This window comes from Camellia sinensis, chromosome 2, assembly GCF_055761805.1.
Source record: "Camellia sinensis isolate YWXY chromosome 2, ASM5576180v1, whole genome shotgun sequence".
Taxonomy (NCBI): domain Eukaryota; kingdom Viridiplantae; phylum Streptophyta; class Magnoliopsida; order Ericales; family Theaceae; genus Camellia; species Camellia sinensis.
Window position 1 is genome coordinate 19,722,032 of NC_138962.1, and position 62,747 is coordinate 19,784,778.

At 36.4% G+C, this 62,747-nt stretch overlaps 5 protein-coding genes and 1 long non-coding RNA gene across 6 annotated transcripts; all 6 read right to left on the bottom strand.

Moving 5' to 3' along the window:
• Positions 1–11,199: 11,199 nt before the first annotated feature.
• Positions 11,200–12,430, bottom strand: ROC3 (rotamase CYP 3). The gene has a single exon (XM_028199780.2). The coding sequence runs from the start codon at positions 11,936–11,938 to the stop codon at positions 11,420–11,422; it is 519 nt and encodes a 172-aa protein (XP_028055581.1). The 5' UTR covers positions 11,939–12,430; the 3' UTR covers positions 11,200–11,419.
• Positions 12,431–19,994: 7,564 nt separating this feature from the next.
• LOC114259735 (uncharacterized) lies at positions 19,995–21,627 on the bottom strand. The gene is made up of 2 exons (XM_082907558.1): positions 21,043–21,627; positions 19,995–20,984 (listed from the first exon to the last, which is right to left on the bottom strand). Exons 1-2 carry the CDS (start codon positions 21,625–21,627, stop codon positions 19,995–19,997), a joined length of 1,575 nt encoding a protein of 524 aa, XP_082763684.1.
• A 4,914-nt stretch (positions 21,628–26,541) lies between these two features.
• On the bottom strand, positions 26,542–29,709 carry LOC114259755 (uncharacterized). The gene is made up of 2 exons (XM_028199779.2): positions 29,489–29,709; positions 26,542–28,229 (listed from the first exon to the last, which is right to left on the bottom strand). Exons 1-2 carry the CDS (start codon positions 29,655–29,657, stop codon positions 26,878–26,880), a joined length of 1,521 nt encoding a protein of 506 aa, XP_028055580.2. The 5' UTR covers positions 29,658–29,709; the 3' UTR covers positions 26,542–26,877.
• Positions 29,710–33,078: 3,369 nt separating this feature from the next.
• Positions 33,079–38,787, bottom strand: LOC114259754 (translocon-associated protein subunit alpha). The gene is made up of 8 exons (XM_028199778.2): positions 38,481–38,787; positions 37,866–38,039; positions 37,708–37,758; positions 37,383–37,471; positions 35,422–35,499; positions 35,078–35,281; positions 34,011–34,082; positions 33,079–33,776 (listed from the first exon to the last, which is right to left on the bottom strand). The coding sequence occupies exons 1-8, from the start codon at positions 38,539–38,541 to the stop codon at positions 33,726–33,728; spliced, it is 780 nt and encodes a 259-aa protein (XP_028055579.2). The 5' UTR covers positions 38,542–38,787; the 3' UTR covers positions 33,079–33,725.
• Positions 38,788–41,720: 2,933 nt separating this feature from the next.
• LOC114259777 (uncharacterized) lies at positions 41,721–49,057 on the bottom strand. The gene is made up of 4 exons (XR_014360252.1): positions 48,749–49,057; positions 46,883–46,944; positions 44,681–44,746; positions 41,721–41,922 (listed from the first exon to the last, which is right to left on the bottom strand). It is a non-coding gene; the product is annotated as an uncharacterized LOC114259777 (long non-coding RNA).
• Positions 49,058–58,959: 9,902 nt separating this feature from the next.
• On the bottom strand, positions 58,960–59,472 carry LOC145811252 (uncharacterized). The gene has a single exon (XM_082907559.1). The coding sequence runs from the start codon at positions 59,470–59,472 to the stop codon at positions 58,960–58,962; it is 513 nt and encodes a 170-aa protein (XP_082763685.1).
• Positions 59,473–62,747: the final 3,275 nt, after the last annotated feature.

Here is a 62,747-nt window from a genome sequence, read left to right on the forward strand (position 1 = left end):
TCGATGATCTTTTTCAAGAAGTCATCCAGTTGCTGTTTCTCTTTAATCTCCTCAATCAGCGCCGGTTGAGCAGAAATAGCAGCTAAGATTCCACCTTGTTCTCGTAAAACAATTTCGGTTTCAGATTTTTCAAGGTCACAAAGCAACTCTTTTTGCCCTGTAAGCAAACAGGCTAAGTTTCCAATCGATTTCCGGCTCAATGCATCGGCAACGGTATTGGCTTTTCCCGGATGGTACAATATCTGTAGGTCATAGTCTTTAATCAGTTCCAGCCATCTCCGCTGTCTCATGTTTAGTTCTTTCTGTGTGAAGAAATACTTTAAACTCTTGTGGTCGGTGTACATTTCACATGTCACCCCGTACAGATAGTGACGCCAGATTTTCAGTGCAAATACTACTGCAGCAAGTTCCAGATCATGGGTCGGGTAGTTCTTTTCATGTGGTTTCAGTTGTCGGGAAGCATAAGCAATAACCTTCCCATTCTACATTAAAACACATCCCAAACCCTTATGAGAAGCATCACTAAATACAGTATAACCATCCGTACCTGAAGGTAGGGTAAGAACTGGTGCAGTCACTAATCGAGTTTTCAACTCCTGGAAGGCAGATTCCCTTTGGTCAGTCCAGTCAAATGATGTCCCCTTCTGAGTTAACTAAGTCAATGGTAGAGCAATTTTGGAGAAATCTTTGACAAATCTTCTGTAATATCCAGCCAATCCCAAAAAGCTTCGGACTTCAGTCACATTTGTTGGTCTAGGCCAGTTCACTACAGCTTCAATTTTCTGCGGATCAACAGAAATTCCATTTTTGCTAACAACATGCCCCAAAAACATAACATGGTCAAGCCAAAATTCACATTTAGACAGTTTAGCATACAGTTTCTGTTCTCTTAAAGTTTGTAGGGCAAGTCTCAGATGATGTTCATGTTCTTCTATACTCTAGGAGTAAATCAATATGTCATCAATAAATACAACAATAAAGTTGTCAAGGTATGGTTTAAAGGTTCTGTTCATGAGGTCCATAAATGCAGCTGGTGCATTCGTGACTCCAAAAGGCATAACTAGAAATTCATAATGTCCATACCTTGTTCTAAAAGCAGTTTTATCAATGTCATCTGGTTTAACCTTCAGTTGATGATACCCCGATCTAAGATCAATCTTGGAGAACACTTGTGCCCCCTGTAACTGATCAAATAAATCATCAATACGCGGTAGTGGGTATTTGTTCTTTACAGTTACCTTATTCAGTTCACGGTAGTCAATGCACAGTCTCAGTGAGCCGTCTTTCTTCTTTACAAACAAAACCGGTGCACCCCATGGGGAGGTACTGGGTCTAATAAACTTCTTGTCTAACAGTTCTTGCAATTGCGCCTTCAATTCTTTCAGTTCAGTTGGTGCCATTCGGTAGGGAGCTTTAGAAACTGGCTGTGTTCCGGAAATCACGTCCACGGTGAATTCAATCTCCCTGTCAATCAAATCCCCTGGCAAATTGTCTGGAAAAACATCTGGAAATTCTCTGACTATAGGAATGTAATTCACATCAGTTTTAACATTATCAGTAGACACAGTCAGTACAGAACACAGATATCCTTTACACCCCTTTCTAATTAATTTAACAGCTTTCACTGACGAAATCAAATACGGGGGAGGTACTACTCCACTCCCATTAAACACAAATTCAGGCAAACCCGGTGGACGAAAAACAACTTGCTTGGTCACACAGTCAATAGTGGCATGATATTTTTGTAGCCAATCCATCCCCAATATTACATCAAAATGATCAATGTTCAATGGCAGTAAATCAATAAACAGATGCATATCCCCAACAATAATTTCACATGCGGGGTACATATAAGCACATGTCATGGATCCCCCTACGGGTGATGATACAGCTAACAGATAGTTCATGGGTTCCAAGGGTCTATTCAATTTTCGTGAAAAGGCATGCGACACATATGAATGCGTAGACCCCGAATCAATCAGTACATATGCATTCTGAGTACAGATAGAGAGAATACCTGACACAACGGTCTCGGTATTCTGCACGTCTCCCGGTACTAGGGCGAACACTCGGCCCTGCCTCATGGGCTCCTTCCCGGTAGTTCTGGTATTAGGCTTTGGTGGAGCGTTTGATGTTGCGCCGCTGGCTGCAGCTTTGTTATTGCCCTGCGGAGTAGAAGGACAATCTTTAACCATGTGGCCCACCTTGCCACACCTGTAACAGGCTCCTGATAATTTGTGACAAATCCCTTTATGCTTGTTACCACATACAGAGCAGGGTGGAATGAACCCACTCCCCTGGCTGGGGCTAGTCATTGATCCCGTGTTCTGTTTCTTATTGGCTGGGTTGTGCTTGCCTTTCTTGAATTTGAAACCCTGCCTTTTTCCATGCCATTCAGTTGTTGGTGTTTCAGATTGTTTCACTGCTGCAATGTTCGACTCGGCCATCAATGCCCGGTCGAGAACACCCACAAAAGTCGGTAGTTTCAAAACATTTATTCGGTCAAGAATTGCAACATTAAGGCCGCCTTCAAATTTTCTGGCCTTCTTATATTCAGTATCCACCATGTGCGGTGCATAACGGGCAAGTTCAGTAAATTTGGTTTCATACTCGGCAACGGACATTGCGCCCTGCTTCAGCTGTTCAAATTCAGTCACCTTTCTATCCCTGACACACTGAGGGAAATACTTTTCAAAGAAGGACTCCTTGAACTGAGCCCAAGTCATAACAGTATTTGTATCACGGATCAACATCCACCACCTTCTAGCCTCTTCTTGTAGGGTGAAGGTAGCTAACAATACTTTGTTTGCTTCTGAGCACGGAAATACTTCAAATAATTTTTCTGTTTCCAGAACCCAAGCTTCAGCTTTTAACGGTTCAAGGCCTCCCTGAAAGGATGGCGGTTTCATTTTGCTGAACTTCTGGGTAAGAGCAATTATATCCCCATCATTCACATTCACATTAGGTTCCGGCTGTACCGGAGGAGGAGGTGGAGGAGGTGGGGGCTGTTGGTTCTGTTGTTGTTCTAGTCTAGCAGTTATCAGTTCTATCATTCTTTCCATTCTTTCCATTCTTGCCTCGGTAGACGAGGATTCAGGTTCATTTGCATTGTCCATTTCACTATAAGTAGTTATAACAGTTATAACAATTGTAACATAAACAGTTGCATATTTAAACAGTTATCACATTAACATGTATTCAGTCATAACATAGCCACACACTTTTCAAGTTCATGAAATGCCCTAATCACTTTCTAGGACGTCCTATAGCTCATTTGGACACGTGTGTGCGGTATAACTCGTGGTTAAGTATCGCTCTGATACCACTCTGTCACAGCCCAAACCCGGCCCTATGGGTTTAGCACCGTAACCGGCCAGTAATCCGAGATTACCGAAGGCCTGCTTAACAGTAAATACAGTAAAACAGAGTACAGGGCCTGGCGGAAGCCAATACAGTAATTAAACAATGTCTAATGAGCTATGACAGTCTGTATGCCAAAAAGATTTTTCATGCATTCATACATATACAAACAGTACAGTCTATACAAAATTTACAGTTACACAGTACAGGGACCTAATCCCTTGATAACAGTACAGTTAGCAACTGTCAGTCTATACAGTAATCCAAACAGTATGGAGACAGACGGGGGAAACAAACAAAACACCCCCAAAGCCATAGCATGGCAACTCGGAACCTCGCGGTGAGGCACAAAGGCTGGCTTGACAAAACTGGAGTTACCCTGACGCTCCTAGCTCCGATCTGGTGCCTGTACACCTACATATATATATGAGCAGTGAGCTAAAGCCCAGTGAATAACATAAAGCGTAAAGGGGTTTAGAATGAATGTCCTTACAGTAATGAAAAACAGTTCAATTCAATCAGTATTTCAGTTGTTCAGTACAGTAAACAGTCATATGTGGTACATCCATTAGCATAACAGTGACAGTAGGTCTTAAAAGACCGAACAGTAACGATGGCCATCAGTCAGTAAACAGTAGTGGTTCCACGAGGGAACCGACAGAGAATTCTGTCGCAGTAACAGTAACAGTAAACAGTAGGTACTAAGGATGCCACAGTACAGTTCAGAAATAAAGGACATACATTCATTCAGTAAATAATACCAGTTCAGTTCAGTATTCAAAAGATAATCAGTTGAACATATCTTTACACAATTGTTACTCACAGAATTTGGGCTACAGTAAGCTAGAGCGTGTCTCCCCAGTCGCCAACCCTACACAGTGAACAGATTGAACACACACTAAGCTACACAGTTGGGAAATATCATAACTTAATCCCTAAATTGCCTTGGTGTGTTCTACAACGATATCCTCATCTAGATGTCTTAAACTAGGCCTAAGAATGCCTAGAATGGGATGAGGATGCAAAGATGCACATTTAAAAGCATTTTCAGGATTTTCAGAAAAACAGAGTCCCGCTCGAGCGCAGGTTTCCCCGCTCGAGCGTACAGGCAAACAAAGGTACACGCTCGAGCGTAAACTTTCCCGCTCGAGCGTATTGTAAAAGTACTGGATGGGTGAAATCCCCGCTCGACGCCCGCTCGAGCTTGAGACATGACTCCGCTCGAGCGCCCAATCTTCCGCTCGAGCGGACTGTAAAACAGTGCAAGATGCTGGATGCTCGGATTCCACGCTCGAGCGGCATTTCCCCCGCTCGAGCGGAAATGCGAAATCTGGAAAACCCAGATTGCACCTCCAAGCTCAAAACCAAGTTCAAAAGCATCAAAACTCGACCTCTTGGGCTAAATTTCCAGAAAACACATGTGAACTCATAGTTAAACATGGTTCAAAACTCAATTTGAGAGATCAAAGCCCAAGGGTGTTTTATTCAAACCCAATTTCAAATCCATTTCAAGAACAATATGAACATGCAACATGCATGAATTCAAACCATTTTGAAGCTTCGATTTGATGTTCTAAAGAGCCAATTCTTTTCAAAACATGATGAAATCATGGACCATTACAAAATTATGAACATGCATGTGAGGAAACATGAACTTACAACCTCAAAACTCAAGAATGGCAACATGCATGCAACAATCAAGCTTCAATTCAACATCTAACCCATGATTGGCTCTAAACTCCATCAATATGACATGAACCATGCAAGAATCCACTCAAAACATGAACAAGAAGACAATGGAGCTACCTTAAGTCTTGTATTTAGGATAGGGAAGCTCAATGTGAAATCTACACTTCAATCCAAGTAATTCTTCAAGATGAATTCCAAGTTCTCTCACTCTCTCCCTCTCTTGGTCGGCTAGAGCAAGAAAATGGCTGAGCAAAATGTTGCCTAAGTGTATATTGAGGCTCAAATATGTTATATTGAGTGGGCCACTAAGGGTGGCAAAATGGTAATTAAGTCCAACTCTTTAATTAGCTTAATTTAATCTAATTTAATCATACCTAATCAGTTTTCAGGTAAATACACCATAAAATCACATTAATTACGAAGATCATAAAACATTAATCAATTCCCAGTTCGGCCGCCGATAAGGCCTTCAATTAGCAGTTTAAACATATAAGCATGAACAAATAATCATACAATCAAACAGATAGAATGCAATTCAGCTAACATATACTCCATCAATTCGGTTTCCAATTTTAGTCAGTCAGTTCAGTACTTTTACCCGTCCCATTATCAGTCACGATCAGTTCAGTTTTAACGATAATCGATGGTTATCGGTAATCAATCAGTCATAAGTCGGTAAACAGTATGAGGGTTGTTACACGACCAGAGACTCGCCCCGCCTGGGGGCACCCGATGCCCAGTATTATTTTTAATGAAAAATAATAAAATTTTAGTGGAAAAAATTTATAAAAAAAATTAAAAATTGTTAGGCCCACCCAAGCCCGCCCAAAGCCAAGGCCCGCCCCATTGGCCCACCCAAAAGCCCAAATACCTCTAGACCTTGGCCTAGTTTTCTGGCGCGTGAACTAGCTGATTTTTTTGGCAGGAGCCTGCAAAACCCGACATGGGCGGGGGCGGGGCCAAAATTACACCCCTAAATAATATTGTCCTTATAATAATAAGAAATATATGATCATTTTATTTTTATTCTTGTTTTTGAGAGAAAATGATTACATGTTCTTTTATTATTAGGTAAATGTAGAACTGCACTAGAAGTTAAACCTATCAAATAACCATTTATTTGATTACAAAATGCTAACCATGAGCTCGATTGAAAATTAATTATTTTAACTTTTAACAATAAAATATGTAAAGAATAGGGGAAATAACTTGACAGAATAATTACAGAAAAATAAGAAATATTATAAATAATTTTTTTTATTTATTAATATATAATTATATATCACTGACACCCCCTAATTGTTCCAAAAAAATAAAATAAAAGTGATGTTAGACTACGCTTGTCTCTAGTTTATTTTGTGAATTTAACGGTTTTGTTAAGCTCGTGAAATTTATTATGGATCTTATTTCGATAATTTGAATTATGCAATGTGTAGAACTCATCGAGTACTTTATCCCTATAAAAAATCACGTTGATAGGATATCAATAGCTACTTGATCAGATCAAAATTTTATCAATAATTTATTTTGATAATTATATTTACTGTTGACAGAAATCTGATCTGATTAATGTAATTTTTTACAAGAATAAAATATTTAACAAATTCTACATATTGAATATTTTAAATTATAAAAATAAAACCTATAATAAACCTACACAGACATAACAACATGCTCTAATCCAATCTCGGATGTAAAAGAAGCCTTGCACTTAGCCAATCCCAAAACAAGGCTTGCCCTATTTTGCCCTCTATTTTGTCTATTTCATCAATGTTGTGAAAATTGGATCGGTAAGCGAATTAAAAAGAAATTGGATGGATGAGTCACTGATTCAATCATCGGATTGAAGCGGTCGTACCATGACATTATAATTAATATTATATAATTATAAATTATAAATAAATAAAAAAATATATAATTATTGAAATAATAAAAAAACTATTATATAAGATTTACTAATAATATTTAATAAAGTCATAATTGATAATAATAATAATAATAATAAAAGTTACTAATTTTAAAGAAATTAAAAAAATTTAACATTCCTTCCAAACAAATTGATTAAATGCTAGGTCTAATTTTGGAGAAAAATAAAATTTGCAACCCTCCCTCCAATCAAATATAATTCAAACAATTTGATTGAATTCCACATTGAATTTTTAGGTTTTCTTTGAACAATTATTTCTTATAAATAAGAATAACTTTCATAATTTCTTTAAACTTCCAATAAGACTCCTCCGTATGAGAAAAGACTCTTAAAATAAAAAACTTTAGTCAAAATTTTAATATATAAGAGAAAAAAAATAAAAAAACCACTGGGTTGGTCTAAAACCAGTACCTATTCATCGATTTTATTGGTTGTACCACTAGTTTTTTTGATTTTTGCAAATAAGACCGATTTTTAGTCTAATTCGATTTTTGTAAATCGTCGGACCGCAACTAAGTTCGATCACAAGTTTTACCGATTAAACTGGCCGATCTGGTTCTTAAAACATTATAAGAGCATCTCCAGCGGTGAATTTTTTTTTTCATCAAATTTGAGTAAAAAATGACTCATTTTTCTGAATTTGATATCAGTTGCTCCAACAGAGCATCAAAATCCGTGGGTCAACCGGTTGGTCGACCGGTAAAGCCAAATTTTTTTTTAAACATATTTGAACTGTTTGAACCTCTATATTTGAACTGTTTGAACCAGTTCACAGGCCAATGTTTGCCTGCACTGGTCGACCGGTTGGTCAACCGGGTGGTCGACCAAGGGGTCAGCCAGGTGGTCATCTAGGTGGTCGACCACCATGTGTAAACTTCTCAAGCTTTTCTGCTTTAACGGTCAGGAACAGTAATTTGGTAAAATCTGTACCTTGTTCTCACTTTGATGAATTTTTTGGTGAAGTCTCAATTTGATACCGATTTGGTGCAACTGTTGGGGCACCAAACAGTGACTTTTTCACTAAAATTTAAATTTGATGTCAAATTTGGTGAACGATTAAAGATGGTCTAACTCATTTAATGAGCTGCTCATTAAATATTTACTAAATCCAAAGATTTTAAATATTTTTTTCCAAAAGGTGACTTTAATTTTTTAAATTTAATTTTTTTAAAATTAAAAATTTATATTTTCATATTTTAATAATTTTTTTAATATTTTAAACCTATCTAAATTAAATGTATTTAAAAAATAAAATATTTAATAAATTAATAAATACATCAAAATATAAAAATATATTAAATTTTTATATTTTTTGTATTTACTAATTTTTTTTTAAAAAAATTATAATTTAAGAAATTATAACCAAACAAAGTATGATTAAATTACAATCAAATAAATTTTTTTAATAATTTGCTAAATTATAACAACAATACTAGGTAGCTTAAAATTTTGTGGCTCAAATCACTCAAAACGACGTCGTTTTGAGTGTAAATGAGTGTAAAACGACGTCGTTTTGACAAATTTGAGCCATTTAAACCACAAAATTTTGAGTTACCAAACATTTTTCAAATTATAATTTGAGATGCTATATTTTTAAACCACTGTCTGGTAGCGTCCGCTGGGCTCGAGATTTTTGGCCCAAAACGTCGTCACAGAACTTGATAGTATGCAAGCCTATCCATTCGGTGTGTGGGCGTCACATCTCTAGATAATTTAAAAAAATTTATTTGGTTTGAATTTTTTGAATTAAATTTTTTAAAAATTAATTTTTCAAATTTTTAAAATTTTTTATTTTTAGTAAATATTTTTTAAATTTTAAGTATATTTTTTTATTTTTTAAATGTACTTTATTTAGATGTATCTAAAAAATAAAAAATTTATTTTATAAATTTTTTACTTTTTAAGTATATTTATATTATGTGTGTTTAAAAAATAAAAAAATTAATTAAAATTTTAAAAAATTTTAATAAAAAAAAGGAAAAATAAATAAATAGAATTTTAAAAAAAATATTTTTTAAAAAGTAAAAACAAGCAAAGTGATTATAATTTAAGAAATTATGATTAAAATTACAATCAAATAAATTTTTTTTATAATTTGAAATGCTGTATTTTTAAACCACTGTCCAGTAGTTAGGGGTGGACGCGGATCGGTTGCGGCCACGAAACCTCCAATCCGTGGCCACGAAACCTCCAATCCGTCATCCATCTGCCAGATTGACAGATTAGAGAAAATCAATCTGTATCCGTCTGCCAATTCGGCAGATGTGGATTGAGCGGTTTGGCGGATGGATGCGAATCGGTTTGGCGGTTTAAGATTTTATAAATTTTCAACAAAATTCAACTTGTGCACTTCCTTAAAAAAAAAAAGAAAAAAGAAAGTATTACAGTCAATGACTTAAAAAACTATTACAATCATTGTATATCTCATCAAAAAAAAAAAAATTTTGAAACTTTAGAATATCACAATCACTTCATGGTTCATCCACATATTAAAATCACAGCATAATATGGCAGTAATAGAGATTGTATGTCTCTATATTTTTGAAAACAAAAACCAACCAGCATATATCATATTTTCTATTTATTATTTTTATAGTTAAATTTAAAAACCAAAAAATATAGATAAATAATACGTTTATTTTTTTCAATTCAAAAAATATACTCCCTCCGTCCCAAAATATTAGTCCCTTATTCCATTTTTCATTGTCCCAAAATATTAGTCCCTCTTTATAAATAAAGTACAAAAATAATGTAAATTTTCTATTTTGCCCTTCTTTTAAATTAATAAACAATTTAAAAAGTACAATTATGACATTGATATTCTCAAAAAATGTACTATCAAAAGGGTAATTTTGAAAAATCAACTTTTTTCAAATGCAATAAATGTACTACCAAAAAAAGTTGGATTCCCAAAAAGGGACCAATATTTTGGGACGGAGGGAGTATTAAAGTTGAAAATTTTTTTCTAACAGAATATTTAAACTCTTTTTCAATTGAAAACACAAACAAAATATTTAAATAAATTAAAAACATAAAGTCTTATAAATTATTAAGCATGTTCACAGGCCAATGTTTGCCTGCACTGGTCGACCGGTTGGTCAACCGGGTGGTCGACCAAGGGGTCAGCCAGGTGGTCATCTAGGTGGTCGACCACCATGTGTAAACTTCTCAAGCTTTTCTGCTTTAACGGTCAGGAACAGTAATTTGGTAAAATCTGTACCTTGTTCTCACTTTGATGAATTTTTTGGTGAAGTCTCAATTTGATACCGATTTGGTGCAACTGTTGGGGCACCAAACAGTGACTTTTTCACTAAAATTTAAATTTGATGTCAAATTTGGTGAACGATTAAAGATGGTCTAACTCATTTAATGAGCTGCTCATTAAATATTTACTAAATCCAAAGATTTTAAATATTTTTTTCCAAAAGGTGACTTTAATTTTTTAAATTTAATTTTTTTAAAATTAAAAATTTATATTTTCATATTTTAATAATTTTTTTAATATTTTAAACCTATCTAAATTAAATGTATTTAAAAAATAAAATATTTAATAAATTAATAAATACATCAAAATATAAAAATATATTAATAAATACATAAATTTTTATATTTTTTGTATTTACTAATTTTTTTTTAAAAAAATTATAATTTAAGAAATTATAACCAAACAAAGTATGATTAAATTACAATCAAATAAATTTTTTTAATAATTTGCTAAATTATAACAACAATACTAGCTAGCTCAAAATTTTGTGGCTCAAATCACTCAAAACGACGTCGTTTTAAGTGTAAATTCGTTTTGACAGATTTGAGTCATTTAAACCACAAAATTTTGAGTTACCAAACATTTTTCAAATTATAATTTGATATGCTATATTTTTAAACCACTGTCTGGTAGCGTCCGCTGGGCTCGAGATTTTTGGCCCAAAACGTCGTCACAGAACTTGATAGTATGCAAGCCTATCCATTCGGTGCGGGGGCGCCACATCTCTAGATAATTTCATCCATCACAAAAATATCTGATCAGGCGGTAGGGATTAAAATTGCGGTAATTTTCACAGCAACCAAACGCCACAATTTTCTTTCGCTAGAAAATGACTTGCAACCAATTCAGCCTTTAAATCCCAATAAAAATTCAACCAAGTGACCAAAAAGTACTGATCAAGTGAATCACAGGCTATATGTGAAGCCGTAAGAGAAGAGATCTATTATAATCCAATGTAGAAGACGAAGTAAATCTATCTTATTTCAATATGGAAGCTCGTTTAAGCACATGAAAGTCTACAATGAACAACCATACTCGAAAAGTAGAAAGTACCAAACCAGAAACCCTAGATTAGATCACAACGACAAGACTTAAATTAAAACCAAGCCTAAACAGATATAGATCAACACTGCTCAAACATATCAGATCAGATCAAAGATCGATCAATGGTAGCCAGTTTAAGCGAGCTGACCGCAATCGGCGATCGTCACGGTCTTCGAGGTCCTTCCAGTGCTCGATCCAACCTTCTCGATCGCCTTCACAACCTCCATACCTTCCACAACTTGACCAAACACGACGTGCTTTCCATCAAGCCACTCGGTCTTCGCAGTGCAGACGAAGAACTGCGATCCGTTGGTTCCAGGTCCAGCATTCGCCATGGAGAGAATTCCAGGTCCGGTATGCTTCTTGACGAAGTTCTCGTCGGCGAACTTTGATCCGTAGATGGATTCGCCTCCTGTGCCATTTCCGGCGGTGAAATCGCCTCCTTGGCACATGAATCCAGGAATCACGCGATGAAACGACGAGCCCTTGTAGTGCAAAGGCTTGCCGCTCTTTCCAACTCCTTTCTCGCCGGTGCAAAGTGCACGGAAGTTCTCCGCCGTGCGGGGAGTGGTGTCGGCGTAGAGCTCCATTACGATCCTCCCGGCCGGTTGACCTCCGACGGCCATATCGAAGAACACCTTAGGGTTTGCCATTCTCTCAGATCTCTGTTTTCTCTCTCTAGAACTGAAAGTCGCGTAGGGTTTAATCGTTGAAGATGAGGTTATATAGGGGCTTCAGAGCAACGATTATCTATGGAGGATTGATCCTCGCCGTTGAAGTAGGACACGTGTCGGACTAGATATAGAAAGACTTGGGGATAGAAGTCGCTGGGGTTAGGTGATTTTTTTTAACTCTGGTTAGTTCTTGGGTTAGTTGCGATTGGATCACGTGGTATATGCTTCTATTTGTTCGGATAAATTTGAAGAAGGGTAGGGAAGGATTTGCTGGTTGATGGACCATCATGGTCCATATCTATAAAAAAATGTGTGGCCTCTTGATATGATGTAATTTTGGCTCCAAATATTTTTATTAAATATATTATATGAGTGTGGGATTCATATCATATGAGTTTCATATGAATCACATATTTATGTAAGATATTTGAAAAAATATTTAAAATTCTTAATATTACTCAATTTTGGATGATGAAAATTGGACCACATGATCTTAATACTATTTTGTACTAATTTTGTTGGTAGCGGAGAGTCTCTAGAGATTACCATCGCACTTGAATTTTCTGCAGAAATAACGTTTCGAAATTTATGATACCGACATCACCACGTCTTGTCATTTAGCATCAGATAAAGTTGATTTTATTTTTTTGGATTTTGTTAAGAAAAATAGAAAAGGCATAAATATATTTTGTGAAAGACTAAAGTATCCTTGTCGTTCAAAAAAACAAAAAATGTATCCTTGTTTGGGTTCTTTCTGTTTTAATCTTAGTTTTTTTTTTTTAAAAATAAAAAAATAAAAAAATTCATAACAGTAAATGTCTTTAAAAAAATTTAAAATTTATATGGCCAAAGGGAAATAAAAGACATAATTTTTCAGATTTTTTAAAAAATTTATGTGTTCTTTATTTTTATAACAAATATAAAAAAATATTTGCCTTTTATTTTTTTTAATTTTTATATTTATTTTTCTTATACTATATAATTTAATTATTATTAAAAACAGAAGGCATTTCAAATTTAAAAAAAAAATCATGAAATATTATTTTAAAATAAAGACATTTACTTTTATGAAAAAAATAAAATAAAAACAAATTACATTATGTAAAGTATATAATGTTAAAATATAAAGAATTAGAAAAAGGGTAGTTTTGTCTTTTGCATATTTTCTATGTTAGTGGTGGTAATTAAATATATTTAAGAGCATCTCTAATGTTGTGTCTTTTTTTTTTATTATTAAATTTGAGTAAAAATTTGAATAAAAATTTTATCTGATATCGCACGCTTCAACAGAGAATTTTGATCTTTCATCAAATCACCGGTCGACCGGGTGGACGATCAGGTGGATGTTCGTCCGGTCGATCGGCCAGTGTAAATTATAACCTATCGGTCATTCAGCGCTCCTACACTAATGACTATTTACAGTAATTTGATGAAAGATTTCAAATATTCTCAGCCTCCGTTTGGGAAGTGGGTTGACTTTTTGGCTTTTTGACTTTTTTTGGCTATTTTAGCCTGGGCTAAAAAGTTTGGCTTGGGAAGGGCTTTTTGACTTTTTTGACTTTTTTTGTAAGAGAAGAATGTAATGATTACGGGTTGGATGTGATATTTTGTTTTTGTGGCTAAAATAGCATACTTTGTCTTTTGTGGCTAAAATAGCCAAAAATGCCCCGTTTAGCTCTTGCCAAACGGAGCCTCAATTTGATGAAAAGTTTTACACATCCTCAATTTGATAGCAAACTGATGACAAACGTTGGAGTAGGATTTTGATCAATTTTTCATCAAATTGATGAAAGAAAAGGTAAAACGTTGAAGATGGTCTAATGCATTTTTAACAAGTGCCAAATTTCTCAATTTTTTTTACAAGTTTTCTCAATTTTTTTTTTTTTTAAATTTTAGACTGTTGATTAGATGAAAAAATTTAAAAAATTGTTTTTATGAGAAAGTTTTAGCCTGTTGATTATATTTGCACTAAAAAAATCATTAAGTACATTTAATTTCTTATTATATTCTATTAAATTATTTAGGGTTATCATTTATTCTTAATATACCTTATATTTTTTCTTAAATGATCTTTTAAGGTACAGCTAAATAATAAACAAATCAAAAATCTTAAATCAGATCACTTAAAAAAAATCTTTTATGCTGTGTTTGGTTAACGGATTTCGAAAGAGATTTAGAAAATGTGTATGAAATTAGGTGAAATGTAAGTATATCTTTTACATTTTAGCTACTTTTTCTCTTTCCTTTTCTAAATCATTTCTCAAATCTCCCAATTAAACACAGAGTAAATGGATTAGTGACTAAGTCTTCGTTTGGGATGTGGGTTGACATTTTTATTATTTTAGTCTGGGGTTAAAAAATCTCATTTGAGATGGATATTTTGTTTTTTTTGACTTTTGTGAGAAAAAAAAATAAAATGATTATTATTTAGATATAATATTTTGTCTTATTAATTTTTTAACTTATTTTATTAATTTTTTTTAGACTAAAAAAAAAAAACTCATGCCAAATAGCCTAAAATGTGAGGTGGAAATCAACTCTTGAAACTACGGTTATCTCCAACTATTTTGGTGCCTAAAATGGGCTACGCATCCGTTAGCTCGTTTGACGAGTGATGGCCTGGCATTTTCTACTTGGGCAGAAGATGTCCCAAAGCCTATTCCCCCCTTTTGTATTGCCGGAAGCTTTTGAAGCTCCTCCTTGGCCCTTTTTTTTTTTAACATCTACAAAAAAAAAAAAAATAAATAAATAAATTTGATCCTATGAATACTGAATAGATTTCAATTTTGTAGTATTTTTCTTAATTAATTGGTTTGATCATTCTATCAAAATATTCATTCTTATATTTAGTTGTGTTGACTTTTTTTACTTTCAAATGTTCGAAATGTAATTCAAGCGTGCCTGTCACGACCCAAACTCAGTATCCAAAGGTTCGGTGTCGTAACAAGATAAAAATAAAATAATTCGGATAATTCTGTAGTTGCAACACAAGCGGATAATTTAAATAAAATAATTGGGTACCAACTGTTATTTAAAATGAAACAAAACATAGTCATTTAAACTTCATTGTATTACAAGAGTTTGATAATAAAAAGTAGGGGTGAGCAGCGGATATATCGATCCGCCAAAACCGACCGAACCGAACCGATCCGCCGCATTTTGGATGGATGCGTGATGATGAGCGGACGGTTGCGGATTGATTTTCTCCAATCCGCCAATTTGGCGGACGGATGGCGGATTTAAGATTTTTTGGCCGCAACCGAACCGCCAAACCGCCAAATCGCGAGCACCTGTAGTAATTTATAAGACTTTGTATTTTCAATTTGTTTAAATATTATGTTTGTGTTTTCAATTGCAAAAAAAGTTTAAATATTCTGTTGAAAAAAAGTTTTCAACTTGAATATATTTTTGAATTGAAAAAAATAAACATATTATTCATCTATATTTTTTAGTTTTTAAATCTAACTCTAAAAATAATAAATAAAAAATATGATATATGCTGGTTGGTTTTTGTTTTCAAAAACATATGTAGATGTAACAATATAGAGACATTCAATCTCTACTACTGCTCTGTTTATGGTTTTGGTGGTTTGAATTGTTATTATATTTTAAGAATTACAGATTGTAATACTTTATAGGGATGAATCATACTGTAATTGTAATATGTGGATGAAGCATACAGTGATCGTGATATTCTAAAGTTTCAAACTTTCTTTCTTTGGATAAGGCATACAGTGATTGTAATACTTTTTTTTTTCTTTTTTTTTTTAAGGAAGTGCACAAGTTGAATTATGTTGAAAATTTATAAAATTTTAAACCGTCAAACCGATTCGCATCCATCCGCCAAACCGCCAATCCGCTCAATCCACATCCGCCGGATTGGCGGACGGATGCGGATTGATTTTCTTCAATCCGCCAATCTGGCGGACGGATGGCGGATTGGAGGTTTCATGGCCGCAACCGACCCGCGCCCACCCCTAATAAAAAGATAGAAATCTTAAAAAAACAAAACAACACAGCGATTCATTTTCCATCTTGATCCTGCTAAACCTCGTCACCTAAAAGGGGTAACAGCTATAAGCACATAGCAGAGTGAGAAATATTATACTGTAAGTGTAGAGGCACAAAATAGCCATGGATATTTATTTAAGCTAAAACATTAAAACATTAACATAATTTGAGTTGAATACACAAATTAATTAAGTGCCAGAAACTGAAATAATTAACTATAACCACGGTACATAATGGAACAGAACAGGGGTCACTAAGTGACAATCACTACAGGGGTCAATGGATCCATGACAAACAGGGGACCACAAAGTGGTCAAACAGGGGCCAATGGTTATTTAAGTCCCCTAAGGCGTGGGACTCCCGTGGTGGTACTTACACAACATAATTGTTTATAAGGTCATAATCAAATATTCTTTAAAATGTAAACAAATATATCCATGTGTTTCCTTTTAGGCAAATAGGGTTCAGAAAATAATTCACGTAACTGAAACCTTTATAAAACATAACTTTTATTAATATACTAATAAAACATAACTTGTATAAAATAGATTTTGGTAAGTCAAAACATAAGTAAAATACATTTTGGAGACTCAAGGTATAAGATAACTCACCTTAAATTAATTCCTTTATTCTTCCTTTTCACCACTCAAGATTCTCACCCATGCCGTCCTCTTTTCTACTTTCTATTTCTTTTTTTTCTTTTTCTTTTTTCCGCTGCCTTAAACATGCCAAACTCCTCTATTTATAGGAAAGAAATTCGTGGGTAACAAGTTACAGAGAGTTCCGTATATTTGACGTGTGTAAGTCTTGTTGATCATCCTGATTCACTCCGGTCAACCCTTATCTCTTTATTTATTAACTTGTTTGATTTTATCTTTTTACTTTGACCATTGACTTATTTTGACCATTTTACTAATTTAAAAGTTATTACCTTCTTTGGTAATTCATGATGACTCCTAAAATTACATATGACTATAAGTCAGGTTCATGTCTAAAAACCTCACTTCCCAACTATAAAACCTCACTTACCACTTACTAAAATATTTAATGTGTGGTGGTTCACAACGTACTTCCTTAACAATAAAATTCTCAATTTCCTAAATTATGCATTTATTTATTTATTTATTATTATTATTATTATTATTATTATTATTATTATTATTATTATTATTATTATTATTATTATTATTTTCTGAGTTCTATTTATTGTAATGTTAAATTAAAAACCTTCGGGTGTCACATTTCTCCCCTCCTTAAAAGAAGTTTGTCCCCAAACTTGACGTACCTTGGTTTTCGAAGAGGTGTGGGTATTTGGCTCGCATTTGGCTTTCAGTTTCCCACGTTGCTTCTTCGACACGATAGTTTCTCCATAAGACCTTTACGAGGGGTATAGTCTTGTTTCGAAGGATCTGATCACGACGATCGAGAATCTGTACAAGTTGCTCTTCGTAAGAGAGATCTTCTTGAACTTCTAAGTTCTCATAATCGACAACATGCTCTGGATCTCGAAGATATCGACGAAGTATCGAAACGTGAAACACATTATGGACATTGGATAGTTCAGGTGGAAGCGCAAGACGATATGCTACAGGACCAATCCTTTCGACTATCTCGAATGGGCCGATGTATCGTGGTCTTAATTTTCCTCGCTTTCCAAATCGGATAACCCCTCTTGTCAGTGAGATCTTATGGAACACATGATCTCCTATTTGAAATTCTAAGTCTCGTCTCTGTGTATCTGCATAGCTTTTCTGGCGGCTCTAGGCAGTGCGAATTCGCTGCTGGATGAGTTGGATTTTATCGCTTGTTATTTACACGATCTCGGGGCCTAATAATTTTCCGTCTCCGACTTCCGTCCAACACAGAGATGATCGACATCTCCTTCCATACAATCCCTCGTATGGTGCCATTTCAATACTTGCATGGTAGCTATTATTATACGCGAACTCCACCAAAGGTAGATGATCATCCCAGTTACCTTTAAGGTCTAACACACACAAACGTAACATATCTTCCAAAGTCTGGATCTTCCTTTCAGATTGCCCATGAGTTTGAGGGTGATAAGTCGTGCTAAACTTCAGAGTGGTTCCCAAAGCTTCTTGCAATTTGTTCTAGAAATGAGACACGAAGCGGGGGTTTCTATTGGATACGATTGAAATCGGGGTGCCGTGTAAGCAAATGATTTCCTTAATGTATAGAGTGGAAAACTTAGAAAGAGAATACATGATTCTGATTGGTAGAAAATGTGCTGACTTCGTCAATTGATCCACGATAACCCATATTGCATCATTTTTCGAGACTGATTGCGGTAGCCTGACTATGAAGTCCATAGTAATGTGTTCCCATTTCCATTCAGGAATAGGGAGTGGTTGCAACATTCCTGCAGGTCTCTGATGTTCCACTTTAACTTGTTAACAACGTAGGCATTTGGAGACATGGCTTGCTATGTCTTTCTTCATTCCTGTCCACCAGAAGTGTTCCTTCAGATCGTGATACATCTTCGTATTGCCAGGATGGATCGCAAACCTCGAGCTATGAGTTTCTACCAATATCCTTTTCTTGAGTTCTGGAAAGTCGGGTACACAAATTCGATTTCAAAATTTTAGCATCCCATTGCTTATTGTAAAGTCAGGATCATGTGTGTTTCCTTGCTTCTCGTACTTTTTCTTCAAAAGTTTATCTTCACATTGGCGGGCTCTAATTTCTTCAATCAACTCGGGTTCCATGATTATGTTGGCGAGAAACCCATGGATCTTGCGGGGAACGAAGGTACATGCCAAACTTTTGGTCGTTGTTTGATTTAATGCGTCTGTTACTACGTTAGCTTTGCCGGGATGATTATGTATCTCTATATTGTAGTCTTTCATAAATTCTAACCATCATCGTTGCCTTATATTCAATTCCTTCTGTGTAAACAGATATTTGAGACTCTTGTGATCAGTGTAGATCTCGCAAGCTACTCCGTAGAGATAATGACGCCAGATTTTGAGGGCGAAGATCACCACAACTAATTCTAGATCATGAGTTAGATAGTTCATTTCGTGAGTCTTTAGTTGGCGGGAGGCATAAGCAATGACCTTCCCATTTTGCATAAGAACGCAACCCAAACCATTGTATGAGGCATCGCTATAAATTACAAACCCTTTTGCTTCGGCGGGGAGTGCTAGTATCGGAGCCGTCACGAGTCTGTCCTTCAATTCTTGGAAGCAACGTTCCTGTTTGTCCATCCATTCAAAGGGTGTGTTCTTTTGAGTTAGCTGGGTCAAGGGTGAAGCTATCTTCGAGATATCTTGCACAAAGCGCCGGTAATAGCTGGCTAGGCCCAAGAAGCTTCGAATCTCTGATACGTTAGTAGGTCGTGGCCAATCCACGATTACTGCAACCTTTTGGGAATTAACTGAAATGCCATCTTTGTTAATGACGTGACCGAGGAAGTGTACACTAGTGATCTAGAATTCGCATTTCTTCAACTTGGCGTAAAGTTTGTGATTACATAATGTCTGTAGAACTTTCTGCAAGTGGTATTCATGATCTTTTGGCGATTTGGAGTATATGAGAATGTTGTCAATGAAGGCAATGACGAACTCATCAAGATAGGGTTTGAACACTCGATTCATGAGGTCCATAAAGGCCGCTGGAGCATTGGTGACACCAAATGGCATGACGAGGAACTCGTAGTGCCCGTAACGGGTTCTGAAGGCAGTCTTTTCGATGCTTTCCGTTTTGACTTTTAGTTGATAACCAGAACGCAAGTCAATTTTTGAAAACACTTGGGCGCCTTGCAGTTGATCAAACAAGTCGTCAATTCGTGGCAGGGGGTACCGATTTTTTATAGTGACTTTATTTAGCTCCGATAGTCGATACATAACCTCATTGTACCATCCTTTTTCTTTACGAACAGTACCGGAGCTCCCCATGGTGAGGTACTTGGTCGAATGTAGCCTATGTTCAGTAGTTCTTGGAGTTGAGTTTTTAGTTCTTTCAATTCTGCCATGGACATACGGTAAGGGGTCTTTGAGATTGGTTATGTACCAGGTTGGGTTTCAATGGTGAACTCGATTTCCCGATCAACTAGGGTACCAGGCAAGTTTTCAGGAAAAGCATCTGGAAATTCTCGAACCACAGGGGTCGCATCAAGTGTAGGGGTCTTTTGTTGAGTATCAATCACATTACAGATACAACCACAATAACCCTTTCTGAGCAGTCGTTGGGCCGTCATGAAGGATATAATACGGGGAGGGGGAGAGGCTCCAGTTTCTTTGAAGACAAGCTTGAGTTGGTTTGGCGACCTGAGGAAGACCTTTTTGGCTTTACAATCTATAGAGGCACGGTTGGCAACTAACCAATCTATTCCTAAGATTACATCAAAGGTACTAATGCAAAGGGGTATCAAGTCTACGTGTAAGGTTTCGCCTTTTAAGGATATAGTACAAGATTTGTACACATTAGTACTAAGGACGGAATTACCAGATGGAAAAGACACAGACAATACATATTCTAAGGGTTCGGGTGTTGATGTCAACTTGGTAGCAACGTGTGGTGTAACAAAAGAATGAGTTGAGCCAGAGTCAAAGAGAACATGGGCTAAGTGACCACAAACAGAAAGTGTACCTGACATAACATTTTCAGTAACTTCTGGGTTTCCAGGCACCAGGGCAAAAGCTCTTCCTTGGCATTTTTGGTCCTTTCTCACTTCTCCAGGTACTGCGGGTTTTCGGACTGGTTCAAAGGGGCGAATGAGCTTTGGACAATTTCTCAGTAAATGGCCAACTTGGCCATATCTAAAGCATGCTCCCGTATCTTGATGGCATTGTCCCGAATAAGTCCTTTCACAGGTAGAGCAAGCAGGAATGGTGCCACATTTAGGGTTTGCAAGACTTTGATTGCTTGGACCGGTTGAACTGGTTGTGCCCGTATTTGCTTTCTTGGGAGGCGCGGCACCGGGCCTTCTGTTATCTCTTTCCCAAAATTGCTTTCCTCTAGCTTGGTTCTCCGGAACGCAAGGCTTTAATCCCTTTTTCCGTAATGTATGCTTGATCTACCACCGCCTCATAGGTTGGTAGTTTCAAAACCTCTAGCCTGTCTTTAATTTCAGGATCGAATCCTGCTTCGAATTTTCTGGCTTTTCGAGCTTCAATAAGAATGACATATGTCGTGAACCGGGCCAGTTGTGTGAACTTACTTTCATATTCGGCCACTGTCATGGTTCCTTGCCTTAGGTGTATGAATTCTGACGCTTTTTGTTCCCGTAGTGAATCTGGAAAGTACTTTTCATAGAATACTTCTAAAAATCTCGCCCAAGTCACAATATCTTCCTTCTCCAGGATAAGAAGCCACCATTCCTGTGCATCGTCTTTGAAGGTGAAGGTGGCAAAAGTCACATTCTGTCTTTCTGTGCAAGGTAGCGCGCGGAAGATTTTCTCCATGTCCCTAACCCAAGCCTCTGCCACTAATGGGTTTAGACTGCCAATAAACGTTGTAGATTTCAGATCCTGAAATTGTTTAAGCGTAGTCGATTCTTCTCGTCTCTCTAATGTCCCATTGGTTATGCTGGTTTGCAAGGCCTGCAAAAAGTTGGTGACTGCTCTTTCCATGATTTGTTCCATTGGGATGGTACCGCTGACTGATGATTCGGTTTCATTTCCTTCGTTGGCCATTACTACAAGGTAAAATGATATAAGCGTGACATCATATTGATATAATTTTGATACAACGTTATATTAGTTCTATTATCACCACATTCATATATAACATATTAGTTTTACTATCACATTAACATCACCATATTAATACCATATATATATACATCATTGTTACCATACATAGGGCGTTAGTCTGGCAGTCACAAATTAATGTCTAATCCTACTGATACAAAAATATAAGGATTAGACTAATCATGGTCAGCTCACAAAAAGGGTCTTCTGGTTAGATGTCTAGAATTGACCGTTAGGCCACCAAGAGAACTGGCTTCGGAACACTGGCCCATGAAATAACCTCGGAAACTCACTCTGCATGATGGACTCAAACTCCCACCCACTGAGCTCCACTCTGAAGCAGCTCCATACTACCTGGACTATGTAAACAAGAGCACCGTAATCATAACCCAAAAATTCCCGTCCAGTAATCCGTATCGGCACCTCCAAGTATGATGCACCGTCGGTAAAGTCCACAGCTGGGGTATAGGCAATGTGTTGTGGGGGAGGTGTCGTAGTGCGAAGGTGGCTACTAGGATATGCGGGTCCCCTTCTCTCTGCAAAGCCTACGGGTAGAGGTACGACTAGGAAATGTAGCAGTTCTAGGTCCGGAGCAAGACCAACAACGTGGGTTGGTCCTATATACCTTTCACGAGTGCTACCTCGGCTAAGTCTCTAGAATAATAAATCCTCATCGGGGTGAGCCTGCAAATAAACAGGTCTTCCCATAAGATGGTCAAGTGTTGGATGGGCTTGCTTGACAAGACTCTCTGAGTCACACCTAGCCCTCTAATTGGTTTGGGAGGAGATGAGCTTCTGGGGGCTCGTACCAGAATAACTCCATTAGGTTCGCCATTTCCTACAACACAAGAAAATTTAGCATAGACATATATATAACACGGTTTATTTGCGTTAGACATACCACATAATACCAAATAATGCAGGTTTAATATATATATATATTATTTTGAAATTATTTAAATAATGTGAATTGTAAATAATGTGAAAATTATACAGAAAAAATTTAAAAACTTATACTATATATATATATGTTATTTATTTTTTATTTATTTATTTATTTATTTTTAAAAAAAAAACCATTGCTCTGATACCACTTTGTCACGACTCAAACCCAGTACCCAAAGGCTCGGTGTCATAACAAGATAAAAATAAAATAATTCGGATAATTCTGTAGTCGCAACGCAAGCAGATAATTTAAATAAAATAATTGAGTACCAACTGTTTATTTAAAAGGAAACAAAACATAGTCATTTAAACTTCATTGTATTACAAGAGTCTGATAATAAAAAGATAGAAATCTAGAAAAAACAAATCAACATAACGATTCATTTTCCATCTTGATCCCGCTAAATCTCGTCACCTGAAAGGGGTAACAGCTATAAGCACATAGCAGAGTGAGTTATGTTATACCTAGAGTTACCAAAATGTATTTTACTTATGTTTTGACTTACCAAAATCTGTTTTACACAAGTTATGTTTTATTAGTATATTAATAAAAATTATGTTTTATAAAGGTTTCAGTTACGTGGTTTTATTTCTGAACCCTATTTGCTTAAAAGGAAACCCATGGATATGTTTGTTTATATTTTAAAGAATATTTGATTATGACCTTATAAGCAATTATGTTGTGTAAGTACCACCACGGGAGTCCCACACCTTGGAGGACTTACATAACCATTGGCCCCTGTTTGACCACTTTGTGGTCCCCTGTTTGTTCTCAAGTAAAAATGGGGAATGGTGCCATAGTCCAAAGAAAAGGAAAATGTACTATTGCTATAGAAACCAAGATGGGTACAAAATTCATTTCCGATGTTCTCCTAGTTCCAGACTTGGAGCAAAATTTGCTAAGTGTTGGACAACTTATGGAGCATGGATACCTTGTTCACTTTGAAGAAGATTTTCGCAAAATTTTTGACAAAGGAAAAAAAAGCCAAGTTGTAGCAAAAATCAAGATGAAGAAGAATAGAAGTTTTCCTCTCATTTTTGGGTATAACAAAAATGCGGCTTTGAAGATGGATGTGATTGATAATTTATGGCTTTGGCATAGAAGATTTGGGTACTTGAATTTTCAAAGCTTGAAGCATCTACAACAAAAGAATATGATTTTTGGGTTACCGACCATTCATGAAGTGCAACATATTTGTGAAGGTTGTGCACTTGGAAAGTATCACAGGGAGTCATTTCCAAAAGAGAAAGCATGGAGAGCTAAAGCACCATTGGAGCTTGTCCATATCGATGTGAGCGAACCTATGGATATACTAACTCATGGAGGTAACAAGTACTTCATTATTTTTATTGATGATTTTACTAGACTTGAGTGTATTTCATGAGACAAAAGAGTGAAGTTTTCTCTATCTTCAAGAAATTTCAAAATCTTGTTGGAAGACAAAGTGGTTGTTTGATGAAAGTATTGAGAAGTGACAGAGGCAGAGAATACAACTCAAGTGAGTTTATGAAATTTTGTGAAGATATTAGTATGGAAAGGAAATTGACCGTTGGGTACACTCCACAACAAAATGGTGTAGCGAAAAGGAAGAATAGAATCATAAAGGAGATGTCCAAGTCTATGCTACAAGAGAATGGGCTACCCAAAACTTTTTAGGGTGAAGCCGTGTATACAATAGTTTACTTGATGAATAAATGTCCTACAAAAGCTCTTAAGGACAAAACTTCATTTGAAGGTTGGAGTGGAAGGAAACCATCGGTGAATCACTTGAAGGTGTTTGGCTGCATTTGTTATGCTCATGTTCTAAAAAAGTGAGCCACAAGCTTGATGAAAATAGTAAGAAATGCATCTTTGTGGGTTATAGCTCAAAATCCAAAGGCTATAAACTCTTCAGTTTGGATCAAAAGAAGGTGATTATTTGTAGAAATGTTCTCTGATGAGAAAGCGTCGTTTGATTGAAAGGAAAACAAAGTCCAAGATCAAAGCATTGCTTTCAATAAAGAATCGGAAAGTCCACAAGTTGAAGATGTTGCAACGCTTGGATCTCTACAACGATTGTCACCGATTACTAGTTCAAATTCTTCTGCAAGTTCAAGTTCAAGTTCTAGTTCAAGTTCAAGTTTAAGTTCTTCATCTCCAAGTTCAACTTCAAGAAATCTTAGTGATGTGTATGCAAGATGCAATTTATGCATTGTTGAACGTGAAAATTTTGAAGAGGCAATTTAAAATGAAGCATGGAAGAAAGCAATGGAAGATGAAATTCATGTGATTGAGAAGAACAAGACTTGGAAGGTAGTGGAGAAACTAAAAGGAAAAGAAATAGTTGTTATGAAGTGGACTTTCAAAACAAAGTTTAATCCAGATGACTCTATTCAAAAGAACAAAGAAAAAGGAAAAGAAATAGTTGATAATAGTGAATTATTGTGAGGTGGATTGAAATTTTGGAGTTCGAAAAAAAATGAAAAGAAATAATGAAAACTTGGAGGGAAGAAGATGAAGAAGGTTGAATATAAAAAATACGTATAAGTGGTTTGGGTGTACCATGGGAAGAAAAAAAATTATTTTAAAGTTTAATGTGTATTGTCCTTATTATTAAATTTATATTAATAGGGACAAAAATTTCAAAATTTTAATTAGACGTATTGAGTTATTTTTTTGGTGCAAATAGAATCCCTCCTCATTAGATCTGGAAGCCTAGGTCGACCCAATAAAGAAAAGAACTCCTAACATGGCCCAAGAAAGAAATGACCCCATTTTGTTCACTAAAATAAAACAGAATGGAATGGTGATTCTATCAAACTATTCATTATTATATTTAGTTGACTAAAAAAATTATGATAAAATGTGTTATAAATAGAATCATTATTCATTATTTTAAGTGAATGGTCATTTCATATAAAAGCATAAAGAATAATCACTACATCTCATGTCAGTGAACCAAATAAAGCATTAATAGATTTTTTGATGAATCACTTCCGCCTATTAAAAAACGAGTAATTATTAGGTAATTTCAAAATATCAAACAATATTATTTATGTGATATTCTTAGTTAATGACTTAGCAAAAAAAAAGTTTATAATTAGAATAATATTAATCCACCATTGTTAAATAATCAAAAAAATAATTATAACCAAAAAATTGTGCTACAGTGTATGTTCAATAATTTTAACTCGAAATTTTATAGGTTATGTTCTTATTTTTTATTTTTTTATTTTTTTGATTCAAGGGAAAAGGCAACTAAAGTCAACAAAAACAGAAGATAGAAACAAAAAAAGAGCCAAACAGAGCACTAGGAGTTAGCACTTGATGCCCTAACAATATCTGCACTCAACAGGTCTGTAATTTCTCTTGACGAGTCCTCAAGTACTACTAGCTCTTTAAGATAATTGACTCCAATATTCGCTAACCCATCTACACTTTGGTTAGCCTCTCTCAAGATATGCTTGACAGAGATGGTGCACTGCATCTGCCCTTAAGAAACTTGATGTCTTTAAGAAGAGCTCCATAAAAGAACTGGTTTGGTGTTTCCCATCGATGAGAACGACCATCTGTTCTGTATCAAACTCTATATGAATATTCCTCATATCTTTCTTCAAAATGATAGTCAACCCTCTATAGATACACTACAATTCAACTTCAGCACTTGTTGCTTCTTATCAATTATAGAAGAAAATGTACTATATTTTGTACATGGGATAAGATTTCTTGTACGAAAAATGATTTTCTCCAAGGGCTGGTAGACCTTGGAAATTAAAACAGATTAATAAATCGTGCACAAGATTCTCACGACTTGTGTTTAGGATGCATGTTTGGTTGTGTTTTAAAAAAATAAAAACACAACCAAACAGAAATATTTTTTGCATATTTCCATCTGTTGAATATTACATAAAATCTTGTTAACGACTCGATCATAACAACAAGAATTCATAATTTATATAGAATAAAAGCAACTGAACTATTACATATTCTGGATAACTTATCCATTTGAACATATACAAGGTTCCAAACCAAACCAGCATACTACATTCACACTCATTCACCCTCATTTGATCATCAACACTGATCTACTCACTCTTTCTTTCTCACCATCAATCTTTCATTTTTTTCTCTTCAAGTCCCCCCTCTCTCTCTCTCTCATGTAGGCTTTATTATAGTACTGAAATTTGAAGCAAATTAAGCTCTAAAGCAAACAAAGAACACCATTTATCCAATAAATAAAACCCTAGAAGAATAGGATTGTAGCCTAATTAAGGATGAGGAGAGTAAGGAGGTAAGGGATGCAAGGACATTGGGGGAATCTTGGGGAAAGGAGGACAAGGTTTCTTAGGGATCATTGGGAATGGAGGAAGAGGTTTAGAAATTGGTGGCAATGGTTTAAATGGATAATATGGGACGTGCGGTGGAAGCGGTTTTTTGTATATCGGAATTGGCGGAAGTGGCTTTTTGTATATCGGATGAGGCTTGAAAACTGGTGGCTTTGGTTTGTAGATTGGAGTTGGTGGTGGGAGTGGTTTTTTGTATATTGGAGGTTTGTAGATTGGAACTGGTGGCGGGAGTGGATTTTCGTATGTTGGAGGGGGAAGTGACTTTTTGTATATGGGCACAGGTGGAGGCAGTGGTTTCTTGTAAATTGGCACTGGCGGCGGAAGTGGCTTCTTATATATCGGTACAGGCGGTGGAAGGGGCTTCTGATATATCGGTACAGGTGGTGGAAGAGGCTTCTTATATATTGGTGTTGGCGGTGGAAGTGGCTTCTGATATATCGGTACAGGCGGTGGAAGAGGCTTTTTATATATTGGTGTAGGCGGTGGAAGTGGCTTCTGATATATCGGTACAGGCGGTGGAAGAGGCTTCTTATATATTGGTGTAGGCGGTGGAAGTGGCTTTTGATATATTGGTATAGGCGGTGGAAGATGAGGCTTCTTATATATTGGTGTAGGCGGTGGAAGAGGCTTCTGATATATTGGTACAGGCGGTGGAAGAGGCTTCTGATATATTGGTGTAGGCGGTGGAAGTGGCTTTTGATATACTGGTACAGGCGGTGGAAGAGGCTTCTGATATATCGGTACAGGCGGTGGAAGAGGCTTCTGATATATTGGTGTAGGCGGTGGAAGTGGCTTCTGATATATCGGTACAGGCGGTGGAAGAGGCTTCTTATAGATGGGAATTGGAGGAAGTGGCTTCTTATATATTGGGGGGAAGACCTTAGGAGGGAAAGGTGGAAGGAAGAACTTGGGGAAGGGCTTTTCAGGACAAGGTGGTTTTTTGGGTAAAGGAGGGTACTGAAAGTGAGGCCAAAGGAAAGCCGAAGTGCAAGTCACCGGAGAGAACTTGAGTTTTCCAGTGGTGGTGAAGGTGTGTTTGCCATCATTGGTTTTGGACTTGAAGACTATCTTTGAGGACTCAAGGCCACTGTGGGTAGGGCATGGTGCAGATGATGCACTGTGAAGCTGTGCATAGCACTCTTCTTTCAATTTTCCGTCTTCAAAGATTTCCTTAGGAAGAGAGACTTTGAATTTTCCTTGTTCGTTGAGCTCTCCAGCAGCTCTTGTTTTGAACTCTCCATTTGTAGGCTTGCAGTCGATGGTTACGCGAAGCCCTGTATAAAGTAAAGCAAATTACAAATACAACACTCCTATGATCACCAAAATTTTCACTTAAATATTTTCTTTCACATCCGTATTCTTCTCCTTACAAATGTAGAATTTAGAAATGTGTATAGTCATCTTTCATTAAGTGTTCAATTAAATGGACAATTGCATATTTGAGTTGTAGGTAGTATCTGTCATTTTGACTGTAATGCTTATTAATTAAAAATCAATGAAATTCTCACTAGAAAATAAAGAGAAATTTGGATTATTAGCTAGCATTTGATTATTAAAAAAAAATAAAGAGTTAAATACATTATTTTTAAAATATGTATTTCTTGTCATTTTCTATCATTAATATTTCAATTTTATCGGTTTAATATTCAATGTATGAAATTTGAGTTTAAAATAATCATTTTTATCTTTTCGGCCCATATTTGTTACTATAACAGTGGAATTTTTGGCAAAATATAGTAACACATTAGCCAAAAGAAAGAGTAAGGGATTTCAACTGGTGAGATCTTAATGTCTTTTGTCCAAAATGCCCCTGCTAACATCAATTAGTTTAGACCACATTCATGTTGGGAGACCATTTGAACACAAATTTCATGCGCAGAGAACTAAACTGACACACTTAAAATGTTGAGAATAAAAACAACACACAATGCATACTTTGAGAGAACTAATGAAACATAATCCCAAAAATAAAAAATAAATAATAAATAAAACGTGAATCTATGTATATAGAGAGTATATATGAGGATGGATCCGAATAGGTAGCTCAACCGATCATTTCTTGTGTTTTAAAACACTTCTTATTAAAATAATATTAGTTAACATATTTTCAAATTAAAAATATTAATACCCACCTTGCTCGTAATTTTTTTTTTTTTTTTTGAAAAGCCCATGAATTTAGAATCATGTGTCCCATGATGATAAAGCCATGGCCACCACTCCTCCCTCCCTCCCCTCATGAAGCCATGCATGGATCAACTATGAAACATTTAAGACAATGAAGACCCTTTTAAATCAATTACAGAATCAAATACAATCTTCATAAGTTTCACCTTTGTGTGTCTCATATGTGTAAGAGGATTGTATAGCCAATATTGTAATTGTTTTTGGTACAGATTAAAAGAACTACTTGGAGGATGATAGAAACTACAAAAACCCTAGTGCATGATCAATAAATGAGAATGTACCAAGCGGAGAGACATGATCAAGAAACACAAAAAGCCCTAGTTCATTCACAAAAACAGTAATAATGTACCTGAAAAAGCTTGACTAGTCTCTATATTACTCTCTGCACAATCTGCACACTCTCCAATCCCAACAACCTCAAGCACTGTTTTATCGCCGCCATAGCAGAAGCTGGTGGCAAACAAAACCACCAGCCAGAAACCGACAAGTGTCCCTCGACAAAGGGATTGAATCCTCATTGTAAGCTTCTCTAAAAAGCCTCTCAAGGCTTGAGTTGGATGAGTATTGGAGTCACAAAGACACTGTTATATATAATGACTCCTAAGAGAGAGAAGAGAAGTGGTAGTTTAAGAGGCTCACAGACAGTCAATTAAGGGAATCACATGAGGTTAGGGGCCCATTGAGATTGACTTGAGCTTGAGAGGAGAGAGGCAAGATGAGAAGGGTAACAGTGTTCAGAGGGGAGAAAGAGAGAGGGGGGGTTATCCAAGGCGTGCATGGCCATTATCTTTCATTGAATGAGATCCTGCTTTTTTTTTTTTGGGGGTATCTTTTTCCATCTGTAAACCTACTTAACCAGCTCTCATAAATACACAGCTTTATGAAAAAATCAAAAAACCAAGGTTAAAATTCGTCACAAAATAAATATATAACTTGGTTATATGGTGAAGTTTTGAAATAGTAGCAATTCTTCTCCATTATTGAGCTTTGATATCACATGGTTGGAAGTTAGAAACAGAAATGTATATTTATGACATTGAATAATGATTGAAAATATTACATATAATTTTATTTTTTATCGTATTTTCTCAATTTTAATCATAAGTTGTAAATTTTTTATGTGTACTTATTAATGTGGTCTTATTGTCATGTATAAATAGGGTAAAAAATAAATTTATTTGTGTGGTGCTCTTCGACAATAAAGAATTGCAAAATATAGTAATAGGTTAATAATTTCTTATCTTTCAATAACTAAATAAAAACCGATTAATATTGTCCCACCCATAAAAAAATTGTTGAGGGAATTTCAAATAAATGAGAAACAAAGAAATTAATTATAAATTAATAAAATGTAAGTAAACCATATGTTCCTGTGCCTCAATGCATGTGAGAGCTATTCATAACACAGTTCTCTTTTTTACCCAACTTGTAATTACATGCTCTGTTTCTTTTTATCTAATACTTTCTTTAAAATGTTTTCAAGTTTGTTCTGAAGATATTTCGATTGAGTATTTTATGATAACTAATTTAGACACAAGAAACAGTGTTACCATACACCAAAAGAAAGAAAACTGTCGATTTTTGTAAAAAAAAATATTAAATTTGAAATTTTGTTGATTAGAAAGATGGTGGTCATAATCAAATCAGATTTAGAAGTTGATAGAAGAGTATTTCTTTAAGTGTGTTTTGTTTTATGGAGTAGCACATCTAAGGACATCTTTGCTATGTCTTGTTCTTAGTTTGGTAGAACTATTTCTCATCAAAAATAAATAAATAATGACATATAAATAGAATTCTCACGTATGATCACTTTATTTTCAATCAAAACATTTATTATTTTCATTAAAATTTAAAAAATATTATTGACGCATCATTCAGGATGTATATTTTTTACAAATTTTCTGTTAGTAAATTATTATCATTTTTTTAAAAAATTAATAAATAAAGATAAAGGAAAAAAAATATCCCATTCTAAGTAGATGGAGAATTGATGGGACATGCAACTATTAACAAAGAAATCATTATATTATGCATGCAATAATTAGCATGTGCTGGTTTTGTGTAAGAGAGTATGGACAATCTCTCTCCAACCACACAGACACAGCTCAAGATGCAAAGCTAGGTTACAAACATTTTTTGAGTTGTTAAATGTCATAATGAAGCAACCTTAGTGGGTGATCATTTAGTGAGCTAGTTTGCTGTGATTTAATAGTCACTTAAAGAGTCTATCTAAGAGTTGGAGACAATCTCTGTTTAAAAAGTTATTATAATATATTGTAGGGAAAAAAAAAAAATCAGTTTACATTGTAGGCAATATTTTAATAATTTAAATATTGATATTTTGTTGTACTGTATAGTTGGAGAGTTGGTTTTGCCATTAATGATCTTTGGATTTTAATAATTTAAACATTTGATTTTATGTAGAGTTTTCATAAAATAAACTAAACTAAAAACTATTTAAACTTATTTCATGTTAAACTCATTCAAAGTTTTACTCACGAACAATTAAATTGATCTAAATTGTATGTGAAAAAAAAAAAAAAATTAACTTCACTAATTGTTCATATTTTGACGAAAGATAACATTGTCATATATCATACGGAAGTTACAGTTGCAGAGAAGAAGCTAATGGTAGTGGTTGAATGAGTGGTGTTTTTAAATCGGTTAAAAGAAGAAAATGGACATTGAAATTATCTTTTCACATTGAAATTTGATTTTAATTTAAATTCTCTTCTAGTTAATGCTCAAAATATGTATGGGTTTTTTGTATCTGATCTATGACCATCCCTTCTATATATAAATGCATCTCATCCTTCCTCTAAAAAATATATATATATATATGTATGGGTTGCATAATTTTCATCAATTTAGACAAATATATATATATATATATATATATATATATATAAGGAAAATGTTTGAGACCCCCTTTGGGGAGGACTCCCGCAACCCCAATGTAATCTTGGCCCTCCATGCATATGTGAATTTCACTCATGTATGTATGAGATCCAAATCATGAGTGGTTCAGATTTGTAAGTGTCTTGTGGGGTCTTCTAAAAGTGGAGTCTCAATCATTACTCATATATATAATTCAAAAGACTACATGAGACATCTATTACTGCTTTCAACATATCTCATTGGATGACAAGGCTGCAAATCCCTTTTGAACTTGGGAAGGTCGTTAGATGCTTCTTTCAACTTATCCTGCTTAGTAAAAGTGTCGGTTTTGATAAAGAATTGTCTCTTACAAACCCATTACTTGACACCATTTATCTTTTTCGCCGGAGTCAACATCAATCTCCTCATCTCTTAACAATAATGTTGTTGGGAGAACATGAAATGCCCACTGTATTATGTTATTATTCATTCAATAGCCTGATTTATGGATATGAGTAAACAAAACCTTCACATGCATCGCTTAAAAAAGTATAATTATAATTTATATTCTTTTTAGACAATTGTGGTTCACATTCCCACAACAATTATCGGCCCTCCATCCTTTCATTCTCATCATGAAAATACATATTTGGGGGTGGGAATGCATAAAATAATTGAAAATTGCTTTGAAAAGTTAGTGAAATTTAACTCGCATTTTGTAAAAATCTTGCGTTTATCATCAGCAATTTAAAAGCTAAATAGTCCTCCTATTATCCTCATATTGGAAGGAATATCAACCTGTTTGGTCTACATCAAACACCTCATTGTCATTGGCCTCTCTACATGTGGGCTTTTTTTTAAAAAACAAAAAAACAAAAAAATTTCTCTTAACGTATGCTATGTTTGCAAAATGCATCTAAGATTTGAACAAAAAAACAAAAAAAAGGATGGAGAGAAGAAAAAAAAGCAAACAAAACACAAACAGAAAAACAAAAACAGATACTAGGCATTTTTTCATTGTTTCTGTTTTAAAAAACACGAACGAAAAAACAAAAACAGAAATTGAAAACAATACAATACAATAGATCCTCAAGTGGCATTTGACAACATCGTCAATTTACTGTTTTCTGTTTTTTGTTATTCCTCTTTTCTTTCTCCTTTCTTTCTCTTCCCCCCTAATAATGCTATACAAATATTCAAATCTCACAAAATGCTTTTACACACAAATGTAAAACAATTCCACATTCCAAACATAAACCACCAGTGCTGAAACTAATGAAGAGAAACAATGTCCTAAACAGGGGCGCCGCTTATCTTATGTCCTTTTACCTGAAGTCATTGTACTAAAGCCAGCATTGGTGTTGAATTTTCTCAAAAGAATATAGCTCAACAGCTCATAGAATCATTCACAGGAAAAGCCAAGAAATCAAAAAAAAGAATCTAGACTTCCACAAAACTGTATCTTTCCTACCTCAAATCTCCGTCAGTTTTGCTTTAAAAAGGTTCAACTTTCCGCATCCTAGAAAATGAAATGTAATAAATTTCTTCCTCGCACTACCATGAGGCAAGTCCTTCCTGGCCTATTTTTCCAAAATCTACTTCACTTTTTGGGCTCTCTTAAAATTACCAAATCCCTAACTTTGAATTACAAGACTCTAAGCCTCATCACAATACTTTGTGCAGCCATTTATCTGGGAGAGCATGTTAATCTACTTCTTCTTTTTTGATTTGTTGGACAGAGATTGAGCATATGCAGTTCCCTGAGAGAGAGACAGAGAGACACAGAGAGACAGAGAGAGAGAGACTGATCAGTTAAATCCTCCTAAAAATTCCTAGAAATAACCAACTTCAAGTTAAATAATCAGTTTTTTTGTTCTTTTCTTTTCTTTTTTTTCACTAAGTTGAAAATATTCAGTTTATTCGCACCATATTGCAAAAGTCGAACCAAGGTTAAAGAAAAAACCAATGGCAAGAAGTTATGGTAAACAACACACCTGCAGCCATTCGTCCATTGAGGCATCAGTTGTCTTAGTTCCAACTTCAACCTTTGGTGCCCTCTTAGTTTTCTGAGAATTAAAATACATAAATATGGAAATGATTACAGCATTCGTTTCAAGGAGGAAACAACAGCTAATATAAACAAATTAAATATTAACTCATGGAGATATAATAAAAGAAAAACAAAATCCAACCATGTCTATGTCCCATACCAAATACAATTTATCAGAATTGGTCACATACACACACACACACACACACACACACAGGAAATTAGCATATGAAGTCCTGAACAGACTAAAGAAGGACAACAAAGGTGCCTCTCTCTCCTCAAAAACACAAAACTAGTGCCAGATCTGTATCATAGATAACAGGCAATAAACATCATACAGCTTCCCAAATGTATTAGTTACTAGGTCTCATTTTATAAATCTTACTTTTCATTTTTTTGTGTCCCAGACTCCCAGTTTATATGTCAACGTTTGACATATAAAAAGTTCAATGAGTACTTTCCTATGTTAGCCCCCTTCAAATTTATATTTAAATACAATCACTTCCACAAGAAAATGATTCAAATATGATAGAGAGAATTTGTGTAAACATTTAATTCAAATTTGCTCTCCTCAAACTGTGTGCATAGTCAAACATGCAACAAAAAATGGGAAAACAGAAGTACTATAGAACAACCTTTTGCATATAGCACTAATTTAAATGAACAAATTCCAAAATCCAAACCACCCACCACCCTCCCAACCCAAGTCCATAATAATACTAATAATCGGATAAATTACACTAACCTCCCCAAGGTCCATGTCATTGGGGGTAAATTTTAGGGGGGATGTTTTAGGGGTCTTAAGCATTTTCCTAAAATCATATGTATCATATATGTATATATAATACCCTATGCAAAAGATAAAAGAGATCTTCTGCGAATGGAACAGTTAAAGACGGTAACCGAGTAAAATTAAGATTGTCAGAGTGAATACATTCAATTAAATGAGATAACCTAGGTAAATAACATCTTCAACATGTTTTATAGCATAAGATGAACGCATGTAATTACCTTGGAAAGGTGCTGTATCTGACCACGAATCCATATTCCAAGAAAGCCAACAAGGGCGATTCCAAGGAAAAACAGGAAAACAGACTCGACACTGACAAGGCCACCAGCTTCAGTAACTTCAATGGTACCATTGTAGAACGTACTCTGGTATGGGTTCTGGTCTATCTCGTAGACAATGGTGCCCACAAGATCAAATGTTCCGGGCTGCAACAGAAAGAATTACTGACTGCTTAGGCTTAAGCAAAAAACTCGTCAAAATTTAAAATGAGAACCACAATTAAAATACATAATGTTTTAAAGAAAATTAACATGTCATGCATGAACTTCCAGAGCAATGGATATACCTGCAAAAATTTGCTGACAGCAAATATGTATGGAAAAGAAGCCTGAGCTGATGGAGGAACTGAAGCGTTGTTAAAAACCTGGAGAACACAAACATATACGTAACTGACTGAGCCAAATTACAACAAACATTAAGAACAAGAAAATGAAATAGAGCAACAAATGTTAAAGGTGGTTTAGATACAGAACGCAAAAAAGACGGGATGTAGGTATACATGGTGTACCATACTGCAAAATTCCAAAGAGCTGAGAATGGGATAGTGAGAAGTTTTGGAAATTTAGTGGTGTGGAAATGATTTCTGGATTGACAGAAAACATGCAGTGGCAGATTATGTCAGAGGTGCAGGTAATGATGTCTTCTGGGACTTTAGGTTGAGGAGGAATGTGTAAGATTGAGAGATAGTTGGCTGGCTAAGCTTCTTAGTTTGCTTTATAGGTGTAGGGGAGCGGGAGAGCACCTTTACTCATTATGGTGGGTTGCAGCCGAGAAAGGGAGGCTTCAGGTGAAACGCTTTTTATGTAGTTTTGTTGGGAGGAGAGGGAGGGTAGTGTTTCCTTGGAAAGGCAATTGGTTTGTTTAGACTAATGTGTCACATAATGAAAGTGTGGGAAAGGGTGATGGAACGCCGATTGCGAGATATAACAGAAGTGTCAGAGAATCAATTTGGGTTTATGCCTGGCAGGTCAACAATGGAAGCGATCTATCTTTTGAAGAGAATAATAAAAAAGTATAGAATGAAGGGGTGGTGACCACTATTAGATCGTCTACTGAAGAGACAAATGAATTTCCTATCACTGTAGGGTTACACCAATGATCTACCTTGAGTCCTTATCTCTTTGCTTTAGTTATGAATGAGTTGACAAGAAATATTCAGGATGACGTGCCATGGTGTATACTTTTTGTAGACAATATCATGCTAGTGGATGAGACTAGAGAAAGAGTTAACACAAAGTTGGAGATTTAGAGAAATACACTCGAATCTAAAGGATTCTGGATAAGCAGAACTAAGACAAAGTACATAGAATGTAAATTTAGTAACAGTAACAATGAAAGCAGAAGATAAGTGAAAATTGATAACCAAGAACTGCCTAAGAGTGAACATTTTCGTTATTTAGGGTCGATTATCACAACAGCGGGAGAGATTGATGCGGATGAAGCCCATAGGATTACGACAGGATGGTGTAAATGGAGAAGTGCGTCTGGGATATTGTGCGATAAACGAATACCCACTAGATTAAAAGGTAAGTTCTATAGAACGACTATTAGACCGGCAATATTGTATGGGACGGAATGCTGGGCAACCAAGAAACAAGATGTAGATAAGATGAGTGTGACTGAGATAAGGATGTTAAGGTGGATGTGTGGTAAGCTTAGACAAGATATGGAAATGAGTGTATTCAGGAATAGGTAGGAGTAGCACTGATGGAAGATAAGTTGAGAGAGAATCAATTGAGATGGTTTGGTCATATTCAACGGAGATCAACAGAGGCAGTAGTGAAGAGATGCGAGGAGGTGACAGTAGATGGAAGTGTTAGAGAACCTGGTAGGCCTAGATTAATGTTGACTAACATTGTAAATAGAGATATGGCTATACTTAATTTGATTAACGAAATAATCTTTGATAGAGCCACGTAGAAAAGAAGGATTCACGTAGTCGATCCCATTTGATGGGACTTAAGGCTTGATTTGGTTTGGTGTTGCCTTTGAAAACATGATATGGAATCCATTTCTTGTTTTCTTATTAATCGCGATATGGACAAAAACAACATCTCTTTTAATCAAGCTTAGCTTCCATTGGTCCTCCTATATCCTACATGTTTTACCATCATTTCCTGAGACACCCTTTGCCACCATCATGACCAAATATGTTTTAAACATTATACAACCAAACAAACCTAGTCAACTAGATGCACATCTCTAGTATAAGAAACCATGCAAAAAAGTAAATTAGCAAATAATTACCTGTGAAGTAAGATTTTGAACCAAAAGGCTATGATCAAAAGGAAGATGAACACTGGCCTTGATTGCAATGACAGTCACAATTGATTCCCCTGTTGTCATCATCCAAGAGTAGCAAGTGAGATAAAAGCTATCTACTGGATACCACTCAATACAAAGGCTAAGAAGAACTACTGATACAAAAAGTAGGAACAACAATGCATGATATTACTGAAGAGCACAGAGCTGCTAACCATACATTGATATGAGAAGCTGTCAAAACTTCATAAAAATCATAATACTGTATGACTTGCCCCAAACACACAAAATCAAGAAATGAGAATATTACCCTCATTTTTCATTCCAACTATTAGTTCAGCCTCTTCCCCTGCTGCTACGGCTGCATAAAGAAAGAAATGCTATTAAAAACACTAGTCCAAAAAAGGAAAAGATAACATTTTTAACTTAAAAATAAAATTAATTGATAATGACAGATGGAATTCTCACATCGCGAAGGATTTTTTCGGAAAAAGCAGATAGTTTCCACTCCCGGAGCTGGACTAAAAGTCCCGTCCCCAAAAACTTCAACATCGTCACCAACAATCCCAAGATCACCTCCTTCTATAGCAGCTTCGGCAGCATCAGAAATTTCTACATCTGAATCCGATTGAGACCTACCAACTATCAAGCAACATACAAAACTATCAACAAACTTACACATCAATAATTCCACAAAATCTGATCGATACCAGTAACCAGATACACTGCTAAAGTACGTTTTGGATAAAATGTACCAAAAGAAATGAATTAGCTTTAATGAGCAAAAATTAGTTGACTTTATCAGTAAAAGGAAAGAGAAGAACTTCCAATCATGAATTCAAAAAGTAATCCATAAAAAGCCACTACTAGAATCTGCAATCCGAATCAAATTCGTATCGATCGTACTAAACTAAACATTCATGGATCAGAATTCATAGACAATCATATGAAGATAAGAATTCACCAATAACTAATCACGCAATCATCAAGACAGATGATGAAATTGGGGCATATAGATATACACAATATTCTCAGGAATAGATATACAATCGTAGAAATGTAACCGAGATCTGAGATACGAACCTTGGAAGAAGGGAGAGGAGAAGAGGAGAAAAGCTAGGATGTATGAAACCCTAATTCTCATTTCGTAGCAAGAAGTGAGAGGAGAAAGAGACAGGGATCGAAGAAGGCGCACAGGAGGACGAAGAAGCAGCACGAGGTTTTGCTCTGTTTCGCTTTTTTGTGTGTTTATTTTTGGGTTAATTTGAGCATCTTCGATTTTTTATTTTTATTTTTTTAAAAAAATTTAAATAAAAACTTGATTTGGTATCGATTGCTTTGACGAAATTTTATCAGATTTTCGGTCGATTGGAAAAATTATCGGGAGGACATATTGTCGGTGCAAATTTTTCTATAAATTGTAAGATAATTTTTAGGGCAAATTACATATACACCCCTCCAGGTTTGACAAAATTACAGATACCCCCTGAGGTTTGAGAAATTACGAATTCCCCCCTGAATGCTATATTTGCATAAGAAATTAGGGGGTAATTTGTTATGAAATATAAACCTCAGGGGGTAAATTGTTATGAAAATACAAACCTCAGGGGGCGGGATGTAATTTCCGAAACCTCAGGGGGGTATCTGTAATTTAACCAAACCTGGAGGGGTGTATATGTAATTTGCCCTAATTTTTAACGTTGAATCAGATTTAGTATCAAATTTAAATTTAATGAAAAAAGTAACTTTTTTCTGCTGATGGTTTCACAAAATTGATATCAAACTAAGAACGGAGCAAATTTTTCACCAAATTGAGAATCTGCGTAAGCCTTCACCAATTCATTGTGCTGTAACGTTGCAAGTGAGCCCACCAGTCAACTTACCAAACGTCCAACCGGTCGACCGGAAACAGATTCAAATAGTTCAAATAAATAGGTTCAAACAGTTCAAAAAGGTAATAAAAAAATAAAAAATAAAAAAATTAGCCTTACCGGTCGACCAACCGATTGACCCACGGGATGACCCTTCTTTTGATGCACTGTTGGAGCAACTGATATCAGATTGAGAAAATGAGCCATTTTTTACTCAAATTTGGTGAAAAAATTACTGAACTGTTGGAAATGCTCTAAGTGGAAGTTGGGAGATAACCGGCTGGACATCCGATCAGTAGTCCAGTGCTACTAATGAAAGGCTTTATCCATCTCCTTGATGAAAAGTTAATGATTTTCTCTATTTGATACTGATTTGGTGACAGCATTATAGCATCTCTAATGGTTCATCAGATTTTTCATCAAATCTGAGTAAAAAAAAAAAACGATTTCCTCTATTTGATATCGCCTGCTCCAACGGAGAAATTTGGCTTTTCATCAAATTACCGGGCAGATGACCGGCCGGTTGACCAGTCAATGCGAAAAAATGAAAACCTGGTTATAATCTCTCTCTCTTTCCCTATTTTTCTTTTAACTGAGAAAACAAAGAGGTGGTCGATCGAGGGGTCGACCTCCTAGTGTAAAATTTTTACAAAATTTTGCTTGAGTTGGTCATCCGAGTGGACGTCCGACTGAATATCCAGCTGGTCGTCCGATGGGTCCACACTCAACGGCTACACACAGTAATTTAGTAAAAGGTGCAACACATCTTTAGTTTGGTGAAAAATTGGGGCTGTTCTCAATTTGATAAAACCGTTGAAGCCAAAAAAGACGTACTTTTTCACCAAATTCAAATTTAATGATATATTTGCTTAACCGTTGGAGATAGTCTTTTAACACCAAAATTGGAGTCTTTTCACTAAACTTATATTTGATGAAAAAAAATATGTGACTTTAGAGACCCTCTTACACTACTATTAATGAATATTACTTTAACCCTTTTATCTATATATTTATGTATTTTGATCCCTCTTTAACTAAAAATGTTCACCTTTGCAAGAGATTTATTTTTACGATTTTTGTAATTGAATGGGTTGAACAATTAACGTGTTGATCGGGCATGAAGCCAAACAATGGTATGTTTACCACCGGGGGTGGTGGCTTAATGGAAAAAGCAACTCATTTTTACAGGTTTGACCCAAGGTCGAAGCCGGGGGGGGACGGAAGTGCTCTCTTTGAGACCTTACTCTGTACTCTGGTTCGAACCCTCGACGGATCTGTGGCGTATAGTTGAGTTCCATTAGTGCCTCGATGGTGGGTCCCTTCCTATGGATTGGATCAAGTCAGGCTGCCAACTGGTTACTCCGGAGCCTGGGCCTACGGAGGCAGTGATGACACCTCAAAGCCTCCTTTTTTAAGCTCAAAAAAAAAAAAACAAAACAAAACAAAACAAAACAATAGGATGTTTGGTGCTGTTGGTAAAACAAATTATAGATTATAATTTAATGGATTAGAAATTATAACTTTAATTAGAAGTTGTTAATCTGTTTGATGCAGCTGCTGGATTATAAATTAAAATTGCTAAGTAGTGTTTAGTAAATAAGATGTGAAATAGTTTTTTGATATGTAAATGTCATTTTTACCCCTGTTAATTATAAATTGAATTAGCTTTTATTAGTTGTAAATTGAATTCACTATGCTTGGTTGCGTTTTTTTGAATTTTTTTTTGAAAAAATGATTTGAAAACTCTTTTTTGAAAAAAAATCATTGTTTGGTTTTCTAAAAAATACATCATTACAATTTCAAATTTCCCTTCAAATTAAGGAGAGAGACAATAAAAAATAAACAAATCTCACATCAACAAATACTCTCATCTACATTATATATATACTAGTGGATGACCCATGCCTACGGCACTCCAAGTTTAAAAAAAAAAATCACATTCAAGTTAATACACTTTTGACCAATGAAAAATAAAAGTTAAAAGAAACTAATGTAGAGCTTCCATACTGGTAAAAATTCACCACATTGTAGTTATGATCTATTCAATCCATTAATAATTCTTCATATTCAAGGTTAAACTCTGTGTCACAGTGTATACGAAACTTTCAGTATACACATAATTCTTCATTTTTAATTCCCTTGTCCTTTTACTTTGTAATTACAATATGAAATCAAGAGAGATTTACTCAATACATATAGTTCATGAATTAATTTGAAACCAAAAAATAAATAATCATGCATTCTATATGTATAGCCTCAAGTGTAGTCCCACTTTAAACTTGGTTCAACATCTCTATATGAATTTTAGATCTGATTATTTTTTATTGCCAGTAGCACACCACCATAAATGCATGATGCTTGAAAAATATCAAAAGATCCATTTGCAAATCCAGTTGATCTTTCGAAGGGAACTATAGTCTCACAAACAAACATCTTTCAAATGGAACCATTAGATCTTTTCACGTTAAATAAATTCATTCTATCCATTACATACTCATTCTATCCATTACATTATGCGCATACATATGTGTATGCATTTATAGTATTTAAAGAAGGAATGATAGTAAAAAAAAAAGGCTTTTTACGTTAGATACGCGTTGTCTCCCAATTGTGCAATCCATGTCACCCACTTGTATATTCCATCACCTAACAGCCTGTAATTCAAGTGATGAAAATGAACAATAGAAGGGAAAAAAATAAAAATAAATAAGAGAATTTTAAAGAGGAGTGGAGAGTGGTATTTTAAGAAGAGCCATTTGAGGAAGTAGTGCTTAAGAGGAAAGTCTAAGTGGGTGCAGTGGCTATTGGGCATATCAACATCGTTAATTTCTCTGTATCAAACTTATAAACATCAGCCCAACTTCAATTTCGGTGGCTGATGTTACATGAGAGAGAGAGAGAACTTAGCCATTCAAAAAGCACCCAAATGGTTGTAACTCCATAATTTTTTTGAAATCTTCTTGTTGCTCCATAATGGCACTTTAGGAACTACAAATTAAAAATTGAACTGATATTTGAACTGAACATTCAGTGTCATCGCCTAGATGTTAACAAAGAAAATTTTGGAAGAAGAAATGATAAAGTTCACAAATTATAATTTAACGATCAACTTAATGATAAAAACTTAAATTCCACAATTTAGGAAAGAGGGCAAAACTACCAATTATGCCAAATCCACTTGGGAAAAAATAACAGTTCAAATATGATTCTGTGTTTAAGTTTAAAAAAATGTAATTAAAAAAACCCACAAATGAAACCAAATCAGTAGTATAAAATGCTAGAAAAGTTATGATGAAATTCAGTCAGTGGTGGCAAGTACTCCAAAACCAAATTTCAGTCATCACCACAACATCTCACACCTTTAACTCAACTTAAAAAATAACAATTTTCTATTTTGAATTCCACACAAACTAAATCCAAAACCAAACCAGTATAAAAATTAAAAATTAAAAAGCAAATTGAGATTTAGTTGAGAGAAGGAGGAAGTGAATCAACAACTATTAACAACTCTATTGAAATTGAAACTCTATACAAAATCACTTAATAACAAAGATTACATGCAAAAACAAAATTAAATGTCCCAAATGAGCAATACTCAACAAAACAACCTCATCCACAAAACTTTTTAGTTCAAACTTCCCAATTTCATTTGACTATTCAAGTAAAAATGATAAAATTTACAATGAAATCATGAAACTGTCCTATTTATACCCAAAAGACAGTATATATTCATTTTACTATTACCCAATACTATTAATTTAACTGAATTGAATCAATCTGACAAAGATATGAGCTATTGCACTTTGTTTTCCTATGCATTTTGTTAGTTTCTTTAGACCAAGAATCAAACTATCTAATTAAAGCAATCAATCAAAACCACACACATATGTAGATGCCAAACTAATAAAATAAAATTTAAGCTAAAGATGCACTGTTTTATGTCAATATCAGTAACCTACCAAGTAATAATACCAAGAACAAATAGAGATTAGATTCCACAATGAGCATAGTTAAATCATTACACTATGAAAAAAAATAGAATTTGGAAATCAAATTGAAAGCATGCTAACAAATAGAAGGCTTCTCTGTTAAACCAACTAATAATGATGAAATTCTAAGCAACCAATTAGAGGATTCTATGTAAATAAGAAGACGTTTGTTAATGAGATTAATCAAAAATTGAACTGGATGATATTACAAATCCAAATAATTAAGTTATGAAATTCAAAATCAATTAATCGGAAAAAAAAAAATTCAAATATTAATCATTAACACAACTTCTATAAGTAAATCAAAACTTGAAATTAAGTCATGAATTTGAATTTGAATAAAACCTTGAAATTAATCATTAATCATGAATTTGAAATCTTAGTAAATAAAAACTCCAACTCAACTTCTATAAGTATAAGACAAATTAAGTCATGAATTTACCTTTTATATCTATAACTCATGCCTCAACTTTAAATTGCTTCCATTGGTAAAGTTTCGAATTCCATGGAAATTGAATACATTTGTACCAATTAAAAAAACCAAAATTGAGGTAGAGGGTGGGAGTGAGTGGGAATCATTCCATTATGAATCTTCAGCCTAAAACAAAATCCAAACACACGTGGGCTCAACTAGTGGTGTATGATGAGATTACAAATGTACATTAAATATTAGGGGGGAAAAACAAAGGTGAGAAAGGTTCAAATGAAAACCTCTTTGTGTACAATGGTACTAAAAACCCCAAAATCCCGTACTAATATACCAATAAAAGCACGAAATAACAACTCATTCACATGAAAAATATATCTAAAAATCTAAGTTTGGGTGCTCACCACGAAAAAGTTATTGAACCCATTAAATATGAATCTTGAGAGAGAGAGAAAGAGAGAGAATCTCCACAAATCAACTATGTAGAGCATGTGTTGGTCTTCAAAATCAAAGAATCATGGAAGTCAAAAATTATTGAAATCAACTTCCAAACTGCCCATAATAGCTATCGACATTGGTGGATAAAAGAAAATAATTAATTATCCAGAAAAATGAAAACCAATATAATGGCTCATAACTCTATATAAACAAAGGAAATCAGACCAAAGCCAATAGATTTTAAGTGAAAACAAAGCAATACCACAACAAATTATAAAACAGAAACCCCAATGAATTTTAATTGCCTTGAAAAATTAGACTTTGATTTCAGTTTAAAGTTCTATGTATGGTGGCGAGGATCATCACTTATATTTGAACAAACTTGCATGTGCTCAAATCATTAGAATGTTATTATCACAACCAGAAATTGGAAGTTATACCTTACCTTTTGAAGAATTTATGGATAGGCGCAGAAAGATATTTGAATTGTTTTCTAAAAGATGACCAACAAAAGGAAACATTAAAATGCTTTAATAAGAATGCAAATCAGATACTTACCACAATGTTCAGAAGCGAAAGGTTGTTAAGAAGTTTCACTTCTTCCTCAAGCTCTCTAATATGAACCTATTAAGCAAATTTAAAGAAATGATTAAGATATATAGGACCACAAACACAATGCTTCATACACAAATTACCATAAATCTAAATAAAGCAAGTAAATTGGAAGTGATTTTCAACTTTGAAGCACTCTTGTTGCAACTGAAACATTCTTAGATATATACCAATACCAAAAATAATTGAAAAAAGTAACAAAAAATAAATAAATATATCCAAAAGAATCACCATAAACAAAATATATCTTTTAGAAATGAAGGAGCACCAAATTCAAAATCAAGAAGAGCACTTCTCAAAATAATAATAATAATAAAAAAAAAGTATAAGAACATTATCCCAAAACAAAATCACTGCTCACATTTGCTGTGCACCACAACTCATCATCATTCTGCAAATCACCACTAAATAATGTTCTAGATAAAGCTTAAGTAAACACAAAAGTATTCAATAAATACCAAAAATATTTTGTCTAATTAGAAACTATGAGTAAAAAATATGACCATTTATATTATTTTCGGCTTAATGTTAACAGTCAGGTTAACTTTAATGTTCACATTAACCCATTTAATGTTAACAATCCTCAACCCATTTGACTAACATGAAATAAAAATTGGTATTAACATGAAACCAATTTCTTCCTTTTAACCCCCATTTGATTTGACAGAGTGAGAGCTTTGTTGGTGATGGTGGGGATGATGGGATGACAAAAAACAAAGTACCCAAATTTGTAGGGAGAAGATAAGTTTATTACTGATTTTATTCACAGATAAATTCAGTACTGACAATTGGAAAAGAAATTTTAAATCACAATAAGGAAAAAGAAAAGAAATTTGTACAAAAAAATTAATTCGTCCAATAGACTTGTAACATTAAATAATTAAATCATACTTGAAAAATTATTGAATATTCTTCGAATGCCATAAAAGTATAGACATATGGTACTTCTGATCAATGAGATTGCAAAAATAAAAAATGAATGAGAATGACTTTATCTCTATCAAATTGACCAAAGTAGGTCAAGTCAATTTTGACAATTGTTTTTCTTATACAAAAAGCCTAAGTTCAGGTTTGATTTGTTTTTGTATAATTTATTTTTTTAATTTTGGCCCATAATTTATTTGTTTAAGGTTTCAATCTTGTTCTTTGAATTTTTTTTTTTAATGCATTATCTTGGCTAAATATTGATTTCTCATATATTAGGGGAAATTAATAATGTCCACTCTTAAAAGTATGCACATCATATTAATAAAGTTTGTTTATTTGCAAAAAAAAAAAAAGGATGCACATCATAAGATAGTTATGAATTTTTATGATGAAAATTACCAATGTTTGGTTATAAAATCAACAAAACCCATAAAAGTACACCAAAAATCCTACATGCATCTAGAAAATTAAAGAAAAACAATACTCACAGTTTGATTTTGGGAATCGTTCTTTCTCTATTCCGTGAATGATCAATTGATGGTCGAAAGAAAAAAAAAATTGTAATCAATATATATACACACAATAATCTATTAAGAAAGAGATGAGAGTATTACTTTTACTTTGCAGAACAGAGCACCCAACAAACCCATAATTTATTTGTTTAAGGTTTCAATCTTGTTCTTTGAATATATATATTTTTTAATGCATTCTCTTAGCTAAATATTGATTTCTCATATATTAGGGGAAATTAATAATGTCCACTCTTAAAAGGATACACATCATATTAATAAAGTTGGTTTATTTGTCCAAAAAAAAAAAAAAAAAAGGATGCACATCATAAGATAGTTATGAATTTTTAGGATGAAAATTACCAATGTTTGTGGTGTGTATTAAAGTTAATTTGTGTGTGTGTAAATTCCATTGAAACATTTTATCAAACACTTAATAAGTAAGGAAGATAGAATGGTTATCGAACATTTTAATAACAACCAAACGATAGTAATGGCACAACAACCATTCAATAGAGTAATTCAATATAATAGTCCCACAAATTCCTACTAAATCAAAGTAAATAGGTTTCGTGGAACCCAACCAACTCTTCATATATTTGTGTGTATATATACATAGATAAATATATGAATAGGAAAAATCAACAAAACCCATAAAAGTATACCCAAAATCCTACATGCATCTAGAAAATTAAAGAAAAACAATACTCACAGTTTGATTTTGGGAATCGTTCTTTCTCTATTCCACTAATGATCAATTGATGGTCTCTATGGCTTCAAAGAAAAAAAACAAAAAAAAATTGTAATCAATATATATACACACAATAATCTATTAAGAAATAGATGAGAGTATTACCTTTACTTTGCAGAACAGAGCATCCAACAAACCCAACAAACCCATAATTTATTTGTTTAAGATTTCAATCTTGTTCTTTGAATATATATATTTTTTTAATGCATTCTCTTGGCTAAATATTGATTTCTCATATATTAGGGGAAATTAATAATCTCCACTCTTAAAAGGATGCACATCATATTAATAAAGTTCGTTTATTTGTCAAAAAAAAAAAGGATGCACATCATAAGATAGTCACGAATTTTTATGATGAAAATTACCAATGTGTGTGGTGTGTGTTAAAGTCAATTTGTGTATGTGTGTAAATTCCATCGAAACATTTTATCAAACACTTAATAAGCAAGAAAGATAGAATGGTTATCAAACATTTTTGTAACAACCAAACAATAGTAATGGCACAACAACCATTCAATAGAGTAACTCAATATAATAGTCCTACAAATTCCTACTAAATCAAAGTAAATGGGTTTCGTGGAACCCAACCAACTCTTCATATATATGTGTGTATATATAAATAGATAATATGTATGAATAAGAAAAATCAACAAAATCCATAAAAGTATACCCAAAATCCTATATGCACCTAGAAAATTAAAGAAAAACAATACTCACAGTGAAAAAGTTTGATAAAATGTTTGATAAAAAGTTTCATAAAATGTTTGATAAAATCAACAATCAGAACATTTTATTAATAAAGTTTGGTTATCGAACATTTTAGTAGAATGGTTATCGAACATTGAAAAATTCTTTGATACACATGGTGGTTTTGGTTATAAAATAAGCATTGAAAAAATGTGTAACATGCACCAGAATACTAATGATTTGTGGAACTTAGTTATAAGATTTTGTGATGCTCAAATTTATGATGAACTGTGTAGTGTTTATGGTTATAACCCATGGTGGTTTTGGTTATAAAATTTTGTGATGTTTAATTATGAATTTAAGTGGCCTTAGTTATGAGGATTTATGATATTTTTTTAAGATTATGAACTACTGTGATTATAACTTTGGATGCATATCGTTAAAAAGTTTTTGGGGATGCATATCGTTAAAAAGTTTTTGGGATATATATAAATTTAATATGACTTACTGGGTCATTCTATCAAAGACTTGCAATACATGACTTATTGGGTCATTCTATCAAACACATGTGTAATGATCGTAATTGATTTGAGTCCAGTAAACTCACACCAAAAAATAAAAAAACAAAACAAAAAAACATGATTGGTTGTTCAAGAAATGGGTTCTAGTTGTGTGCCTATATATATTTCCCAAAATCAAAATAAAGAAAACTTATTGGGTCATTCTATCAAACACTTGCAATACATGACTTATTGGGCCATTCTATAAGATGAAAAAGATGAACAAAAAATAAGATGAAAAAAAAATATGACAACACACTAAGGGTTTAAAAATTGTCTGACCCAAAACAGAAATAAAAAAGCAGAGTTGTCTAGATTAATATGGTAAAACAGACCAAAAAAAAAAAAAAAATGGCAAAATAGGCAACCAAAACAAACCTTCCCAACCAAAACAAAAAAATGTCTAGATCAATCCCCAAAAAATTGTCCCATTTTGATACAAAAAACTGTCTAGATTAATCTCCAAAAAGCTATCTAGATTAATCTCCAAAAATGTCTGATTTGTTGATTAATATGAGAGAAAACAACAAAGAAAATCAATAATTTATATATGATTAAACAACAAAGAAAAATTCTTTACCTCTGTGGATTTGGAGGAGGGTTCGCACATCTGACTCTGGTTTTCGGATGATGGAGAGAAATTCTTTACCTCTGCGTTGGAGCCACGCCAGTTGTAGAGCTCGGATTCGGCCAGCGGCGAAGTTAAAGAATTTTGAGGCGGTTCAGAGGGATTGAGATGTGTTTGTTGGGGGCGGTTCAAAGGAATGGATGAAGAGAGAAGATGAAGAGAGTAATGTAGAGAGAGGGATTGAGATGGGTTTGTTGGGGCTTGGGGCGGTTCAGAGGAATAGAGAAATAGAGAAGATGAAGAGAGTAATGTAGAGAGAGAGACGTCTGTGTTCAAAATTTGAAAGAGAGCGTTGAAAATTTGAGAGGAGTGTGTGTGAGAGAGACAGAGAGACACTATAAGGTGATTAGACATTGTGAACCATTAGATTGAATTCAATCTAACAGTCTATGTATTGACAAAGGGACAAAAGTCCCATCAAAGTAAAAATCTGAGCTTCCTTATTATATATATATATATATATGTACATGGTTGGTTTGATGAAAACATAATGTGGCATGTACTCATTTATGGGTACATATCTTACCATTAACTGTGCAACTTTATTATAAAATTTTCACTCATTTCAGCCACAGAAAATGTATTTTTTTTTTCTAAATTGGCACTAAAAAATTTCTGCCGTATAATCAAATTTTCATGAATGCTATGCACAAAAATAATTCAGAAATTTGCATTAAAAAAATCATAATTTTGACAAATTTATGTACACATTTTCGGAATAACCAAAATTAAAATACAAATTTGCAGAAAACGTAAATTTATACAAATTTCAAAAAAATGTTAATTTATACAAGTTTCCAATAAACGTAAATTTATGTACAAAATTAAGAAAATCGTAAATGAATAAAAACACTCAGTTGTTTAAAACTGGCATTAAAAAAAAATATGTGAATCGATGTTTAAATTTATTTAGAAAATCATAAATTTGTTAACAAATTTATTTACAAAATTGTATATTTATGTTTAAATTTATTTTCAAAATCGTTGAATTATGTTCAAATTTAAATAAATAGTCAAATTGATAAAAAAAAAAATTTGGGTTGTCTGTGTGAATAATTAAAAAAAAAAAATTGTACCTATACGTACCATGGTTAACCCGTGGCTGATAGAGGGAGAGAAACAAATTAGGAAAAAAAAGAAACAAGCAAAGGCTCTTCACATCACGTGAGGAGCACACAAGTACAGTGTACTAATGCCTAGGCTCTTAGAATCAAATTTGGAAAAAAAAATTTGAAAATGGATAGTTTGCTTGGTTGTGTTTTTTTAAAAATACTTTTCAAAAAATTTTACTTTCTTATTTTTCGTATTTTTTTGTTTTTTACTAAATTTTTTTAATATTTTAAGCAATTTTGTTTACTTTTTAGGCATGCCTAATATAAATATACCTAAAAAGTAAAAAAAATTGTGAAAAAAACCTTTTAAAAATTCACTAAATACCAAAAATACAAAAAAAAAAAACCAGAATTCAGTACATTTTTTTTGTGTTTTTATGTATTTATTAAATTTTTAAAATATTTTTTCACAAATTTTTTTCTTTTTAGATACATCTAAGTAAGGTATATCTAAAAAAGTAAAAAAAATGTTTAAAATTTTAAAAATATTCACTAAAAACAAAAAAACACGAAAATCAAAAAAATTGAGTTTTCAAAAAACTTAATTCAAAAAACTCAAACCAAACATTTTTCAGAATAACCAAATAGGCTGTATAAAATTTTCAAAAAAACGTGTTCAAAAAATCACAACCAAACACAGTGATTAATTTTTATTTTTTGTTATTCACTAGTAGTGCACATTTTCCACATATATATATATATATATATAATCTATAGTCCATTTGGATGTTTTTCTATATATATGTATATATATATTTATTTATCAAAAAAACCTATGAGTATAATCTTAAATTAATATATGTACGGTAGAAACTGATAGTCAGAAGCAAGAGGTGAGTAACTTCTCATAATTAACTTTTTTGAGTTAAAATAAGTTGTTATAATCAGAAATTGTTTAAAATAATTTAACCAAACAATTTAAAATAAATTTTCCAAAATTAAAATCTATAAATTAGCCAAAATAATTCATACTGAACACCCCAATAGCTCGGTTTGGTAGAGTTATGGAAAAGTGATTATAGATTATAACTTAACAGATTATGGCTTATAACTGTGAACATAAGCTGTTAACCTTTTTGGTGCAGTTGTGAAATTATAAATTTAAGCAGCAGAATAGTATTTGATTAATAAGCTGTAAAATAACTTTTTATTGTGTAATTGTCTTTTTTGCCCTTATATGATTTTAAAATGATTATTTTGTCATTTTTTCGGTTTTAATTTTAAAAAATTATTTCATTAATAAAAGTTAACATAATTAATATTACAAAAATTATCATTTCATTAATAGTATCAATTAGTATAAAATTATTTCATTATTTCATTATAAATTAATTAGCGGTAATTAATGGCTTAATAAGCATCAATTAATACTAAAATTATTAATAGTATCAATTAGTATAAATTTTTTTCATTTTTTCATTATAAATTAATTAGTGTCAATTAATGGCTTAATTAGTATCAATTAATACTAAAATTATTAATAGTATCAATTAGTATAATTTTTTTTTCATTTTTTCATTATAAACTAATTAGTGTCAATTAATGGCTTAATTAACATCAATTAATACTAAAATTATTAATAGTATCAATTAGTATATTTTTTTTTTTCATTTTTTCATTATAAACTAATTAGTGTCAATTAATGGCTTAATTAACATTAATTAATACTAATATTATTAATAGTATTAATTAGTATAAAATTATTTCATTTTTTCATTATAAATCAATTAGTGTCAATTAATGGCTTGATTAGCATCAATTATTATTATATTTTTAATTTTTTTTCATTACAATTAGTAATTTATTAATTTCAATTATTAATTTAATAGAAGTTATTGATAATACAGTTACGATACAACGGGTTCCAGAGGGAATGGGTCGGACTAGTCCACGCTTCTCTAACCGTTATCTGAATGGCCAAGCCTACCTGAGACTCTGCACAGGAGTTCAATGGGGAACGGAGAGTCCCCCAGCGAACCCTTAGACAAACAAGTTAGAGAGGGAAAGAAATGAAATGTAGAGATATGAATTGGAGATAGAAAACTTAACTTTCTTCTTGTCTTCAACGTTTGCTTATATCCTTTGGTCATCATTTCGCTGTCCCTTCCGACCTGCCATCTTGGCCGAAAGTCTATGCTGTAGCTTACCTTGTTCAGGGTAAAGGGGTGTTGTTCCAACGGAGAGGTGTTGTCGTAATAAATGCTGTGATGGGCTGCATTAATGGTGATGTGCAGTGGCAATAACTTTGAAGATATTTGTCTGCTGATGTGGCTTGTCCTTTACCTGCCGTATGCCTGAATGTCATTGGCTCTTTATGCCGCGTTGGATTCTAACTGTTCTGGACTTCACCAGCTGGGTTATGTATTGGGCTCTGAGTGATGGGTTTGGGTTGTTCATAGTGGGCTATGGCCTTTATGGGCTTACCCACGTCAGTAGTCCCTCATTCCCGAGTGCAGCTTTAGACCAACGAAGAGAATACTAATGAAGAGAATGAGGGTGTTAGAGATTGGCAGGATGGAGGTCGACCGGCAGGGGTGACCGAGTGGGTGGACTGAGAAGAAGGGAGGACCATGGGGTGGACCGACCGCGAATCGTGGCCGAGTGAAAGGGCCGACCACGAGGAGGGCCGACCGCGAAGGTCGGCCGAGTGGGAGGGCCAACCACGAGGAGGGCTGACCGCGAAGGCTGACCATGAGAAGGACCAACCGCGAAGGGTAAGGTGGAGGGGCGCGGGGCTCAAGAGGCGGCGTGTCACGTGGTGATTTGAAGTGGAAAAGACAAGGTAAGGGGAGGAAACAGTGGATCGTGGTCGTACACGTGGCAACATCTCGTGGGAGGGAGATTAGGCGTTGGATCAGAAATGAAACGATAGGTCATTATAGGTGTTGAAAAGACAGTTTTGGCGGATGTTTGGAAAAGTTTTCAAACTAGCGCAAATTAATTGCGACCCTTGGAATACAGGCAAGCCTTGGGCTTTTGGCATTATTCGATTTACCTACTTCTCTGCGAAAAATCAAAACATTCCAAGTGTTAACTCCTTTGTTACTGACGATATACCTCTGCAACATTTTTTCAATTTCCTTGCACCTGCATCCGAAGCGATTCGCAGACATACCATAGAAATGGCCCAAGAAGAAGCTATGAATGTTAGGGTGGATCCGCTTGGTGATGACGACGCAGTGGAGTTAGTAGAGCAGTATAGGACGGAGAGGCAAATGGAGAGGGTGGGGAAACCGGTGGTATGATCTCATGTTTCCACCATGATAGCAGCTCCGAAGCTAATCAGCTAGGCGGAACCGGATCACTGGCACACGAAGGCTGACAAATCAACGGTTACCGCGGTAGAGTTGGAGGCTATTCGCGAAAAATACCAGGTGCCTGTTGAAATAGAGTTATTGTTGTCGACTTCAACGGAAAGGCCAACCGACGCAAGGCCGGGGGAGTTTGCCCTTTATGATGAAGCATTAAAGGGAGGACTGAGGCTACCACTGCCGCGAGTGGTGGTAGATGTCCTGAACCGTTTGGAGGTGGCACCGGGCCAACTAATGCCCAACGCGTGGAAGATTGTACTGGCCTATGCAAGCGCGTGGCCGAAGGCGAACGAAGAGGCGGCCATGACAGTAGACGAATTCTTCGCATGTTATAAGGCCTCAGGATAACAAGAGACTTGGGTGACGTTACAGGCGGCGGCAGGGAGGGGTCTGGTGGCGGGGCTGCCGTCATCAATTAAAGGTTGGAGGCCACGGTGGTTCTATGTGTCTGCGAATAGAGGGGCTAGGGTGCACACGGTATGGAGAGTGCCCACCAAATCTGTAAAGCCAAAACTGGGAGCAGCAGCAGATAAGAGAATAAAGAAGGTGAAGGCATGCGCGGGAGAATGAGGGGGTTAGGTGGGATGAACTCGTTCAACCCTCAGCCTTGTTTGGAGCGGGGTTGGGTCCTCAGCCGAGCGGTGGAGATCTGGGGCGAGCTGAATTGGAGGCGAGTAGGAAAGCGCAAGAGGCTGAGGATATGGCTATCCTCGCCAAAGCCAGTAAGTTCAAAGAGTCCCAGGAAGACCGACCGCCAAAGTCGATTGCGAGGGAGAGGATTCGACCTCGCCCCAAACCCTTGAGGGAAAAGGACTTAGGTGGATTCGTGCCCCGACCGCCCCCAGTAGATCCTTTGAAGGAGAAGGCTTTGAAGGAGATGGAGGTGGAGGGTGTGGTAAAGAAGAAGAGGAGAGTGAGGAGGAGTGAAGAAGAGCCTGCCGTGAAGAGGAGGAGGGAAGTGATGGCAGAAGAGACCAGCATGGCCAAGGAGGCAGAGAAAGGGAGAATGGAGGAGACCTCAGGAGGGGTGGTCGTCCCAGAAGTGGTGGAGATCGCCTTGGAGAGAGTGGAGGTCGTCCCAATAATGGCGAAGATCGCCTCAGAGGTGGCGAGGGTCGCCCCCGAAGTACAAGTAGAAGGTGGGGCAACTGGCCTTGAGCCAAGGGGAGGAGAACAGCCCCAGGGAGGTCCTGCGCCCCAAGGAGGGGGTGTCAGGCTGACGACTGAGATCTACCACACTCGCGCAGTGGCTGGGCGGCTGGAGGGAGAAGAAGGCCCAGCCAGGGCAGGTGCAGATCGCCTTGTGGGGATCGTAGATGAGGCAGCCTTGCGCTCAGTAGCCAGATTCAATGAGGCTGAGTTGCTGAGGGGGTTATGCTCTGCTCAAATGGAGGTAACCACCTTAGCAAGAGCTCTGTTGAGAAAGGCGGCGGCTGCAAAGATGAAGGCAGACGAGGCCAAGGCTCAACTTGCAAGTTTGAAGGAGGAGCGTGCAGGCTGGAAGAGTGCCCATGCTGAGCTGCGAGCGGTCAAGTTAGAGCTGGAGAATGAACGCCGCCAGGTTGTGTCGCTCGAGTTCTAACTGGTGAGCGAGTAGAAGAAGCTGGGGAATGCTCAAAAGGACTGCGCGGTCGCTATCAAACGATTTGAAGAGGCTATGACCAGCAATGAAAATCTGCGTGCCCAGCAGATCAAGGAAAAAGAAAACACAGACTTGGAGATTGCTAGGCTACAGAAGGAGCTGGAAGATAAGCGTGTTAAGGCAATGGAGGGGAGGGAGGGCCTGCAGAAGGAGTTGCAGGAAAAGAGGGCCAAGGCGGCTGCTGAAAGGGCGACTCTGCAGAAGGAGTTGGAGGAAGAGAGGGCTAAGGCAGCCTCTGAAAGGGCGACATACCCTGATCTGTGTGTTGTAGCAGTGGATCAATTCAAGGGGTCTGTTGAATTTCAGACGGCAGTTGATGCCGCGGTCGCCAGCAGCTTGGCGAAGGAGGAGTCTGGGGGGGCGGGCCCGTCGAGGACGACTGCTAGGGGCAAGACTGAGGCAGAAGTTATTGAGAGCTTCCAGCGGCCCGACTTCTATAAACACGAAATGGCTAAGTTCTGGGACAGTGGTTGGAAGATGTTCAAGTGTAAAGCTGAGGAGCTGTTCCCAGATTTAGACCTAAGTAGTGTAAAAATTGACGACGACGATGTGGCCTAGACCCTCCTGGATGAGATACCTCGTGTCCAGTGAGGGGGAGTAATTGAAGAAGAAAAAGAAGAAGAAGACCTTGTACTTAGAGTTGTTTTTGTGTGTTTGTTTTTGTTTTTGAATTACTGTAATGAACTTATGTACAAATTTGTGAATAAATAAAATTTCAGTTGTGTTTTCATTTGATTGTCTGTGCTTGTGCATCTGAAATGAATGAGAATGGTGGCTTGTGTACATCTGCAAAGTGGAGGTAAAGTTGTAATAAAAACTAAATTTAAGAACTCCTTAATGTAGAGTGGAAGTGAATCTGTAATAAAAACTCAATGCAGAGTAAAGTTAAAGGCTCCTCAATGCAGAGTAAACTTATAATAAAAACTCAGTGCAGAGTAAAGTTAAGAACTCCTCAATGCAGAGTGGAATTTAAAATGTGATAAAATTATGAGTTTGTGTTTGCCACACTGCTGAAGTGGATGAGAATGATTTATTGGAGTTAGGCTTGACTAGTAAGGAAATAGGTTGACTTGTAAAAGTTGATGGACAAGAAAATAATCTGACTAGTAAAGGAAACATGTAAGGACGTCGTTGGAATTTGACTAAGTGAAAAGTTGTGTAAAAACTTGGACTTGGAATTGTGACTAAGTGTGTCTACTAATGCCACAAGTATGCGTGCTCAGTTGGGGCTAAGCTGTGATTTACTGACGTTGCAAGTAACTCAGTTTGGACCTGGAATGGTGGCGCTCAGTTTGGCTGAGACTTGTTATGCTTGGTCTGGCTGAGGCTTGGTCTGGTCGAGTGCATCATGCTCAGTCTAACTGAGGCTTTTAAAGCTCAGGCTGGTTGAGGCTTTTGGTGCTTAGTCTGGCTGAGGCTGTTGGCGCTCAATCTGGCTGAGGCTGTTGGCTCTCGGTCTAGCCGAGGCTTTTGGTGCTTAGTCTGGCTGAGGCTTTTGGTGTTCAGCCTGACTGAGGCTTTTGGTGCTCAGTCTGGCTGAGGCTATTGGTGCTCGGTCTGGCTGAGGCTTTTGGTACTCAATCTGGCTGAGGCTGTTGGCGCTCGGTCTAGCTGAAGCTTTGGGTACTCAGTCTGTCTGAGGCTTGTTGGCGGTCAGTCTGGCTGAGGCTTTTAGTGCTCAGTCGAGCTGAGGCTGCTGGTGCTCAGTCTGGTTGAGGCTTTTAGTGCTCGGTCGGGCTGAGGCTGCTGGTGCTCAATCTGGCTAAGGCTTTTGGTGCTTAATCGGGCTGAGGCTATTTGTGCTCAGTCGGGCTGAGGCTGCTGGTGCTCAGTCTGGCCGAGGCTTTTAGTGCTCGGTCGGGCTGAGGCTGCTAGTGCTCAGTCTGGTTGAGGTTTTTAGTGCTTAGTCGGGCTGAGGCTGTTTGTGCTCAATCTGGCTGAGGCTTTTTAATAAGTGCTGCAACAAAAATGTTATTGAGACAACACACAGATAGTTGAGATATAAAATTGTTGTCATGGAAAGTGCGATCCAGTTGATCAAAATTTACATTATGCCAGGGGAGAACAAGTATGTTCATGTCTGTAAATTTGTTAAAAAGAAAATACAATAACTGAGCAATAAAAAAGTAGGAGTTTATTGAAAGTAGCGCTTCAAGTGTTCAGCGTTCCATGGGTGGGGGAGGTCTCGACCTTCCATGTCCTGAAGTCGGTAAGTGCCCGGACATGGTCGGGCTTTCACAACGTAAGGTCCCTCCCAATTGGCTACCAGTTTACCCTCAGTCGGATTTTTGGTGGCAATAGTTACTTTTCTCAAGACAAGGTCCCCTACAGCGAACTCCCTTGGTCGGACTTTGCGGTTGTAGTGTGTTATCATTTTCTGTTGGTATGAAGCCAATCTGACAGCGATGGTCTATCTGAGCTATTCGATTAGGTCTAAGTCTGCCCGACGGAGCTCTTCGGTTAGTTCTGGATCTGGATGTGAAACCCTTGGGGTAGGCAGACCGACTTCCACTGGAATAACCGCCTCAGCGCCATATGTTAAGCGGAAAGGGGTTTCCCCAATGGGAGTCCGAGCTGTAGTTCGGTAAGCCCAGAGTACATTCGGTAATTCCTCAGCCCAAAGTCCCTTAGCAGCTTCTAGCTTAGTTTTGATGATCTTCAGAAGAGAACGGTTGGTGACCTCGACTTGGCCATTGGCTTGGAGATGACCTGAGGAGGAGAAACAGGGTTGGATCTGGAGGTCTGCACAGAACTTCCTGTATTTGGAGTTGTCGAATTGTTTACCGTTGTTGGAGACGATGGCTTGAGGGATTCCAAACCTGCATACAATCGACTGCCAGATGAATTTGGTTGTGTTCCGTTCGGTAATGGTGGCAAGGGTTCTGCTTTTACCCACTTGGTGAAGTAATCAATGGCGACAATTGCGAACTTGGTCTGGCCTCGGCCGGTAGGAAGTGGACCGACCAAATCGATCCCCTATTTGGCGAACGTGATGGGTCGTTGAACACACCAAAATTAAATACTAAACTATACCAAATTCTATCAGAATAATGGCAAGTCCAGGTATCGATCCACAGGGACTATTGTGAAATTAAACTAATTTAATTGTCAAATTCCTAAATTAATTTTGATAAAAAGATTGGTTGTTTATAACCTAATTTAATAACGAATAAATTAAACTAAGGAATTAAATTATCAATAATAAATGAAATTGGGTTTACTGAATTGGGGAAAAATCCTAGGGTAGAGAATTCACCACTAACCACATAATTAGGATTTCCAATTGAAATTAATTATGCTATGGTTTGAATGGATTAATGCTTCGCAACTACAAGCTCAAAGCATTTAACAAGAAGATTATCACATTCAATGTACGAGCACGAACCATCTCAAGTAATACGAATCGTTCACTCTAAACTAGGGTAGTGATACGACTCGTTCCTCGTAGCATGGTTCGTCCCATACCTTGAATGTGAAGGAATAGAAAATTCATGTATGGATAATATTCAACAATCACAGAAGGTCAAATATTTGAAAAGATAATGAAAATTATATATAAAGAATTTCTAAAACACCATACAATGGTTCAAACCTTTACATAATATAAAATAAAAAAAAAAACCTATTACATGGCTAGGGTTTCTTCAAAACCCTAGAAAAAGAAGACTAGCCACTCATGGAGGAGTGGAAGGAGGTAGAAGGAGAATGAACCACCATGGGAGACATCTTGGAGCTTTTGTTTCTCTTCCTTTCCAAACCCTAGCCTCTCCCTTTAGGTCCCAACAATTTCAGAACCCTAATCCAGCCTTTTACTTGCCTTTTTATCCTTCCCATCTCATCCAAACAGGTTTAAAACGTCGGTTTGACTTTCCCAGAAAAAGTCAACGCACGTGCGAAAAAGTCAACGCACGTGCGAAAAAAGTCAACGCACGTGTGGGAAAGTCAACTCTGCCCAAATTCTGTCCTTTTGCTCATTTTATGCTCCAACGATATACAACCTGATTGACACTCAACACACATTAAATATACAATTTTGACCAGCAAGTGAAGTTAAGAGATTTCAATTAACGGCCTCAATGATGTATATTTCAGCCTTAATCAGAACGGATAAGGACTGTAAACTCTGATCAACTCAGTGGGAGGAGCATGGCAGATGATGGCGAAGCGTTGACATCTATCACACTTGAGCACGAAGTCGATCGCATCTTGGTGGAGGGTAGGCCAAAAATATCCAGTGCGAAGTATTTTGTGGGGAAGGGATCGGCCGCCTGAATGATTACCGCAGATGCCCATGTCGATTTCTCGCATCACATAGGTTGCTTGAGCTGGACTGAGGCATCGCAGATACGGGCATGAAAAATCACGTTTGTACAAGATACCACTGACGAGGATGTAATTGGATGACCGGGCCTTAACTTTGGCGGCTTGTTGTTGGTCATCTGGAAGTTCACCCGTTGTCAAAAATAGAAAGATGTCCGACGCCCAAGGGATGGGCTCATTCTGGAGGAACTGCACTTCTTGCTGATCAGGAGAAATGGCAGGGTGGGCTAGGTACTCGAGACGAACACCGTGACTGAGGTCGGACTGGTCTGCTGAAGCCAACTGAGCCATTTTGTCTGCCTTTGAGTTTTCTACCCGAGAGATGTGCTAGATGTGAAAGGTATTAAAGAGGCGAACAAAGGGAAGGGCAATATCCCTGTAAGCCCGCATTGTGTCCTCCTTTGCATCAAATTCCCCTGTAATTTGTCCGACAATGAGCTAGGAGTCGCTAAACACTCGGATGTGGCTAACACCAATGTCCCTGGCTAGGCGGAGCCCTGCTATCAATGCCTCATATTCGACCTCATTGTTACTGGCATTGAACAAGAAACGGAGAGCACGTTTGAAGTAACCACCCTCGGGGGCGGTGAGGATGAGGCCAGCCCAACTGCCTTCTCTACGGGATGATCCGTCGACATTGAGAGTCCAAGAATGAGGGTCTTCTGGCTCGGTAGGGGTTGGTGGGGGTGGAATGGCCGTGGTTGGGGTAGGATTAGTGAATTCCAGGATGAAGTCGGTGACAGCCTGCCCTTTAATTGTTGTTCATCGTCGGTAGGAGATGTCAAATTGGCTGAGTTCCACCGACCATTGCATGAGTCTGCCAGAGAGCTCTGGTTGCTGTATTACCTTCTTCAAAGGTTGGTCGGTGAGGACCACTATTGAATGGGCTTGGAAGTAAGGACGGAGTCGTCTGGAGGCGGTGACTAAGGCCAAGGACAATTTTTCTAACAGTGGGTAATTCTGCTCGGCGTCCCTGAGGGCCCGACTGATGTAGTAGACCGGCCGTTGAACAGAGTCGTCTTCCCTGATAAGAGCTGCACTGACTGCGGTGCTTGAAACGGCTAAGTAGAGGAAGAGGGTTTCGCTAGTGATTGCCTGAGAAAGGAGGGGGGGTTGGCCATGCACTGCTTCAACTGCTGAAAAGCCGCTTCGGACTCGGTCATCCATTCAAAAGTTTGCCGAAGAACTTTGAAGAAGGGGAGACACTTATCCGTTGCACGGAAAATGAAGCGGTTGAGGGCAGCAACTCGGCCAGTGAGTCTCTGAATTTCCTTAACCGTTCTCGGTGGTTGCATTTTAACCAAGGCCTTGATCTTTTCAGGGTTAGCTTCAATGCCCCGCTGACTGACCATGAAACCCAAGAACTCCCCAGATCCTACGCCGAAGGCGTACTTCTCTGGGTTGAGTTTCATTTGGTACTTCCGTAGGGTGGCGAAGGTCTCTCGCAGGTCGGTCAGATGGTCAGCGGAGAGTTTACTCTTGACTAGCATATCATCGACATATACTTCCATGTTTCGACCGATCTGATGATGGAAAACGGCTTTGACCAGCTGTTGGTAGGTGGCCCCAGCATTTTTCAGTCCAAATGGCATCACTTGGTAATGGTAGGTGCCTCGGTCGATAATGAATGAGGTATGTTCCCGATCAGATGGGTGCATCAGAATTTGGTTATACCCGAAGAAGGCATCCATGAAGCTGAGCATCTAGTGATCGGCCGTGGCGTCGACCAACAGATCTATTCGGGGGAGTGGATAACCGTCTTTGGGGCAAGCTCGGTTGAGGTCTGAGTAGTCGACACAGAGTTGCCACTTACCATTGCTCTTGCGGACCAGGACCACGTTTGACAACCATCTAGGGTAGTCCACGTTTTTGATGAATTGTGCCTCAAGGAGCTTGTTGACCTTTACGGCAATGAGTGTATTGCGCTCCGAATGGAAAATACGTTGCTTCTGGCGGCAAGGTCGGAAATGGGGTTTAATGCTGAGGCGATGGGTTATAAATGAGGGGTCAATGCCCGGCATGTCTGAGTGGGTCCAGGCGAATACATCGTTGTGCTCAATCAGGAGGGCAGTAAGGTCAGCCTTTGCTTGGGGGGACAGTTAGCTGCCGATTTTGGCGGTTTTCGCGGGGTTGGTGGGGTCGATGGGAACCTCAACGAGTTCCTCCACGGGCTCCCCTCTGACCAGCTCGTCCTTATCCCGGACGTCAAGTCCTTCAATGATCATGGCTTCCTTCATCTTGACTTCTTTTAGTGAGGCAACATAGCATTCCCTGGCCACGGTCTGCTCTCCCCTTACAATCCCGACTCCCAGATCGGTGGGAAACTTAACGGCAAGGTAATAAGTTGATGTGATAGCTTGGAAAGCATTTAGGGCAGTGCGGCCAAGGATGATGTTGTAGGCGGATGGGCAGTCGACAACAAGGAAGGTGAGCAGCTTTGTAGTCTACCGTGGGTACTCGCCGATTGTGATGGGAAGATCGATGGAGCTGATGGAGGTGACTCAGTCGCCAGTGAAATCGACCAAAGGGGTTTGGAGAGGAGACAGACTTTCCTCTCCAATTTTGAGCTGGCGAAAGCTGTTGAGAAAGATGATGTCTGAAGAACTGTTGTTGTCGATGAGAACTCGTCTGACCTTATAGTTGGAGAGGAGGGCAGAAATGACGAGAGGGTCATCATGAGGGTAGCAGATGCCTGTATAGTCGGCATCCGTGAAGGTGATAGGCTCGGTCCACTACTTAGGCTATTGGAGGGTCGATCGACTGTGGCAACTGCTTTGTCTGAGCCCTGCCTTATCTTCCTAAGTTCTGCCCTCTGAGCGGAGTGGGATGGTCCCCCGCAAGCAAGGCCGCCTGAAATGACTTTGATTTCGCCAACAGGTGGGGGGTTGCCTGGCGGCTGAGGTTGCTGTGGAGGGCGATCATGGCCTTGGTTAGGTTGGGCTGGCTGTCGGGGGCATGTGCCGGCGGTTGTTTCTGAAGGGTTTAGTTCTTTGCCTCTGCTGAGGGCGGGTGTCCATGAACCGGCTAAAACGTCCCTAGCGTATGAGGGTCTCGACCTGATCTTTGAGGTTAACGCACTCATCGATGTTATGGTCATGGTCTTGGTAAAAGCGGCAATATTTGGACTGGTCTTTCCGATTGGAAGGGGTTCGTGAAGGTTAGGGCCATTTAAGCGGGTAGTCCCGCTGGATCTGATTGAAGACTTGTTCCATGGGGGAATTAAGAGGTGTGTACCGCTCGAACCGACCGAGCGGTCGGGCTGGTGCCGACCGGTCAGCTCGGGGGGGTCAGTCAGTATAGTGTGGTGTTTGGCTATTATACTGGGTGTTTATCGGTTCGTAGTCTTTTCTCTTTTCTCTGGGGGTCGGATTTTTGGTTATCGGATCTTGCCGGACGGCTAGGGAATCCTCAGCATTCATGTATTTTTGGGTTTTGGAGAGTAGGGCTGCCATGGAGGTCGGGGGGTTTTTAGAGAGGGAGAACAAGAAGTCGGACGACCGCAGACCGGCCATGAAAGTAGTGAGGATGACCTTGCCATCATTTTCCACTACTTGCAGGGCCTCGGT

What these genes read in the sequence shown, in the direction of transcription:
- ROC3 (XM_028199780.2), bottom strand. Translation starts at nt 11,938, where the DNA reads ATGGCAAACCCTAAGGTGTTCTTCGATATGGCCGTCGGAGGTCAACCG.
- LOC114259735 (XM_082907558.1), bottom strand. Translation starts at nt 21,627, where the DNA reads ATGGCCAACGAAGGAAATGAAACCGAATCATCAGTCAGCGGTACCATC. An exon ending in AAATTAAAGACAGGCTAGAG is followed by an intron (nt 20,985 to 21,042) that starts GTTTTGAAACTA and finishes TTACGGAAAAAG; the next exon opens with GGATTAAAGCCTTGCGTTCC.
- LOC114259755 (XM_028199779.2), bottom strand. Translation starts at nt 29,657, where the DNA reads ATGAGGATTCAATCCCTTTGTCGAGGGACACTTGTCGGTTTCTGGCTG. An exon ending in GACTAGTCAAGCTTTTTCAG is followed by an intron (nt 28,230 to 29,488) that starts GTACATTATTAC and finishes TACTTTATACAG; the next exon opens with GGCTTCGCGTAACCATCGAC.
- LOC114259754 (XM_028199778.2), bottom strand. Translation starts at nt 38,541, where the DNA reads ATGAGAATTAGGGTTTCATACATCCTAGCTTTTCTCCTCTTCTCCTCT. An exon ending in CCGAAAAAATCCTTCGCGAT is followed by an intron (nt 37,759 to 37,865) that starts GTGAGAATTCCA and finishes TTCTTTATGCAG; the next exon opens with CCGTAGCAGCAGGGGAAGAG. An exon ending in CTGTCAGCAAATTTTTGCAG is followed by an intron (nt 35,282 to 35,421) that starts GTATATCCATTG and finishes TTTCTGTTGCAG; the next exon opens with CCCGGAACATTTGATCTTGT.
- LOC145811252 (XM_082907559.1), bottom strand. Translation starts at nt 59,472, where the DNA reads ATGGCTCAGTTGGCTTCAGCAGACCAGTCCGACCTCAGTCACGGTGTT.